Source organism: Musca autumnalis, unplaced genomic scaffold, assembly GCF_047663935.1.
Source record: "Musca autumnalis isolate F117 unplaced genomic scaffold, ASM4766393v1 scaffold_2, whole genome shotgun sequence".
NCBI classification, from domain to species: domain Eukaryota; kingdom Metazoa; phylum Arthropoda; class Insecta; order Diptera; family Muscidae; genus Musca; species Musca autumnalis.
In genome coordinates this window covers 106,321,201-106,393,289 of record NW_027411755.1, presented here as the reverse complement: position 1 = coordinate 106,393,289, position 72,089 = coordinate 106,321,201, and the positions used below count along the sequence as shown (strand labels likewise).

The 72,089-nt window shown below is 36.2% G+C and overlaps 1 protein-coding gene across 1 annotated transcript; it reads right to left on the bottom strand.

Annotated features, from left to right (window-relative positions):
* Positions 1-19,434: 19,434 nt before the first annotated feature.
* Positions 19,435-51,401, bottom strand: ClpP (Caseinolytic protease proteolytic subunit). Its single transcript, XM_073968680.1, has 3 exons — positions 51,246-51,401; positions 50,767-51,186; positions 19,435-19,735 (listed from the first exon to the last, which is right to left on the bottom strand). Exons 1-3 carry the CDS (start codon positions 51,279-51,281, stop codon positions 19,511-19,513), a joined length of 681 nt encoding a protein of 226 aa, XP_073824781.1. The 5' UTR covers positions 51,282-51,401; the 3' UTR covers positions 19,435-19,510.
* Positions 51,402-72,089: the final 20,688 nt, after the last annotated feature.

The following is a 72,089-nucleotide window of genomic DNA, read 5'->3' as shown; positions in this document are numbered from 1 at the left end:
TCTTGTTCTTGGAAAGTGGGCTGGGCAGTAGTTTTAAAACACTCTCGCCTACTTCGAACTTGGATTTGTCAATCGCAGACTATTCTCATAGAAATCGCTTGAATATGTTTGGTTGATGTCCGGATGTGCTTCCAAACTTGCAGTCAAAAATCCCTCTCAACAATTTTCTAACAACTTTGTACGGTGGTACAGAAGCTCTCTAATATCTGCTCGAGCTCGTGGACCCCATTTTTCTAGGCACTTGTACACTGCTAGTTCTTGTTTCTCCCATGAGCTACTGTCAGTTTCAGGAACGCGTAATTTCAACGTCTGGGTATACGGGTACGCAGCTACCTATAAGTTATCTTTGCCTACGCGTTTGGTAATTTCTACATGCCATTTACCGAGGCGTGTAAATTTTGAAATGATGTGGTAATATTGGTGATTTTCATTCATGATTTCGCAAAATCATTGCCACATAGAAGTGTTTTACAACTTTTAACACATTGGCAACGATTAACCAGGTAAAATCCTTGGTGTAAGTAACACGGCCGTTTTTGACTCAGTAATGTTACCTATGCGTTGAAGTTATCAAATGTTGCTTACACGGGATATATTTGTGAACTCATAGATAACTACGCGTTGAAATTACGGGCATTAAGGAACTGACATAATGTGGTTTTGGAGCCATCTGGGTACAGATGACAACTTGGTGATGAACTCGACTCCTTGCTATGTCGCTCACAACTTTCAAGTTATTTACCATCCTTTACCCCTCCTGGTAATTGATGTTCTGTGGTCAAGTTGCAGAATCTTTTTCAAGAAATTCGGAGTTAAAGTTTAATCTCTTGAACAACAATTAAGTCTCACTTGTAATTATGCCTGGTAAACCTTTTTCTATGAATTTCGGCTGTTGATTTTTGTAAGTTTGGATCGATTATTTCTGGAGAAATTTCTATCTTTGCTTTGTTAAGATTTTTGTCGTCTTTTGGATCTTTACGGTGTTTTGCACTATCAGTTCAAACAATGCCAGACCAATAAGTTCAGGACTAAGGTACCATATATGATTTATCATTTTGCTATTTCCTTTATCTGATATTTGTTTGTGAATGCCTTTCGTATTAAGTAAATCTTCAATGCGGTTTAGGTCTTGTTTTGGACCTAAAAATATTTCTGAATATCCTTTTCACTATTTTTTGTATTAAACTCAATCTATTGTCTCTATTTCTTTTTAACCTATTGATAATGTTTACCCAATATATCCTATATTATATCTATATAAACATTATCTTGTTCATTATACTTTTTGTAAAATCAATAACCCAAACTCTCACTCATAACACTCAGTTGTTGTCGTGTGGGATAAATAAAATAGAAAAAATCATTCTGGGGGCGTCCAGTCTCGAACGATTTAAACGCAAGGTGCTTCTACGACCTCTTGTTCTTGGAAAGTGGGCTGGGCAGTAGTTTTAAAACACTCTCGCCTACTTCGAACTTGGATTTGTCAATCGCAGACTATTCTCATAGAAATCGCTTGAATATGTTTGGTTGATGTCCGGATGTGCTTCCAAACTTGCAGTCAAAAATCCCTCTCAACAATTTTCTAACAACTTTGTACGGTGGTACAGAAGCTCTCTAATATCTGCTCGAGCTCGTGGACCCCATTTTTCTAGGCACTTGTACACTGCTAGTTCTTGTTTCTCCCATGAGCTACTGTCAGTTTCGGGAACGCGTAGGAGTTGTTCTTTACCCCCATGTGATACCAAAACAGCAACCCGTTTTTTCTTCTGTTTTGAGAATATCTGGTAATAGTTTTCGATGGCAGTGCACACAAATAGCTTCGTTCCTTGAAGCTGTTGCGTTTAGTTTTCACGGTTTATTCTCCGCTGTTCACGGATAAAGCTTCTAAAGATCTTATATAGCTTCTACTGTAGCCATAATGATACTACCCTGTAGGAAGTGTGGGGTCATGTGTTGACATGTCGCCACTTTGTCTACTAATATGGTGACAAAGTCAACACTTTGTCACCAGGTTGTCAACTATTGATACCTTTACCTTAATAAGAAGAAGCATTGTGTATATTGACAGATGATAGCCCAACGAAGCATCCTTTTTTTAGTTTTCTTAATTGTTTGGCGTAACATAATTTTTGCGGTTGGTGAAAAAATTATTTTTGTAAAAATCAATAAAATATCGTGAAAACTTAAAGCATATAACTTCAATAACAAGTATGAGCAAAAGAAAATATAAAAAACATGTGAAAAATGAACAATTCTATAGCAAAGTACGAATTCTGAGGCGACTAACAACATTTGTGGTGAAATTTGGACACATAATGGAACCTTTAGAGAAGATTGTGGAGCCTGATGTATATATTGTCCCGTCTCGCTGGAAATGCTGAATGCAACTAAACATAATAATGAATAACAATGTTGAAGAATTATTTGGCAAAAATCGATTGTGAGATTTTTCCAATGTTATACAGCTGTAATAGGCAAGCAAATTTAAGGACATATTTTTTATTTATGTTTATTTATACATGTTTATTCTTTTCAATTCCTAGATGTTATATCAACATTCAACGAATCGCCTGATAAAACGTTAAGTGCAACAGAAGAAGAACTATTTTAAGCAGACAAGTCATTGGTGCGACTTGGCCAAGAAAATAAAACGAAAACTTTTTTTTTTATTATTTATATGTTAAAATGTTTAAGCAGCCTTGAAAATATTGTCTTTATTTACTAATTTTTACTTATGTGGAATCTTTGGCTTAGCCATTAAAAAGATAAAAATACTGTAATACGCAATTTGTACATTTTTAGCATTTTCAACATTATTTGTTTTATTCTTTAATAAAATATAGTATTGAAACAAATGTGTAGCTTCATCTTTTTTCTTATTAAACGTACTATATAGCTGTTTTATCTATGAAAAGTTACAAATAAGCCATGGCACAATTACCCAGGTAGTGGCATCGTAAAATTTTGAATATGTTATGTCAAAACTTTCTTTATGTTGTTGTGGAAATTACAACAAAAATATTTTTTTATAAAGGGATTTGACTTTTCATATTCGATCAGCTGGTGTGATACCACTACCTGGTAGTTCTGCCATGAAATAAGCTAACAAATTAAGTATTGAACATCTGGTACTATTGACTCACTACCTCCAATGTCTATACTGACTCACTACCTCCATTGTCTATACTGACTTACTACCTCCAATGTCTATACTGACTCACTACCTCCAATGTCAACACATGGTTCATCAGGAACTACTGACTTACTATTGACATACTAGTTCCATTGTCAGTACTGACTTTCGAATGACACGTTCATACAAAATGTCTATAGGAAATTACATTAGTTGTCTACAGTTTGTCAGTAGTACTGTAGACAATGTCAGTAGTAAGTCAGTATAGATTCACTATTGACATTTCCTACAGGGTAGTAACGTTCCTATACACCTTACAGAGGTCCAGCACCAATGACAATTGCATAGTTACGATTTTATTGAAGCCACGCTTGATTGATTTCGGGACAGATGGTTCTTTAGATTCTACGATACGTTTAGCATAAAAAGAAGAGCTAGACCTCATTGAAAATCTATTGAAATACGAAAACATAGACAAACAAGTATCAGAAAAAGGAAATAACAAAATAATATATCACGTGTGGATGTTAGTCCTGAACTTGGTGGCTTGGCATTGTTTGTTCCAACGGTGCAAAACGCCGTAAAGAGCCAAAAGGCAACAAAAATCTTAACAAAGCAAAGACTCAAAGTTCTTCAGAAATATTCGATCCAAACTTCCAAAAGAGAAACTGCCGAAAATCCTAGAAAAAGATCTGGCATAATTCTTGTTGTTCAAGAGATTAAACATTAACTCCGAATTTCCAGGAGGCGTAAGTATGGTAAACAACTTGAAAGTTGCGAACTACATTCCAGAGCGTTCTTCAAGTAGTCAGCTGTACCCAGATAGCTCCAAAACCACATGATGTCTGACTCTCGAATAAATTTAATTTAGAACAAAATGTCAAAGACATTTGTTTTCATTCCAAAAATTGGTAAAAATGAAGAACATGTTTTTTTAATAGTCTCCATTTTCGCACAAAGGCGTACCTAGTCACGTTTTTCGGGACATTGGCTTTATTATCTCTAATTCTGTAATACTTACCCAGCAAAATAAATTGGAAGTAGTGCAAGGTGGACTAGTTCTGTCACGGCATGTTTTGATGCAGTTCAACCGGAGTCGTGAAAAAGCACTCCAGTCCTCACATTTTAACCGCATTTGGATGCAATCCAAAGAATCACATCCACTTGTCACATTTTAACAACATCCGGATGCAGTTCAGCGGAGTCATGAAAAAGGCACTCCAATTCCTCACAATTTAACAGCATCCGGATGCAGTCCAAACGGAGTCGTGAAAAAGGCACTCCGTTCGCTACATATTATTAGCAGTTGTTAGAGATCCCTACATGTACATAAATAAGTTTGTACATCTCTACAGGCAGCGGCATACATTTTCCAATAAGAGATAAGCGTGTTAACATTTTCAAACATTTGTTAATACAAACTAAATAATATTTCATTTGTGAACATTTTCCGGTAACTCAAGAGAAGAAAATATCCGAATGGAGTGCTGTTGGAGTACATGTCGAAATCTTAACTGGTGATGGGAAGAAAACCCATTTAGCAAATGAAGCAAAAACAGTTCAGCTTGGAACAAATGGAGAGCGGAGGAAACATGCATGTTTGCGATTGAATTCAATAATAAAGTTCTTAATATTTTTGTTTTACACAAATAATGCATGTATCAAAACACGTGCTTTGGACTGCCTCCTATTCTACCCCAAAGGGTTAGTTAAAATGCAATGCCAAAGGGTCAGTTAAAATGCAGTGCCAGAGAGTCAGTTAAAATGCAGTGCCAAAGGGTCAGTTAAAATGCAGTGCAATGGAGTGCCTCTTTCCGTAGTCACGCTCTTGTAAAAATCATGAGTGAAAATGCATAATTTGATGCACTTCCAGATCACTTGTACATATCATTTAACTGCCTCTTGTTAATTTTAAGAACAGAATGGCCTTTAATTTAATGCTTAATATGGACAAAAAGCTTTAACCATTCCAGAGAAATGGGTCGCCAAAATCGCTAAATAGCCAAAAAATCGAGATTTTCATAACGTCAGGGCCCCAGTGGCACATGTTAACATATTCCAATTGTGCTCAAACTTTGATAGTCTTAAAATCTGACCCAACTAAAAACTTTATGCGGTTGCCGCCTTAAAAAATCCGACATCGATTTGTTCCCTTTGAACAATAACCAGCCCAACGCTACAAATTATTACAAAGAAAGTATTGAATTTTACATAGAGCGTTTGATATTCTATCAAATTTTATATTTTTGCATAGTTTAATAATAAAAAAATTGTATTACAATACAATACTTTTATACCCTACAACACACTGTCGTAAATGGTCTCAATAACATAATAATCTGCTGAAAAAACGATGTTATACGGTCAACAGTCTTAGTTTAGAACATTGTTATATATTTTTTGATGGTTTTTCCAACTTTAATTGACAATTTTACAACTTTTATGACGATTTTCGGCCAAAAACTGTTTGCATATTTTGCATATTTTTTGCATATTCTGCATATTTTTTCATATTTTGCATATTTTTGCATATTTTGCTTATTTTTTGCATATTTTTTGCATATATTTTGCATATTTTTTGCATGTTTTTGATATGACCCCAAATATCGAAAAATTGACCCTTAAAACGCCTAGATCCAAAATTTGAGTCCAATCGGATAAGAAATAAAAAACATGCAAAAATTCGATGTCTAGTCATCAGAAACAGTAACTTTAAATGAAGAAATTGAACGTTGTTGTGTGGAATTGAATTTGTGTATTAAGATATCAGCATTTTGACCAAGTTTTGATTTAATAAAAGATCAACAGATTCTATAGCAGTTTCAGCTGTAAGTCTCGTTAAGAATATACTTTTTTCGGCGGAACGGCTCTAAGAGTAACTATACCAGCGTGTTCATTATTTGTAAAGGAAGCAGGAGGGTTGTTGGCAGATCCAGCGTAACTCAATGGTATGTTTCCACACTTCATATTAGAGTCATTGTTGGGAGGACAGTTTAAGGGAATGGTAATATTGGACGTAGAAGGATTTTTTGAATTTTGTGAAGAAATTTTGGACGACGTAGAAGGGTGATTTGCAGGTGAAGGCGCATTATTCTCGTTATCGTCACGTTTATCTTTATTTAAGTTCCTGGCCGACTTTCGTCGCTTCGGAGATGATTGCGGCGATTTCATATTTTCTAGCAACTTGTAATTTTGAAACAATTTTCCATAATCATCTATTCGATTTGATAGCTTTGCGGGTTCATCCTGAATTTCCAGAAATATTTTCCTTTGCGATTGCAAAAATCGGTAAAAACTAACACCAATTTTTCTACAATCAGCGCAGCACCAATGAACTCCCCTGTTGTTTGAAATGGCGTCAGCAACTAGCCCAGAAATGTCACTACATTTAATATGACAATTTTCGTGACACAACCAACAAGTTACCATCCTTTCCGAGTCAGACTTTATATTACAATTTTTATTCAAACAAGACATTATAATGAGTTAATTTAAATCTAAACGGCTTTTTAAAGTAATTGTTTGCTTCCGAACTTTGTTGTTGTGACGATGGTCAACCCAATTTGGTATTGTGTAGGTGGTATACAATTTGTTGTTGTAAAAAACAAAAATGCACCAAGCAAAGCACAAGAAAAAGTTTATCTTCACTTTTTGTTTTGCAAAAAATAAGATGCAGGCACAAAAATGATTAATCCAATGTTTTCGATGTGGAAGCTCTTTGTTACACAGTTTATTACGTTAGTATAGCGTTTATTTAACACAGGAAGATGATAAACTGAATATTAAACACGAGCGATTTAAAACACGTCCGTATAGTAAGGTAGACAGATAATTCGGCATTTATGAAATTTCTTGCCTAACTTGGCACTAAATTGGTTTTTGAACTCACTTTGCTGGAAGCTTCTCCTGTAGACTTCCTGTCCTGGAATAAACTTCACATTTCTGGCTCTCGTATTATACCTTTTCTCATTGGTCAGAAATGTTTTATGCAAATTATCCTGAAATGTCTTTCTAATTAGTTCTAGCTTCACTGAACTTGGAATTAGCGTACTCTCTGGGTCGTTTGATGTTTTTAGCGTTCTTGCTAGGGAATATACGCTTCCGTGGCTAATCATGTTCATCCCAAATAGTGCAAAATAGGGAAGAGTGTACGAATGAGAGTAATGAACATTCAATTTCGGACAAATATTTTTCCCAATCTTGATTTCTTTCACCTATGTAGGAACGTATGGCTGCCAGGATAGATTGGTTCACTCTCTCCGAAGCATTTGCTTGGGGAGAGTGTGTAGCAGATTTGAGGTGGTTTACACCGAAATTCTTCATCAGCTCTTGGAATTCTTTACATGTAAACTGTGGCCCATTGTCGGACACAACCGTTTCTGGGGTTCCAAACTTGTCTAATACTTCGGCTATAAGGAACTTTATTACGTTTTTAGAACTGGCCTTCGCCATGGCTTTTAGCAGGACGAATTTATTCAGATGATCTAGCGCAATAAATATATATGAGTTTCCATTTTTCGAGCGTGGATAGGGTCCTAGAAAATCTACATAAACCCTTTGGAAGGGTCTTTCTACGGTGGCTTCTTTCGAAAAGTCATGTTTGCAGGTTTCGATGATTTGCATACCTCACTTCTCTGTACGAACGGTCATGTTTGACCAATAAAAGTACTCCCTTACTCTTCGTAGGGTATTATGGAAGCCCCCATGCGCCATTTGTGGTGGGCAGTGAGTCTTCCTACAATGTCATCTGTGAGCTCTTGTGGAACCCACAGTTTCCAAGAAAAATCTTCGTTGAAAGGCTTCTGAGGATAAATCTATGAGAGAATTCAAGTCGGTGCTCAATTCTTCCATATCATACCGAGATAATGTATCCGGTACTACATTCTTGGTACCCTGCCTGTGTTCGACATCGTATGCAAAACTCTGCAGGTGTAGGCTCCGCCGTGCTAAGCGGCCGCTAAGGTCCTTGTGAGACATCAGCCATTTGAGGCTGCTGTGTTCCGTGATAATGGTAAATGGCATCAGTTCGATGTACGGGCGAAATTTTTTCACCGCCATTACCACGGCCAAGCATTCTCTTTCCGTCACGGAACAGTTCGTTTGTGCGGCTGTTAACTTCTGGGAAAAAATACGCAATGGGATGCTCCCCGCCCTCGTTGTCCCTCTGGAATAGTACTCCTCCTATCCCGAGCTCGGAAGCATCACGAAAAAGTGTTTGTTGAAGTTACGGTGAGTAAGGACAGGACTGGTTACCAGCGCTGCCTTTAACCGGTCAAAAGCAACTTTGGCCTCCTCTGTAAAGCAGAACTGCTTACCCTTGTCCAAAGACTCGAATAAAGGTGCCGCAATAGTAGCATAATTTGGTATAAACCTCCTATACCAGACGGTGGCACCGGTAAAACTTCGGACCTGTTTTGCAGTTTTAGGATGGCAGAATTTTGTTATTGTCTCTACCTTAGCTGGATCAGGCTTCAACTCTCTTCCACCAACAATATATCCTAAGTAACGAAGCTCTTTAAAGCAAAACTTAGACTTGGCAACATTGATTGTCAACCCTGCTTCGTCTAACAGCTTCGCTACCCACTCGAGCAGTTTCACGTGTGTGTCGAAGTCTGGCGATACGATCAGTAGATCGTCCAAGTAGACAAAGACGCGATCCCGAATTGCTGAGGGGATCACCTTATCCATTAGACGGCATAACCTTTGAGCTGCGTAACACAGCCCAAAAGGCATGACCGTAAAATGGTAAAGCGGTCTCCCCGGCACCGTAAAAGCGGTCTTTTCTCTACTTGGCTTATCCAGAGGAATCTGCCAGAACGCGTCCTTCAGGTCGACACTCGAAATAAAGAAGGTATCACCCAGTCGCCTGAGCAAACCCTCAATGTGCTGGAGCGGGGCGTCTTTAACCGTCAGGGCATTGAGCTTTCGTGCGTCCAGGCATAAACGGTTCTTTTCATCCTTGCGAACCAGAGTCACTGGATGACTCCATGGACTATCACTCGGCTCAATGACTCCCAACGCCAACATCCTGTCCAACTCCGCGTACATGAGTTTCTGCACAGCCGGAGACACTGGGTAATGTTTACTTTTCACGGGAACTGCGTTACCAGTGTCAATAGTATAAACCTCAGATTTCGTCCTACCCAAACCTCGCTTGGTATAGCATGGGAATTTTGCCACGATCACTCCCAATCGTTGCCGTTGGGAGTCAGACAATACGTGGACGGGTTTATCATCACAGGTTCCCGCGTCCGCTTCGTCACATAGGCTGGTATTGTTGGTGGTGAGACTCTCCACTGATGCGAACATACCAAAGCACTTCATGAAATCAACTCCCGAAAATAGTTGCCGATTTAGAGTTGGCATTAGGTAAAAAGTTATGGTATTGGTTCTCCCATTGCACGATATGGGAACGGAAACTTTGCCCACTATTATATGAGGACTTCCATCCGCCGTCTTATTGAAGGAATAAAAACTGTTAGATTCTTTACCAATACTCTCAAGAAATTCTACGTAACCCTTACCTAAGCAGCTTACGCTGGCACCGCTATCTAAAAGCCCCTCGACTTCGACACCATTAATGTTGATTTTTGTGTAAAATCGAGTATCCTCGCCTTCGTAAAGAGCCGCAGAAGCAATTTCGCGGCGAATCTGCTTCCTGCGTTTTAACGTTCTCGTGCTCTTTTTACCTTAGATGACACGGTGTCCAAAATTCTACTTCGTGCCTCCACATTAACCCTAATGGTGTTAGAAAGGATTCAAATGGTTGTTTGGGCACTGCTGTCTTCTAATGTGTTTCTGTCTGCGTGGAACGGGCTTTCGCAGTACGAGGCACGTTCCGCTGCAAGTTTCCCTGGCATTTAGGACACTTAGGGGTTACCACTCCTTCTCTACCACAACGGAAACAAAACACATGACTCACTGGAGTGGGACATTCGATGAAGCTGTGACCTTGTTTGCGGCAATTCCAGCACGTATATTTGGTTGTATCTTTGAGTGCCTCTATTAGCACGACCACATCGTTTGACGTCTTTTCTTGAGATTGTTCATAAAAGAGCTCATGGGCTTTAGGCTGGGGATAGGTCCTCGATTGATATGTCTGACGCCGGCTTGACAACATGTTCTCAGGTGGTTGTGGGTGGTTATCGCTTTGTGGAGGAATCTCCGAGGGGTCTGTGCCAGCGCCCTCCCCAATACGTGGAGGTGGAGATAAAATCTCTGGGTTCCCCATATCCAACCCTGGATCCCTTCTATACTCATTCAGAGGACGCGGCTGCTGACTGCCTGGCCTATCTTGGCTCCCTACGGAATTCTGCTGCTGCATCTCAGTTTTCCAACGTGTTAACTCTTCCAAGGTCCTCATTAGCTCTGCCTGCACAATGCCATCCGATGCTACCATCTCCTGTACACCTGAATCCCGGATTGAATCCAACCTGCGGGTGGTTCTTCGGTAATCTTCCCTTATGTCTTGCGCGGCCTGGCTAGCGAATTCGGGAGAATTGACGGTGTTGTTAAAGGCCTCTTAGATCAAGGATACGTCACTCGATATTGGGGTTGCTTCAGACGAAGCTGGTGCCTCGTTGGTTCTACCCGTGGGTGTAACGTTGGTAGGGGTTGTGGTAGCCGCTGTCCCAAATGTGATTCCAGTCAATTGTCTTGTGGCTGCTTCCGTTGTAGAAGGTACTTCCGCAGCTTCCAACTCTATTGCTTTTCACTGCCCTGCTAATCTTTCCAACCACCTGTACACTAAAAACTATGAGGTAACTACCAAGCGCTGTACTCAACACACTCACACACTAGACGCCGTAAAAACCAAGTCTATATTCAACTAAATCAATATTCGGAATAAAACGCCACACTGTCGGCTCGAAACGTTCCTAACTCGAAACACTCGTATCGAATTTTCAAGATCAGATATCTGTATAACGAATAGATAACTATAAATAAATTGTTATAAATAAACAAACAACTTACTACAATATGTGAAACTTTCTAAAACTATGTCCAATAAAAACTCGTGCTATAAGCTTCTCGGAGATAGGGTATTCAGGGGAATAGTGAACTGAAGTGTAGATTTACAACAAGTAAAGCAATCATATGATAACTTTACTAAACCAATATCTTTCCTCCCAGGTAGTGGATGAAATTTAAATTCTCTATAATGGAAGTATTTTTACTCGACTTTCAGCATGATGACGTGGTCGCCTTAGTGAAGCCTGAGGCCAACTACTAGGAACCATAACCATTCTGTCAGTTTTCATAAGATAATCTAGGGCTATCTGTGTATACTATTGTTTAATAACTTGACGAGCTGACTCTCAACCATAAGCAGTTAGTCCTCTACTACCATAGCATCAGAAATAAGCCCTATAACTGAGATGGCTTACTCAAGACTACATGATACCTAGGGAATTCCTGTTCATATTAAATAATCCCAAAGCAACGCGGACTAATTCCTAAAAACCTGTACCGGGCCATTGAGTTTCTAATATGCTAAATCAAACAACCTAGATAATATGTAACTACCACGAAACTATTAAACAAACATAGATTCTAACACTATACATGGCTGTCACCATTACCTGCTAGTGATGCATGGGTGAGTCCTGGACTCTGCTTGAACCATGTTCTCCACTCCACTGTACTAGGAATATCTCTGACAAAAGCCGAAAACTCTAAAGCTGTCATACTTGCCCAGAGATTAACTAGCACATCTGGCCCTTTTCGGGCACCACGTTCTTGGGGCCATTTTGTCCTGTCCATGTGGAAGGAATAATCCTTTGAAATTGAGTTTTTGACCAAACGTCGCAGTGCTAGCATGATGGCGTTTTGCTCGGCTTAAGCTCGCCGGGTGGTGGGGTTCTGGCGACGGAATGAACTCTACGACAGACACAAAAAAATAAAAAAAAAACATGCCAGTCTGCCATAACGAAGTACTGAGGAGAGGTTCAGGGACCCCAAATAGGAAAACTAGGACAAAAAAAAAACGAAGGAATATATCTGTTATAATATGCACCCCATGTACCTGTATGGAAAGAATTGTTTGTGAACTTCATCAGATGTTTAGATGAAGTGTAACCCCCCCCCCCCCCTCCCCCTCTGAAACATCTGTTCCACCATAGCAACGCTCTAAGGTTCACTTGCCCCATACATACCTCTCCATTCACTTACCCCTTCCTACCTCCTTTTAAGTAACAAGATCTACATGATCATGTCAATAAAAACTCAATATGGATACGTTATAAACTTCAAATCGCAAATATCTCCAACTTTTGGTCAGACAATTTCTAGTTTGCAAATTAGCGAATGTGTTCCAAATAATCAAAGCCAAATCGATATAGGTGCAAAGACTTTCATCCATAGGCATATGCCTGATGTCCGTCGGATAGTCCCGTTTCAAGGTAAGTTTATGTCTTGTTTAATTTAATCTATAAAAGCTCTATCAATTCATAGGTATATATATAATTTTTTTTAGGTCACTGCGAAAGGGACAGCATTTCATCAAAAGGAATGGGAAACATCCCCTAGCCACATAAAAATCCCTGCCTGCCTAGAAGGAGCTCGTTCTATTTGGGACGGGTCTAACAACCATATAAACACCAAAGTTTTACCAGGAAAGTACGACTAAAATGCCTACCCTTTTTAAGAACAAACCTTCCTTTTTACTCTTTTATAGCCCGTTTCCACAGTACGTCGTTCGTTCCCTATTCGTTGTTCGACCCATAACTACGAATAAATTACTTATTTCCCCACACAAAATTCTATGAACGAACGACGATGTTTCCACGTTGTTCGATCAGAAATACTCTCTGAACGACGAATAAGTATGTCCCTCCCTAACAAATGAGAGAATTTATCGAAAAATTAATTATGACATATCTAAATTCAAACTTGAAAAATTTGTTGAAAACTCAAAAATTTTTAGAAAAAAGGAAAAAGATGAATGAAAATTAATGAACTTATATACGTCCGTTGGTTCCAATGGTTACACAGCGAATGCAGTTTCTTTATTTTCTATTCTCTTACTTCACTATTGTACATACATTTCATCTCAACTTATCTAATCTGTTTATCTTATCTGAATGCAACTATGTGTTTAAATACAACCATGTGTGTGAATACGACTATGTGTTTCATTAAATTTATTGGGTGTGTTCCTGATTCTGCTACAGTTCGGCCAGCCTGACGACTGTGACCGCCCCGGTCACCCGGGGTTAAATTAAATGATCAAAAGGTAATGTATTAATAACAACATAAAAAATATTTACAATACTTTACCTAAATTTATGTGCAAGTAACTACTACTACATATACTACGGGTCAGAGCAACCCTGGGCTCCGTTGTCTGTATCATGGGCTTTCCATAGCCTCATATTACAAGCTTCTATCACCCCATTATATGGTATTTGGGTGATTTGACAATTTTCTATATCGCCGACCACATATCGGTCATTTGGCAACACCTTGCGCACGGTATAGGGCCCTTTGAATTTCGGGATTAATTTTTTATTCGCTCCTATCGCGGTGTCCACATTTTTAATGACTACAAAATCCCCTACATTAAACGAGCTCACTTTATGACCCTTTTCTTCCTATCTTTTCTCATTGCATTCTTGCGACCTCGCAATAGCAGCCGCTGCTTTAGCTCTTATTTCTGTGATACGCGACTCCCCCCTGGTCTAAAAAGTTCTCCTCTAGGTACTCCGTTAATTTGCCTACTATTTACACTCTTTGGTTGACCCCAAACAATATCCTACTCGGATTATCACCAGTAGACGTGTTAAATGTGTCGTTAAATGCGAATTAAATTTTGCTGATTTGTTTCACCCAATCGGCATGGGCCACCGGTTCGCTGAGCTTTGCTAGCATTCCTACCAATGTCCTATTTACCCGCTCAACCTGACTATTTGCCTGAGGTGAGTGCACTGTCACTTTTACATGGTCAATGTTTCTTTCTCTCAAAAATTCCTCAAGTTCTTTCGATGTGAAACAACTCCCTCTATCCGTTATGCATCGAACCTACTGTAATAATCAAAGTACTTTAGCAATGCCGCTATGACTTCCTTGGTGCTCGTCGTAAGTACTGGGTAAAGCCTAACAAATTCAGTAAATGCGTCAATCACGACTAAAATGTGCTTTCTTTTCGACTGAAGGGACGGTAATGGGCCTAGGTGGTCTAAATGAAGTGTATGGAACGGGCTAGGTTCTTTCGGGATACTATGTAGCGCTCTAGCATTTGGTTTATGGGGGACCGAATACAAGACACATTTCAAACATTTTTTCTTAAACCCATCTATTTTTTGTTTCATCCTTGGAAACCAGTAGTGATCTTTCAATTTTAAATAGCATTTGTCCACTCCGAGATGACCTAATTGCTCGTGCATATCTCTGATCAATTCAGTTTCCATGTCTTTCGGAACAAAAAATCTCAAACTTTCGTTTATTTTCCTATACACCACCCCATTTACTATATCTTATCCGTCCACCGTTCCCTGTTCTAACCTTGCCTTTAAATCACTTACTTCTTTATCCCCGGCTAGCGCTGCACAAAGCTGAAAATCAATATCTTCTACTTCGATGGTCGCTACTGCCTTAGTATTGTTCGTTTGTTCCACTCTCGGCAGCGCGTCTACGTGAGCCATCTTTGTTCCTGGTCTGTAATCTATTGTGTAATTGTATTTCTCTAACTCTAACGCCCATCGCGCTATCCGGGTATTAATATTTTTCTTTGCCAATGTTAGAGCGAGCGAATTACAATCTGTCATAATCTTGAATTTTATGCCCTCTAAATCTTCTCAAAGAGTAAATGATCGCAAGAGTCTCTAATTCAAAGCTATGATATCTCGTTTCCGCGTCTGTGGTCCTCTTTGAGAAGTAGGCCACCGGATGGAATACGCCATCGTCCTGCTTCTGTAATAAAATTGACCCAAATCCGATCGCACTTGCATCGCAATGCAGTTCCGTCTCTCTCTTTGGGTTATAAATCGCCAAAACTGGACCTGACGTTAATTGTTGCTTTAATGTTTCAAAAGCTTCTTTACACTCCTCCGTAATCTCATATTTGACTCCATCTTTCGTTAATGCGTACATTGGCTTCGCTATCAGCGAGAATCCCTTCACAAATTTTCGAAAATATGAACATAAGTCCAGAAACGCTTGCATTTGTTTCACATTCTTAGGCATCGGATAGTTCCCGATTGCCTCTACATGCCTGTCCGATGGTTCAATACCTTTTTTCGAAACCTTATATCCCAAATATTCAATTTTGTTATATGCAAATTTGCATTTTTGTATTTTATTTTTAGTCCGTATATAGCTAAACGCTCCATTACCCTTCCTAACAATTGTTTGTGTTCTTCTAGGGTCTTCGAGGCTATAACGATATCATCCATATAGATTACCATTTCATTATTCTTTAAAAAGTCTTCAAAAATTCCTGCAATAAATCTTTGGAATATCGCTGGTCCGTTTTTTAGTCCAAATGGTAACCCTAAAAATTCGTACTGGCCATTCGGCACCACGAATGAGGAGTACTTCACCGAATCCTCTTCCAATCTGACATGGTAGAAGCCTGACTTAAGGTCCATTATGGTGAACCATGATTTTCCCTCAAACAATCTTCGATTAGTGGGAGGGGATAGTTATCCCGCACTACTATTTTGTTGAGGGACCTATAGTCCACACACATTCTAGTTTCTCCACTTTTTTTCTTCGTCAATACAATGGGCGACGCATAAGGTGAGTTACTAGGTCGTATTATCTCTTTTTCTAACAATTCCGCTATTATTTTATTCACCTCTTGTTTTTTTCGCAAAAGAGAGTCTTCTAGGTGAACAATAGGTCGCATTACCCGATGTCACTAATATTGAAGCCTTAAACTCAGGTGTCTTCGGCTCATCCTCTAATTTCTCAACATAACTTTTCCTTATTAATACTTGTATTTTGTTTTTCCGATACTCATTTAAATTTGGGTTTATATCCCATTTCTCTTCTACTTCCTCGTTATTTAATTTACCCAATATTTGCTTTTGATCAAAATTCTCTTCATCCCTTATTTCTTCCACTGTGTCTACTGTCTGAATAGGTTTGGTTTTTTCATCCCTTATCTCTTCTAAAGAACCCGCCTCCTTTGGAGGGTTAAGTTCTTTATACTGTCCTGAATCCCCTTTTTCCATTCCTTCCTTTTCAAAAAGACCACTGTTTATTTTATTTTTTATTTTCTCATTTATCTTTTGCGGCTCTAATTTTTTTTCAAGTTTTGAGTCCGCTTTCAAAAATAATGTCATACATTTCTTCCCTTTTCCTTAAAACTAAATTAATTTTGAAAAGCTTTAAAAATCACGCCCGAGCACCAAGGTGCACGAGGCCGTACTGGGTAAAATAATAAATTCAATTTTCTTTTTGATTCCTCCGAATTCTAGGATCGCTATTGTTTGTCCGCATGTTTTTAGTTTTTTTCCCATCCAACCCTTTGTATTTCGAAAGTCTTCTCTTTCCTACACTAGACTGCGGATACACCGACTGGATCACTACTTCGTTTATGAAACTACATGGGCTACCGGTGGCAAGTAAAGAAGAAAAAATATGACTATTAGATCCAGTTCACTTCTTCTTCCTCTTGGGATACTGCTGCTGTCTGCATAGGGCAATTTAGCTTCAGGTGCCCGGGCTTTTCACATTTAAAACATGCCCCAATGGGCGTTGCCCCTTCTTGCAACTGATTGCATAGTGACCCATCTTCTGCCAGTTGTAACAGCGAACCCCTTCATAAAACTGCGTGGCTTGCAGTGTCTTCACCTGCTTCTGTCTCTGTTCCGCTGCCATCTTTTCGTTATTTGGAATCAGGCTTTTAAACTCCTTTATTGTGTGCACGTTAAAAAACATCGAGGCAGCCACAGACTTATCATTGATGCCCTCCAACACACACTCCACCAACTCTCGCTCAGTTATTGTTGAGCCTTCCGCTATTTCCTGCATCACCAAGGCATATCTGTGCATGTTTTCGTTCGCTTTGTTCCATTTTCGAGCTTCCAATCGACGTAAAGTTTCTTTTACGCCAGTTGCTTTGTGGAACTCATTCACCAATTCACTTTGTAGGCTTACCCAATTATTTGTATTGGTTCTACGCACAAATATTGCTGCACTGCCCGTCATCATACGGCGGGCATACATAAATTTTTCTACTTCTCCGCAGCTCAGGATATCAGTTATTTTATTAATTTCCCGGACCCATTTTGTGACAGCATATTCATTATCACCCGAAAATTTTGGTAGGGCCCCTTCCACATCTGCAAAGTTGGCAACACTTTTCTTCGTTTGCACTTTTTCCTCCGACCCATTAATTTCATTTTTCAGCTTTAAAATTTTCAATTATTTCAACAGCCGTTGCTCTTCTTTGCCTATTTCATCATTCATTGCGTTGGCTTGTTTTTGCATGTTCACAGACGATGCTGTTGTTGTTGGCTGTGTGCCGGCCATGTTCTCGCTTAATTGTGAAATACGTGGTGGTTGATTGGCAATCGTTGCTAGCTCGCCTAACTGCAATTGTTGTGGTGGTGTGTGTGCTTGCCGTTTGTCTGTCTGCTTGTGGCTCTATCAACAAGTCTACCAATGGCTGCATGAGTAAGTCTGCCTGTTGTTGCTGTGGTGGCAATGATTCGCTTTGCAATGTAGGATTTGCCCCTACCACTCCTCGTAGCAGCTCGCGTAATGCGATAATGTCGCTGTATTTGGAAAATCTATTCCAGCTTGACGTAGTTGCTCCATCAACTCTTCACGTCCCATTTTATTTTCTTCTTATCTTTTTCAAAGCACAGGTTTTTTCTTAGGAAATTTCTTCTTTTTTTCTTTCAAAGATTTATTTTATGCACTTTTTGTTTGAATTCTGTTCTTCAGTTTTATTTTTCCTCAGTTTTAATTTAATTCTTTTCCGATCACTTAATTGTCAAATTTAAATTTTTGATTGAAATTAAATTAAAAAAATTTATTGGGTGTGTTCCTGATTCTGCTAAAAATTTTTTCTTGTGCCGAATTTCTGTGTTTGACCCTAAAATAGTAAACATTAATTAATACATCAAAATAACATATTTAAAAATACATACATTTTGTACGAAACTCCTTGTTTGAGTTATTTTTTGTTATGTTTTCTTTTTATCTTCCCTTTAAGTTGTCATTCGCAATGCCAGACTGTTTAGTTTTTGCAAACGATTAATATTTGTTCGAAGAAAAAAATCGATTTTAACGAAAAAATTATTTGACAACACTTCGTTAACAAGTGGTTTCGTTGATTGAGAAATAATGAAAATTTGGCAATTTTTTAATTAAAATGATAAAAAATATGAAAATAAATGTGATTTTGTTAATAAAACAATAATTTTATTATTTTTAAGTGTTTTGGGAGTGTTTTATAGTGACATATTTCCAAAAAAATGCAATTCCACTTGAGAAACCAAAAGTGGTTTCATTCCGAAAAAATGTTTCGTTTTTCGGTTTCTGATGAAGCTAAATACGAAATCGATTTCACTTTGGATCGGAATTGGTTTCTGTGACATGCCTGTATATTGAAATTTTAATAAAGATGTTCTCCACTAAGAACGCCAATGATATTTTTTGCTACTAAGCAATAGATGGCGTTATGACTTAAAACGCACAGGACAACACCGCTTTAAGTCATATTCATCTTCTTTTCCATCAGGTAGCATAACCAAAGCTTTCCGGATATCAGAACTTATCAACTTGAACATGAGTATTTTTTTGGGCATCCACAGTCTACGACAAAGGTACATCAACCCTGATGCTGTTCGGCTGTGGTGATCATTCAAATAAATCCTACTTCTCACATCAACCACCAAAGAGCAGTGGATCACTTCGCTTTTGGTAGTTCGCCATTAGACAATCTCTGACATACACCGAGTTAAACTTAACCAGCACAGATTAGTCCCTCGATATATATGTAACAATAATGATTAATGTCATTAGTTGATCGACGTAATAAAAGTATCGCTTCATTGCTTAATGTGTTACAGGATGTTAAAAAATAAAAATGTCCTTTCCATTTAGTGGCTTAAGTTATAAAAACAAAATTGTATATATTTCGGTACCGAAAAAATATGTGTTCGTTTACTCAAAATTTGAACAAATTGTTACTGGATGTTGTTCGTCTACTCTACAGTACAATGCAAAAGATGTTAGCCGATTACAAAAAGTTACTGAACTTGTACAAATTGTTGAGTAAACGAACAGACCTAATATGATTTATTATCTCCAATTTTGACTTCAACATTATAAAGAACTGGGGGTGCTTTCCTTTGTTTTTATACAAACGATATATATATTTTACTTTCAATAGAACGCAATATAAAAATTTTGAAAATTCTATTATTCTTTCCCGCCATCACTTGCAGACATTTCGGGGGGGTGTTCTAATATCTGATCAATAAGTCCAATTTGTCTTGCTTCCTCTGGTGACATAAAATTATCTCTTTCCATGCGTTGGTATAAGACTTCATAAGGCTGTTTAGTGTGTTTTACATAAATTTGGGTTAGCTGCTTCTTCAACTTGACTATTTCCTCAGCTTGTATTTGTATATCCGTAGCTTGACCCTTAAATGAAAAACAATTATTAATACAAAATGGTTAAATATATAGGATTTGTTATTTATTGTCGTTTTATTAGGACGAAGGTTTTTATTTTCATGCAAGCAAAACAGCATATAAGCGGGGGATTCATATATCGAAATCCCGTTTATAAGCACAATATATACAAATCCATATAAGCATAATAGGTACATGTTTGAAAATCTCCCGGTTATAAGCACAAACAATGCACATATAAATTCCAATGAAAACCACAATTTTTTTTTTCTTATCATATAACTTCGTTTTTATTTAACAAAAAGAAAACCAAATTATTTAAAAACATAAGAAAACAAATTATCACACTTCTTTGTGTAGTATTAAGCACGGAGATCAATAGTTGTTAAGTATATTTAAAGAAAGAAGTAACTTCATCACTGTTTTTTCTGCTCGAAGCGACCAAATGTTTAGTCCGCACTATAGGGACTTGGGGGAACAAGTGTATGAAGGCTCTCCCAATAGAGTCAGTACGCCCAATGCGTACGTGTGGCCGTCAATAAATCAATGTAAAGAAATTAGAAATAAAACACAATAGTTTTATTAGTAAAAGGTTGGCTCAATTGCTCAGAATAATTATGTACAACGATATGCTTACGATAAAGCGCGGGTGTTGCTTGCAAGTCAAACAGTCGATCGATCTTATTCTGTTTACTAGCAAAGTGCTCGTTACTTCGTATGCGGAAAGGATATAAAAAAAATAAACAATATATAATATGGAAATGGCGAACATTGAAATTTTTATTATACTTATACCAATTTTAATCAATATTTATTGTTATTTTAGTACTGTTCGTACCGCTTTAGTTTGATTTTCAAAAAGATCAGCCATATCTCACCCTTACATGTTAACAGCTAGACCAACATTGTACACCAATACTCACACTAAATCCAAAAAATACAGATTCCAGCACTGTCCCTACACCCAATAGTACGATTTTCCAAAACTACCTCAATCCTTCCCTGCACCAGTAACCTTAATTCAAATTGTACCATTTGGTATATTTCGTAGCCATAAGTACGAATTTCAAAAACTACCTCCATGTCTCAATCCTACACTCCAATCGTAGTCTTAACAAATTCCAGGATTCCAGCTCTATCCGTTCCTCCAAATATCCACTGTACCAAATTTAGTACCATTTAGTACTTTTCGTACCCATAAGTACGAATTTCCAAAACTACCTCAATCCTACACTTCAACAATAATCTCAATTCCAAATTTCAGGATTCCAGATTCCAAATCCCAATTGTACCAAATTTAATACTTTTCGTTCCCAGAAGTTCGAATTTCCAAAACTACAACAATCCTACACTCCAACAGAAATCTCAATTCCACATTAGAGGATTCTAGGTCTATCCGTTGACCCCAACCCAAATTATATCAAAATTTGGGGCTTTTCGTATCCATAAGAACGAATTTCCAAACTACCTCAATCCTACACTTCAACATTAATCTCAGTTACGAATTTAAGGTTTCCTGCTCTATTGGTTCACCTAAATCCAAACTGAACCAAATTTAGTATTTTTCTTACCCGTAAGTAAGAATTTGTGAAACTAACTCCATCTTACACCCCAACAGCAAGCGTAATTCTAAATTTCATTATTCCACCTCTGTTCGTTCACCCAAATCCAAATTTGGTACTTTTTAGTACCACTTAGTACTTTTCGCAACCTTAAGTACGAATTTTCTAAACAATTTCCATTATACAATCCAATCCAATCTTATACTCCAGCAGCAATTTTTATTCCAAATTTCAGAAATTCAGCTCTATCCGATGACCTCAATCTTAATTGTACCAAATTTATTATTTTTCGTAACCCATAAGTACGAATTTCCAAACTATCGCCATACTACAACATCAATCTTAATTCAAAATTTCAGGATTCCAGCTCTATCCGTTCAACCTAAATCCAAATTGTATAAAATTTAGTACCATATAGTACTTGTCGTACCCATAAGTACGAATTTTCAAAACTGCTTCCATTCTACTATCTAACAGTATCCTTAATTCAAAATTTCAGGATTCCAGCTCATTCCGCTCAACCTAAATCCAAATTGTACACAATTTAGTACCATTTAGTACTTATCGTACCCATAAGTACGAATTTTCAAAACTGCTTCCATTCTACTCTCTAATAGCAGTCTTAAAACAATTTTCAGGATTCCAGCTCTATCCGTTCGCCCAAATCATAATTGTACCAAATTTAGTACCATTTAGTACTTTTCGTACCCATAAGTACGAATTTTCAAAACTACTTCCGTTCTACTCTCCGACAGTAGCCTTAGTACAAACTTTCAGGATTCCAGCTCCATCCGTTCGCCCAAATCGTAATTGTTCCAAATTTAGTTCCATTTAGTACTTTTCGTACCCATAAGTACGAATTTTCAAAACTACTTCCATTCTACCCTTCAACTGTAGCCTTAATTCACACTTTCAGGATTCCAGGTCTATCCGTTCAACTTAAATCCAAATTGTACAAAATTTAGTACCATTTAGTACTTGTCGTACCCATAAGTACGAATTTTCAAAGCTACTTCCATTCTAATCTAATAATATAACAGCAGCCTTAATTAAAATTTCAGGATTCCGGCTTTATCCTTTCGCACAAATCGTGATTGTACCAAATTTAGTTCTTTTCGTACCCATAAGTACAATTTTTCAAAACTACTTCCATTCTACCCTCCAACTGTAGCCTTCATACAAATTTTCAGAATTCGAGCTCCATCCGTTCAACCTAAATCCAAATTGTACCAAATTTAGTACCATTTAGTACTTTTCGTACCCATAAGTACCAATTTTCAAAACTACTTCCATTCTCCTCTCCAGCAGTAGCCTTAATTCAAAATTTCAGGATTCCAGCTCTATCCGTTCGCCCAAATCATAATTGTACCAAATTTAGTACCATTTAGTACTTTTTGTACACACGTGTACACTTTTCCTAAACCACCTCCTTATGTCAACCTTATGTTAACCTTTATTCTCACACCAAATTTCAACCTTTAAACTTTATCCGTTCACAAAATACGAATTGGTACCAAATTTAGTACACTTTAGTACTTTTCGTACACTTATAGTTCCAATTTCTAAAAAACCTTTAGCACATCTTTCCTACACTCCATCAGTGACCTTCATTCCAAATTTCAAAGTTCTACCTCTACCGGTTCGCCAAATACAAACGGTACCATATTTAGTACCTCTTGGTACTTTTCGTACCATTCCAGTTCGAATTTTCAAAAACCCAGCCTTATCTGACCCCTACGGACCAAGAGAGAACCACACACAAAATTTCAAGATTCTAGCTTCAGCTGTTTCTTCTGGGCGTTGATGAATCAGTCAGTAAGTCAGTCAGTCAATCACTTCACTCTTTTATTAATATAGATTTTTGTTATGTTTTGTGTTGACATCTGCATGGATGCTTCAAGAGGGCGGTTGTCAAGTGAATATTCGTTGAAATCTCTCATACTATTACAGGGGTGTAATAAATGGGTATGAGGAAATTTCAACGAATACACCTATGCAATTCATAGGACCAATTTAAATGAAATAATCAATTCTAACTTAAACATTTGCCGCCTCCCTTGAAACATCCAAATGTTTTAACAGATTCGACTAATAAGCAATCGTATAAAAGTACTCAGCATTAGTATAGTGCAGGCGTGAGCAATAACCTTTTACATTTTTTCAAACAATTTTTTTCTTTTTTTTAGCATATCATTTTTTCAAAAACATTCTTACATGCTAAACGATGGGGCCATTAGGGACCCCGCGGTAAATATGGCCATTAGGGACCATATGATATGCTTACAAACTAAACGATGGGACATTAGGGACCCGCGGTAATTATGGTCATTAGGGACTATGGAGACGATGGGCCATTAGTGACCCCGCGAACGATAGCGCAACGTGAGCTAACGTGCGTTATGTTTGTTTGGGGCCGCTTTACAACTATTTTCCGTACGATCTACGAGAGCAACAATTTACGTGACAGTGCCTGTAGTAATCCATCCAAATGATGTATTTTGAGCGAGCAGTGAACCAGTGAACCGAAAGTCGAAAAGTGTGACCTTTAATTATCTTCGGGTACAAATCTGCCCCTATGAAAATATCTACGTGGCGCGATTCGTCGAATTGAGGATCTGCCAAAACTATATTTGACAAATCCGACTTAAGGACCGAAGTGACCGAAAAGGTTGAAGTTTTCGATATGAAACCTACAACCAACTCCGAAGTCTCAAAAGTAGACGACCTGTCAGCACAATGACGAAGTTTCAACGAACAACTTGTACGACATGTAGCTGCGACAGTACTATTAACTCCAGATATTGTCGATTTATTGGTTTGAACCTGGAGTCCCAGATCCTTCTGAAGTCGTTCCGAAATGAAAGACGACTCAGAAGCGGGGTCGATCAACGCCCTAGCAGGAAAAGAAGCAACCTGATGAACGATATTCACCAGCGCTGTTCCCAATATAGCTTTTCCTGACTGACTGACGTGAAAGGATTTTCGAACAAAATTATCGACCGATGTCGATGGAGCGCTAGATGTAGACGAAGAATTATTACTATCTAATATCCTAGGTCGAAAGGTGGAAGCTGAAGCAGACAACTTCGAACTTCTGGGAGTCACACTGCTCACAATAGAGCGATCTCTGTGCAATAGAGTATGATGTCTCTGATTGCACTTTCGACAACAACGACTAGCACAATTTTTGACTTCGTGTCCCTTCCGTAGGCAATTCACACACACACGATGTTTTTTGACCAATTTAAATCTTTCCAACGGCGTACAATTTACGAACCGCTGGCAAACATTTAATTTGTGTTGTTGCTCTGTACAAAAAACGCAACAAGTATTAGGAGACGAACGAAGAGGTGTCGAAAAGTGTTTGGGACTGGGAGAAGAGTGAGGAGAAGAAGTACAAGATTTAGGAGACACTTTACAAGTCGAATTATACAAAGTGCCAACACTTCTCATTTCATGCAAACACAGAAGAGTTCGAATTCTCTCTGTCAATAATGCATCTAATTCTTTCCAAATTGAAAGACGAGACTTATTTGTCAAACTTTGCTCTCATAAAGCGTGTGTGATCTTAGGCAATTTTTGTAAACAAATGAAGAACACGATCGGATCCCAATTATCCGTTGGTACATCATAAATTGCCATTGCAGAAAGACAACTAGTGATCCCACGTTGTATTGACTACAGTCCCGAACTAGTTTCCTGATTTAGTACAGGAAGCGAAAACAATGATTTCAATTAATTGTGGACAAGCAACCGTGGATTATCAAATGTGGAATTCAAATCATTCCACGCACGGTCGAAACTCCTATGAGTCACAGGAAACTTCGAGACGATTTCTCGAGCCTCACCACTAGTTTTACTCACCAGATGACAAAAGCGTTCAATATCAGTCAACTGGGAGTTATTTATATAAACCGCACTGAACAAATCTCTGAAAGTGGACCAATTTAGAATATTTCCATCGAAAACCTCAACATCCAAAGGAGGTAACGCAAGATTATGAATATTATCAAAATTTGTGGGATCAGCAACGATGTTTGTGCCTATTCTAGGATTCCCAATGCTAAATATTGTAGAGCTAGATGCCTGTGTTCCCACATCACGAGAATGATGGGACGACAAACTCACGTTTTTAACATTTACGTCACAGGACTGTTTTTTTTCCGAAGAAATATAGCTTGGATGTTTTGTTAAGTAATCTTCCGTACTACCTAATGTGTTCGGAGACATTTTAGCAGTACTACTAAATCCTGACAACAAACTATTTATCTTTGAAGAACAATTAACATATGTTTGATGCGACTCCTCATAAATGGAATGAAGTTTCTCGGGATTATCTATACGAGAGAGGCATTTTTGAAAAGTTTCCTGAAAGGTATTCCACAATTTTTCAATTTCCTCACTCCAAACTTCGAGGCCATAAATGTCAAGTTCGTCTTCCTCTAATTTACTGAAGTGTTCAGTGAATGTCACGATAGACTTGGAAGCACGAATTAATAAATATGGAGGAGTGAAGGCCATATTAGTCAAAAAAGACAAAGTAAACCAACAAAATGGTGAATGAAATTTAACAGCAAAAATGAATGTCTATTAAATGTATTACTTTCCTCAAAAGGATAAATTCTCAAACTACCAATTGTAGCGTGCTGATTTAAAATCGGAAATTGAAACAATATTCAAAATCTCAAAAACTAACCAAAGTTTGCAAACCAAGGCAATAAAAATCCAATTGACAACTATTTGCCTAAAAATGCAATAAGAAATTTAGTTCAATATTTAAATTCCAAAATAATGTAAAATTTGTAAACTACCATATAATTTTCAAAATTATTACCAAAAACAGCATGAGGCGATGTTAATTTGCCGTGAAAGTTAATACTAAATATCTGCTATCGACCTAAAGGACACGAACTGACTACCGATTGTAGTGTATTTGTGCCAAAAAATATAACTGGAAATTCGAACAATATCAGAATTCTAAAAAAATATAAAATTCGGAAAAATATTTGTACAAAATGCCCTACACGAGAAAACGATCAATTGTAGGGTGCATGCAATATCAAATTTATACAAATAACCACCGAATGTAGTGTATTTGTGTCCAAAAATTCAACAAAAATTTGAAACTATATTGAAATTCCAAAAATATACAAATCGCAATAAATATTTTTAAATAACGCCCTACACAAGAATAGATCCAATTGACCGATTGTAGGGTGCACGCAATTCCAAAATGTCCAAAAATATTAAAATGTTCCCTGACACCGATTTATTATATTTACCATAAAATATAATATGTGTCACAGTACTAATTTACTGACCGGGTACTGTGTAATAATACACCGGCGGGTTACTGTGCAATAAAAACTGACCGACTAGACGGAACAACCAAGCGACGATGCTGTGTATGTAGCTATACTAACGTGTGTGTACCAGAACAGAAGGGACCACGAATAGGCCGTGCAGTGTAAATATGTAACCGATGTATTTATGAAAATATGTTTGTATATTAACACTGCTAAAGCGAAACGTAATCAATGCAAATTAGAAATATTTAATGGAATATTTTCTACTCCTTTTGCAACAACAATAAGAAGCAGGTAAACGACAAATTAGAAGAAAATAAACAAAAATTAAAGCGAAATATTTAGAAGCAAATATTTATTATTTTTGTTTTGATTTTGTTATTCCCGTATGTCTGTCCAAGATTTGGACTTTGACCGATTAACAAAAAAGGGAATATGTGACGTTGCAAAACGACCAAACAAACAAACGAACACTTGTTTTTTATTTATGTTGATGCTCACTATGCACTATACGTACCGATAATAGTAAGCAGCAATATGATTGTGGACTGTATTTTAGTGGGATTCCAGAAGTAAACCAATTCACTAGAGGATCCGGCTCGAAGGACCAAATGTTTGTTCGGCTCGAAGCGACCAAATGTTTAGTCCGCACTATGGGGACTTGGGGGAACAAGTGTATGAAGGCTCTCCCAATAGAGCCAGTACGCCCAATGCGTACGTGTGGCCGTCAATAAATCAATGTAAAGAAATTAGAAATAAAACACAATAGTTTAATTAGTAAAAGGTTGGCTCAATTGCCGTATTTATTTATTGGTAAACAATATTACCTTTCAGAATAATTATGTACAACGATATGTACGCGATGCTTACGATAAAGCCCGGGTGTTGCTTGCAAGTCAAGCGGTCGATCGATCTTATTTTGTTTATTTATGTTATGTTTTGACATCTGCATGGATGCTTCAAGAGGGCGGTTGTCAAGTGAATATTCGTTGAAATCTCTCATATTATTACAGGGGTGTAATAAACGGGTATGAGGAGATTTCAACGAATACACCTGTGCAATTCATAGGACCAATTTAAATAAAATAATCAATTCTAACTTAAACAATCACTTTTATTATTATTCAAAAGTCGGTTATTTTTGACTGTACGTACATTTTACATAGTCCAAAATAGTATTGCTCTATGTTTTCTATTTCATGAAAAAATTGATTGGTTGGCATCATCGATTTACGAAGAATACTTATTGCATTTATAACTTTTTTGGAGAGCATCTTATTCCCTATTTGATTATTTTCATAATTTATAATTCATCGCCCTCCGACATAACTTCTCTAATGATATCTTCGTCCCTTGGCTCTCCATAACATTGTAGGTTGTTATCAGATTGCACGAAATTTTCAAATTCTTCATTTTCCGCGGATATTTAAAAATTTGCAGTGCAAGTCAAAAGTTCATATATTTAATCTCAGTATTATGAATAGCTACCAGAAGCCAGCCAGTAGATGGGGTAAATTACTTGTTTATTTTTATTGCAATTTTTTCGCTAAAAATGAATAAAAACCAACAGTAATCAGACTCTTTTCACTCTTCCAGAACACTCTCATCTATACATTGGCATCACCCTCTACATCTCCATCCTATCTGTCAACATCTCCTACACTCACCATCATCTCATCACCTCTACCCTATCATCCTCATCTCATAAACTACATCAACACTCTAATCTTAAGCAATAGCCCACACAGGATGAACACAATGGACCAACGGTCTCCGAGTGGAGCAGTCACCTATACCACTAGATGGCTACGCATTCTTAAACCTAACCTAACCTTAACCTAAGACCCTCAGCACTGTTGAGAGAGATGAGAATTTTCGAAATGTCGTTAGAAAAAGAAGATATAGCTTTCTCTAATTCTGAAACTTTAGAGAAGTTTTGTTGGTCGGCTGGGATGGAGTTATCTGTCTTGGACTTGCTACGGGATGCTGATTCATACTCATTGGAGCTGTAACTTTGCTATACTTAATATTGAAAATTTTCCTGTTTATTACATCTTGGACATTACTTTTTGGTACATTTTTATGCTTCGAAAGACATGGAAATTCACTGGTGTATTCACTATCAGACAAACCCTGATAATAATTCGAGAAACAGGGTATTTTTGCATAACTTCTTTTCTGGAAAGATTCGATAATGTCATGACACTTTTAATATTTCCATCTGCTTTCCATGCTAAACATGTATTTTTATCTGTATTTGAAAATTTTGCCTTTTAATTTCTCGTTGGAGTCGAGCTTGATGATCAATCAATAATGCAAGTGAAAAAGGAAAGCCGACGATTCGAACCCACACGCCCACCACTATGGGACATGACATGTTTCGCCTTTGGTAATGAAGGCTCCTCAGACATATCGGATGTGAGACGGCTTTGCTATCATCTAACTTTTACTCTTTCAAATGCATTTGTTTTTTTTACAACAACAATGGGGGTTTTCCCATTTAGTTGTGCTTTTATGACAAACTCTTAGCGCTGCCTTTGAAAGTAATGAGTTTGTCTCTGAACGCTAACACGCCGTGACAACACCTTTTTCCTGTGTTTTTCAAGGTCGTGGGTTCAAACCCCAGTCTGGCTCTGCTGATTTTATCTTTATTTGAAATTTTTGCCTTTGACATGACAAGTTTCGCCTTTGGTAATGAAGGCTCCTTAGACATATCGAATTTGGGAAGGCTTCGCTATCATCTAACTTTTACTCTTTCAAATGCATTTTTTTTTTGTTTTTTACAACAATGGGGGGTTTTCGCATTTAGTTGTGCTTTCATGAAACGCTTAGCGCTGCCTTTGAAAGTAATGAGTTTGGCTCTGAACGCTAACACGCCGTGACAACACTCTTTTCCTGTGTTTTTCAAGGACGTTCAAACCCCAGCCTGGCTCAGCTGATCTTATTTTTATTTGAAAATTTTGTCGAACCGGTGGCACATATAAGTCTGAAGTTATTCTGGAACCACACATATAAATTTCTGTTGGTATACCATCATATATTATACATATTTTTACAGTTTCTGTTGGAACTTCCACTTCCACTTTGTGAATCTATAGATCGATACCAGTAGTGCGATTCTGCAACTCATTTTTTGAGTTACCGACAAAAATCGGTAAAATAAAAATGCTTATAATTTCGGTAATTAACGATATTTTTCGGTAAATTAGCGACCAAAAAAAAGTATTCGTAAAGTTCTACCGACAGAAAAAGTGTTGTCAACTTTTATTTTAACTTTTCATTCACAATTTTGGGTTTTAATTTTACTCAAAAAATGAGTTAGAGAATCGCATTACAGATCTATATCATTGTTGGTTTTGATTTCATATCTAATGGTAGTACCCAAAATGGATGTTGGAACATTCCTGATAACATAATAGCGTTGCACAAATCTTTCCGGGATGAAAGCATTAAAACCGTGTGCTTCTGGGTCAGATGCAAATTAATTAGCCGAATCTCTGTTATTGAACGTAAATTTGAATAAATTATATACAATACATTTGCACACATAATTAATAATGTGGATATTCACTAATTTCGCATACACATGAAGTTCACAAATTGGTCCTTCTAAAGCTAACCTGCGCTTCAGTTGAGGCAAAGACCAAGAATGGTCCTGGATGATGTTGCGGATACATACTAGACTCGTTTTTGTTCGAATTAAGATTGTGTTCGGTTTCCTTTATGGTTTCCATTCTGGTGTTTGTGAGCGGTGTATTTGTTGTATTGGTATGTATGTTTTAAAGTTGATCACCATTTACATATTTAAAACTCTTATTTCGATTTTTTATCCCTTAAAGGAGACGGCGGCAAAGGAGTAGGTTTCCCACCTGCCTCCATTACGAAGAAATTTTTACTGAATAATTTCACAGAAACCAATAATTTGTGAAATAAATAATTTTACAAAAACAAAAAACACCAGTGCTTTTATTTTGTTGTTTTTGGCACATGATGGTTTGTTTGGCTGTTGTTGTGAGAAAAATATTGTGGCCAGCGCAAGTAAGTCAAACATCAACAGGTGTTGAAAAACGACTGCTTGACATCTTAACAAAAAATATATCATTAAAAAAGTGTTTTTTAAGCTTTCATTTGATACCCATATCGGTTCAGAAAATCCGGTTATGTATCCGGTTTTTTACAGGTTACCGGTTATGACCGCCGGCAAATTTTTACATTTTCTTAATCAGGGCATCGAGATCTATCTATGGTAAACATTTCAGATTAATCCGACAGTTATAGTTAAACTAGGAATAAACCGCAAAGACTTCATTCAATACTCGAAATCTTGAAATTTTCCTACAAAAATGAATTGATTTTATATTTTTCTATTTTCCTTCTAAAAATTATATTGACAATTTGAAAATAAACACAATTCACCAGACTGATGGGTTGTTCATTTTAAAATCAAAACAATTTTGATTTTCATCAGTCTTGAAAAACTCACATATATGTACATTACCAAATTTTCAAAAAGTTACACATACTATCAAAAATGCTGTCGGGCAGACTGATGGTGAATGGAGGCCTTAAAAAGTTTTATTGGAGTAGTCCTCAATCTTTCACATACACTTGCTATATTTATGCATAGGAGTAGTTCATTACTTTTTTGAACAGACTGGGTAATAGTCGTGTATACATATCAGTTTATTTATTTACTCGCTATCAGTACATAGAAAGCCATGTATTGTGAGATTACAATTAAAATTTAGATACCATGGCAGGAAGCCATTAAGAAAATGAATTCAATTTACGAAAGTGGTAGTTTCGCCTTATCAACATGCATTTTTGGAAAAATAGATCCACAATCACTAACCTTATGGAATTTGTTTGTCATATTCATAAAGGCTTTATTAAAAAACATCAGACTGATGTAATATATACTGATTTTAGTAAGGCATTTGATACGGTAGTGCATAAGCATTTACTTTATAAATTAGATGCTATGGGGTTCCCATCGTCTCTCTTATCTTGGTTTTCTTCATATTTAGAAGGTGGAACACAAAAAGTATTATTTAATTATTTTCTGTCCACAGACATAACAGTGTCTTCAGGAGTTCCCCCATGGTAGTCATCTTGGCCCACTCCTTTTTGTCCTATATCCTAATGATCTTCTACACGCGATACGATTTTCGAACATTTTAATGTACGCTGATGACGTAAATCTGTTTTCTCAAATAAATTCCATAAATCAATCCTCTAATTTACAATACGATTTACATTCTCTAACGAATTGCTGCTCTGCAAATGGAATGACCCTAAACCTTAAAAAAATTTTATTTTTCAGGTCACAACAAATTCACTCTGATTATTTTATTGGCTCCTACAAACTGGAAAATGTTGAATCATTTGTTGACCTGGGTATTATCCTAGATCCTAAACTACGCTTTGAGTCTGTTCAAATTCAATTTCTGTTGTTTGCGCTACGTGGATTACGTTGGGATACTTCAGTATTATTACCGCCTTACGAAAGTCGTTTGAAGTTAATACCCAGCAAAATTTGACGGAAGGGGTTCTTTGCGATGACGTGATTTCATATCATCTTTTGCATTGGTTCAAAGGAAGTCGTGAAAGATCCGATCTTTTCATTAGGATTTGAACCAATGCAAAGGAAGTCGTGAAAGATCCGATCTTTTCATCAGCATTTGTACCCATTCCGTCGATCCAATAGAGATGATGTTTGTGTTTTTATTTACACACCTGTTTATTTTCATTTTGGTATGTTCCAGTACTGCAAAAATCTACTAATTTTTACTATTTTTTCCGATAACATAAAGGAAAAATTGTTATCGTAGTAAAAATAAGTAGATTCTTGCAGTTTCTGGAACAGACCAAAGTTGTTAGAACTGTCGTCGTGATGTTGTCTTACATTTCCTGCATATCAAACAACTAAAACTTTTAAACAATTGGTATTATATGAAGTCCAAACCATCGGGCTAAAAATAGAATCGGACTGCACACATTGCTATTTTAAAAGTTCCCTTGTCTGTTCTAAATCTGACATAGAATGAAATCAATCAAATCTCGCTTCTTGGAATTTGAAAAAAAAGTCCGAAACGAAAAGGAACAAGAATCTGAAAATAAAGAAGAAACTACTTTTGGAAAGAAACAATTAAAAATAAATTAATTATAAGCATAAATGGTATTTTCCATAAAAAGTCTCTCCTCCCCGTTCGTTACATTTTGTTTTTAGAGATCCCTAAAGCAAGCCGGGTTGTAGATCCCTACATATTTCCGTCACTAAACAAAAGAGTATAAATTACCAAAATGTTGTTATAAAATAACAAAATTATAAAATAAAGTAATTTACGAAATAAAAATACTTAAAGGAGTGCATTTGGAGTCCATGTTGAAATCTGAACTGGTGATGGGAAGATAATTGAAAAAACCTTTTGTAAGATGAAAGAATGTCAGTTGCGGAGAACGGAGGAAGCAATCTTTTGCGTTGCAGCGGTGGTGATTACATTGCAATTTTGGATGTAAACTTTTGAAAAACTAAACTGATAAATAATTTGTAGCTATTTCATGAATTCGTTTGAATTAATAAAGAGCTTTGTTTTTCACGAAAACCATATTTCAATACAGCATTTCCATTTTCCAAACAAGACATGAAAATTTCATGCCAAGGGGTTGGTGAAAATGACATGCCAAAGCATTTGTTAAAATGACATGTCAAAGCATGGGTGAAAATGACGTGTCAAAGCATTGGTGAAAATGACATGTCAAATCATTGGTGGAAATGACATGCCAAAGCATTGGTGGAAATGACATGTCAACGCATTGGTAAAAATGACATGCTTAGGATCCAGAAAAGAACGTCATCTTTTGGGGTCCACGCTCATATAAAATTCATCGATGAAGATGCTAAAAAGATGACATGCTAGATCACTTGCACCCATGATTGAATGTCATCTTTGGCATCGAACATTTTGCTGGGTAGATCTTCCTTCTCTAGAGAGAAGACGGTTTATGTTAAGAGCGCTGTTCATAATAAAAGTTATACGTGGTCTGATTGATTCGCCATTTTTAGTCGGTGAAATAATGTTCAATGTACCCTCACGTTTAACACGTAACTTCCTCCCTATAAAGTTATCTCTAGTGAAAACTAATTATGAAGCAAGTAACCCACTTAGAGCTTTATGTGAAATATATAAAAACATTTTTATTACGGTAGATCTAACCAGTCCAACACATGTAATAAAAAATGCTATCTTACGCATGTAATATAGAGTTGTACAATCTAGTTCATTTGAAAGATCTAGTTCAATAGTTCAGCTCTTTTAACTGAACTAGTTCAGTAATCTAGTTCATAGTTCACTATCCAGTTCAATCATTCGGATCATAATCGTTCAATCAAACGCATACATACACCAAATAGAAACAAACAATAAAATAATATAATTTAAATACACCAGAACAAAAGTATTAAATTTACGTCTTTTATTCCATTCATAAAGAAAGATTAAGTTGGTTGTGTGTGTGTAGAAACTGTCAATGCGAAAAAGCTTTGTGCGTGTGTGTTTCTTTTTATTTATTTATTGTTTCTATCCCAAAACCAGGCACATTCAGTATGGGAATATGTGGAATTTGTTGTGTTTTTGAAGAAATCTTCACTTTCGAACAGATATTCATTGTACCTTGATCCAAAACGTAAGCAAACTCGTCACATTACGAAGGCACCACTTAACACAGACGACGGCGTAACTTTATGCATATGTGAACGACATGTTGAACTAGATTGTGAATCGTTCGTTCGTTGATCGTACGGTCGCCGACTGATTATAGTTCAGTGAACTATTGAACTATAAGAAACTATATCGACTGATCTAGTTCATACGCTCTATTCAATGAATCGATCAATTGAACTAGTTCGATCATGAACTATACAACTCTAATGTAATATTGTGATAAGCAGGTTTGCCAGAAGTATTATTAGTCCTATTGTTGTGTTATAGTGTAATTTTATTATATATGGTAAGATGGGGCGCCTTCGCCACTGGGGCGGCTACCCCAGTGTCGATTTTCTTGGAAACTACAAGTGCTAGAAAAAATCCGTTAAAGGCAAAATTGTGGGTGTAATGAAGATCTATCACCTCCCAAAATTTCGCAGTTGAGTCATAGGTATGATAGCGGACGCACGCTATTTTGTGTTTTCAGGGTATTGGGAAAAATAATTATGGTAGGTATGTTTTGCGATATCTTCTTTACCTTTTGTAATATCAAAAACATATTTTGTACCGTTAGAAGATAACTACTGAAGAATATAAATCTCAATAATTCGCACGAAAAAAACAATTGCAAATGTCAATATATTAATATTATGAAATATGTAAGGGGTGGGCCGCCTACGCCATGATAGGGGCGTGGTGGGTTAATGTTAGAAATTTGTTATCTTTAACTTAAATTCTTTATACCATATGTATACCACACCATAATATGAAGTTAAAATCAAATATTATCTTAAACTTATCTTGTTTTAGTTATATTATGATTTTTGTACCTAATTTCAAGGCACCTACTTTAATTAACCGCTAGAATCGGTTACTTTTTGTGAATTTTAAAATAATTTTTGATTATTCAATAGAAAACATGTCCCTTTTTTTCATAATGTTGATATTTAAGGAAGAAGTATGGTAAATTACAGTTTTAGAGTCCGTTGGAGAATGTTCAATATCGATGGCGAAGCTGCCCCATGGGTCGGGAGGCTTCGCCACTTTTTACACATTTTGTAAATTCTCAAAAATGATATTTTAAAAACAAAATTATAAACATTTATATATCAAAACTTATAGTCAAGATATGTTAATATTTGTACCAAAAATAATATTTGAAAAAACTTTAACGGTGTCGGTATGAGAACATTTTGAACAAAAACATGGCGAAGGCGCCCCATGTTACCATACATATCCCAGCAAAATGTTCGATGCCAAAGATGACATTCAATCATGGGTGCAAGTGATCTAGCATGTCATCTTTTTAGCATCTTCATCGATGAATTTTGTATGAGCGTGGACCCCAAAAGATGACGTTCTTTTCTGGATCCTAAGCATGTTATTTTAACCAATGCGTTGACATGTCATTTCCACCAATGCTTTGGCATGTCATTTCCACCAATGATTTGACATGTCATTTTCACCAATGCTTTGACACGTCATTTTCACCCATGCTTTGACATGTCATTTTAACCAATGCTTTGGCATGTCATTTTCACCAACCCCTTGGCATGAAATTTTCATGTCTTGTTTGGAAAATGGAAATGCTGTATTGAAATATGGTTTTCATGAAAAACAAAACTCTTTATTAATTCAAACGAATTCATGAAATAGGTACAATTAATTTATCAGTTTAGTTTTTCAAAAGTTTACATCCAAAATTGCAATGTAATCACCACCGCTGCAACGCAAAAGATTACTTCCTCCGTTCTCCGCAACTGATATTCTTTCATCTTACAAAAGGTTTTTTCAATTATTTTCCCATCACCAGTTCAGATTTCAACATGGACTCCAAATGCACTCCTTTAAGTATTTTAATTTCGTAAATAACTTTTATTTTATAATTTTGTTATTTTATAACACATTTTGGTAATTTATACTCTTTTGTTTAGTGACGGAAATATGTAGGGATCTACAACCCGGCTTGCTTTAGGGATCTCTAAGAACAAAATGTAACGAACGGGGAGGAGAGACTTTTTATGGAAAATACCATTTATGCTTAATTAATTTATTTTTAATTGTTTCTTTCCAAAAGTAGTTTCTTCTTTATTTTCAGATTCTTGTTCCTCTTCGTTTCGGACTTTTTTTTCAAATTCCAAGAAGCGAGATTTGATTGATTTCATTCTACATATGTCAGATTTAGAACAGACAAGGGAACTTTTAAAATAGCAATGTGTGCAGTCCGATTCTATTTTTAGCTCGATGGTTGGGACTTCATATAATACCAATTGTTTAGAAGTTTTAGTTGTTTGATATGCAGGAAATGTAAGACAACTTCACGACGACAGTTCTAACAACTTTGGTCTGTTCCAGAAACTCCAAGAATCTACTTATTTTTACTACGATAACAATTTTTCCTTTATGTTATCGGAAAAAATAGTAAAAATTAGTAGATTTTTGCAGTACTGGAACATACCAAAATGAAAATAAACAGGTGTGTAAATAAAAACACAAACATCATCTCTATTGGATCGATGGAATGGGTACAAATGCTGATGAAAAGATCGGATCTTTCACGACTTCCTTTGCATTGGTTCAAATCCTAATGAAAATATCGGATCTTTCACGACTTCCTTTGAACCAATGCAAAAGATGACATGAAATCACGTCATCGCAAAGAACCCCTTCCGTCAAATTTTGCTGGGATACATTGTTATTTTGTAGTTACTTATTAACTTCCCGTAATCTATACTGGCATCTTATCTACAACTCCTCTTACGGCGTATCTACAACTCCTTATGCGGAAATAGTTGAAATTTGCCTACGAGCGAGATTGTTGATTAATTGGAAATAAATCTTAATTGAATTCTTAAATATATATTGTCGGATGATGATTCCTCTGTAGCTGACATTTATAACCACTACTAACCCGCCATGGTCCGGTCTATGGTGTGTACGCGCTCCCTACGAATGGGGAGGTGGCCCCCTCTATCGGCAGGGGCGGATGTGAGAGGCGTGGGACCGAACGTAAAAAAAAAATAATAATCTTAAGATATGGCCCCCGACCGAATGAATATTGTAAAAAGTAAGAAAAAATAATAGAGTCCTGCAGCGTCAATTTGTAATAATTGAATTGGAAGGATCTTTTTTTGATCTTGTGATCCCTACATGACAAGTCTATAATTTTTTGCTCTGTCAAGTAAATAATTAAAAGTTGAAATTTGAAGTTTATCCAGTAGTACCCGGCTGTATATATGCTTTTAGCAATTTTTGGGGTTGCGTGGAAGTGATCCTTGTTGGAGTCAATAAGTAATTCCTGTTATTTTGCTGTGCCGCATCGATTTATTTTGCCTGCTGTTTTTTGTCGGTTGTTTTGGTTTGCATAACCTCACATACATACGTACGCACATTTGTAAACATGCCATCGCAATGTATCTGCAATGTTTGTAATGAACATATTGCAAAAACTAAATATAAAATTGGATGCACTGGCTGTCCACATTAATTTCACCTGGACTGTGTGGGTATAACTGAAGCTGAGGCCAGAAGTAATAAAGACCTTAGATATACTTGCGTTACCTGTGTTCGGGCTCGTGGTGGTGATGATATTGTTGGTGTTGTTGATCATGGCGCTGATGTTGGGTTGGTTGGTGGTGATGGTTCCCTCCCTCGTAGTGCCTCTGTTGCTCAGAGTCTTGTTGTTGACAATTCTGATGCTCTGTGCCGTTTGAAAGATGACTTGTTATTGTCCATGAAGCGGCAGTTGGATATCAACATGGCACAATTTATGCAGGAGTTTGAAGCCAAAACGGATGTGTTTTTTGAGTCCCTTAATACCCAATTAGCTGAGTTGAAAAGCAGCTTTGCTGAGGTTAATAAGTCGGTCAGTGAGTTGAAGTTGTCTGTTTGTGAGGTGCGCAAAATTGCTACTGATATGGAGAGGAGATTGTCGGATAGAATCTGTGAATTAGAAAAGTTTAATTTCATCCTCCAGCGCAGATTAAATCGGGCGAATGTTGTCATTAGAGGTCTGCCAGATAATATAAAAGACCTTAGGGCGCAGACAATTAATATTGCAAAGGTTTGTGGAATGCAACTGGATCGTAGAGACTTGATGCAGTGTTGCTATATCTCTGGCCGTAGAGCTGGGCTTGTGAAGTTTAATTCTGTCCAGGATAGAGATGCACTGATGCGCAATTTTGCCAAAAAGGGGCGTGTCCTTCTAAAGGAAGTTATGGAGAATTGCCTTGTTGAATCGCGTATTTACATAAATGATCACTTAATCAAGTCAACGTCGAAGTTGATCTATGCCTGCAGAGGTTTGCTCAGAAGGAAGCAAATTAAGAAATTTACACTGATTAATGGTGATGTGCCTTTGGTATGTAGTTGTGTATGGTATGCAATTTATTATTATTATATTATTGATCTCATTTTTAAATTTTTCTTTATTTTACTTGAAGCTAGTTTTGGAAATGCGATTTTGCGATTTTGAATTTGCTCGCTTAAAAAATATATCTTCTGTTTTTTTATATGTGCTCCCCAGTCTCTTCATTAATTTTGATGTCTCTTATTGGGAATCTTGGACCTGTGATTAGTGGCGCCCAGTTTTTTAAGCAAAACTTCTCTGGACGTGATGGTAAATTTACGTATGGTCATCTTAATTGCCAAAGCTTGCGCCCTTCCAGGTACAATAACAAAATTGATGAGATTTAGTGTATACTTGTCGGTAGTGGTATTGACGTTTTAGCCGTAACTGAATCTTGGCTCAGCTCTTCTGTCTCGTCGAGGTCATTGTGTAGCGCAATGTGCTTTTTACTGTTGTGTATTTGCCCCGTGGCGATATTGAGTGCTTTCACAGAGTTCATGAGAATATTTTTGATTCGTATTCGAATGTTATTGTTTGTGGTGACTTCAATTATAATTTGTTTAAAGCATCGAATGCAGTGTCGTTGTGTAACATGTGTCGATCTCTGGGATTGTCTATTGTTCACAATTGCAAGCCAACGCACTTTGATCTCGCTCATGGTTCCACCTCGTTGATCGATTTTTGGCTCGTCAGTGATGCCTTGAGTGTAGGGTTTTCCTCTCAGGGGCAGTGCCCTGGAGTTTCTCATCATGCTTTAATCTTTGGTATGATTGAAATTCCAGTTGTTGTTGAAGAGAAGGTAATTGAGTACCTGGATTTTAATAGAGCTGATTGGCTGGGAATTGGAAACTTTTCGTGTAATTTCGATTTTAGCCCTCTGTATAACACAAGTGATGTTGATCATCAGCTTGCCCTTTTTGATCTGTTGTTTCATAATTTGTTCTCTTTTGTGCCTGTTGTGTCTCGTCGAGTTAATCCCAAAAATGATGCATGGTTGGATTTGGATGTAGTGAATTCGTCCCGTTCTATGAGAGACTTGGCTTATTTTAAATAGCGCAGACGACCTATTGATGGTAATAGGCGAATCTATTGTATGTATCGTAATCGATGCAAAGCTGTAATGCGTAATGAGAGGAGAAAGTTTTATGAAACAATGTTTGGTCGTATGAATGATACTCAGTTGTGGAAATCGCTTAAGTCCTTTGGTTGTCTCGATGATGGTGATGAGGTTCCTTTTATTGATGTTAATGCGGTTAATGATTATTTTTGTGGTGTGAGCCACTCGAGTTTGATGGTTAATAGGAGAGTTGATGAGACCAATGTTGAGGATTCCTTTAGGTTTTACTGTGTGTATATTGGAGATGTTGTGAGTGCTTTGCGTATGGTTAAGTCTGGTGCTGTTGGTGTTGATGGCTTGCCTATTAAGTTTTTTAGGTGTGTCTTTCCTTATATATGTGGTCACTTTTTGTATTTTAATAACACTATTTTTATGACTTCGATGTTTCCGCAAGCCGGGAAGGTAGCTCGTGTTGTGCCTGTGCCAAAGAAAGTTGGTTCGTATAATCACATGAATCTTCGCCCAATAAGCATATTGACGTCGATGTCAAAGATTGTTGAACACATTGTTAAAAATGCTATTGTAGAGTTTATTGATGACCGTAAGTGTTTGAGTAGTTCCCAGTATGGGTTTCGACATGGCCATAGTAGTACTTTGCATTTGTTATGCCTCACCAATCTTATTCGTGATGTTTTCAATGGTTCTGATGTTGGTTTACTTGTTGGTCTTGATTTGTCCAAGGCCTTTGATTCCGTTGATCATGTCCTTCTGCTCCACAAGTTGAGGCATAAGTTTGGTTTTTCTCTTTCTGCCTGTAGGTTGATTTCTTCGTATCTAGTGGGAAGGTCCCAGTTTGTGGAGCATAGGGGTGTTCAGTCTGATGTTAGTGATGTTCGGTGTGGTGTCCCGCAGGGTTCGGTGCTTGGGCCCCTGTTGTTTTTAATGTTTATTGATGACATTGTGGATTCAATTTCAGGTTCTGCCTGTAGTATTTTTATGTATGCGGATGACATCCATGTTTTCTTCAGGAGTTTAAATCTCTCGAATCTGGAGAATTTAGCAAACTCTGTGCTACAATCCCTATCACTGTGGATCTCCTCTAATGGTTTGGCTATCAACTGGGATAAAACTGAAGCTGTTGTTTTTAATGCGCCTGTTAATTCTGTAATTCCTAATATCTGTGTGAGTTCTTCTGTTGTTAATGTTGTTGGTGAAATTCGGTGCTTGGGTGTAATCATCGATTCCAACCTTAGTTTTGTAACGCACATTGATGTTCTGTTGTCTCGTGTTCGCTTTCAGCTTAGGAGGTTTTATAGTCTCCAAGCATATTTACCCCTTAATGTTCGGCGGAAAGTTGCTATGTGTTATTGATGTCTCATGTAAACTACTGTTTGGAGATTGTTTCTGGATCTAACCCTGGTCAAATGCTACGTGTTCATAAGATTGTTAATTCTATTGTGCGTTATGTATTTGGTTTGCGGCGTGGTGACCATGTTTCGCAGTTTGTTGTTAAATTTCTGGGCTTGTCTTTTGACAAGTATGTTGAATATCGCCTTCTTTTATGCCACTATAGAATAATGAAGGACGTCAACTCTCCCCTGTTTAATAAGTTTGTGTTTAGTCGATACATTAGGAATCATCAATTGTCATTTCCTATATTTTCGTCGTGGGTAGGAGAGCATTCATTTGTTGTTATGGTTGCATGATTTTGGAATCAGTTACCTCTTGACCTACGTAATTTTGCTTTCTCCACCTTTGTTTTTAAGAGAAGGTGTTTTGAGCATCTCTCTAATATATTGATTGAGTGAAACATAGCATTTATTCGTGTATGGACCTGCCTTGCTCATCTCCCCTCCACTTTTCTTAACAATTGTTAAGTGAAGTGCAGTGGTTAGTGGCTATGATTAGGGAGTCTATTTATATAGTCATTAATCATAGTATGCATAGTATTTATGTATATATTTTTATTTATGTATATATATATATATATATATATATATATATATATATATATATATATATATATATATATATATATATTTATTTTAATTCTTAACTTCTAAGTTCTTGAATGTTTGGATATTGTAGTAAGATAATATAAGTTATTGGCCATGTTGGCTTTTTTATATTACAATTGATGAAAAAATGAAAAATGAAAGGAAGAAATTCGCAATTAAATAGAACCATTACTTAAAAACGCTCTCAATTTATTTTTAATAGTATAGTAAATAGTTTTTTTTAGGAAAATTCTCGACTTTTGACTCCTATTACTAGAAAGCTGGCAGAGCACACTCATGAGATATACATCAAAGGATGGAATCACTAGTTTACATATATCATTATCTGGTTGCGCCATCTAATTATAACAAATATCCAAAAAAACGCCGAAATCAAAACTTCAACATCTCAGTATCGATTTTAGGGGGATGCAGTGTACTTATCGAAAAGGCATACCTTAGAGCCGTGTTGCCCAAGAAGTATTCTTTAATTCTTTCTTTGAACACAAGTCTGTATGTTGCGTAATTTGGCCAGAAATCAAGAAAGAAAACAGAAAACTGGTTTCTTCAACACTTTTTTTGTATTGCCACCAAGACAGCCTTCACGTAAATTATTTTTAATGGACCATGTTATGAGATTGTGGTTAAAACACTTCAATCAACAGAAATATATTCATATTCCATTAAATATATTTACAGTTTGCGATTTATTAAATGGTAAACCTGAACTTCAACGATTGTGAAACTTTTTTATAATATTACCATATACACTCCACGTCAGTAGAATAGAACACCTACATTTTTGTTAATGTTAGCTTATTTATCCCAAAACTAATGAATCTGCGTTTTTAATCTTGTGGGGATTTAAAGTCTATGATATTCCGTATCAAGCACAGAAAAAATTATGTTTCTAGCTCTTCGCGAAATGATGTTCTGGTCAATTTTCCGATAGTACTATGAAAAATAGGCATTTATTTTTGGTCATCAGGATAGAACATTCACTTTATTTTCGCGAATGTTTGAGATATTAACGCCGAATTTTCTTTCAGTCGATAAAGCAAGGCTTTCTAATCATTTTCACGAAAGAAAACCTATAAATAATTCCGCGAACACCGAAATAACAGCGTTAAAGGGTGTAAATTGACAGATATTTGAAACATCTCGGAATATTAATAGGAGTCGCGTACTTATGTCATATTTCTTCACAAAAAGATAGAATATGACACAGACAACATCGACGGATACAATCGGGTGCTTCGGATGCTGATAAAATGGAACATTTTCAAAATAATTATGAAAAACGTCAAAATTTCTTATAAATACCTTAATGTTTTGTTCAATAAAATGGTTTTTCCGCGAACAAGTCTGCCGTTTAAAGGTTTGGAAATATGCTCCAGATTTGGAGGAAGATAATCTGATACGAAAACAACCCTTATTTTAATACACTGAGATAAATTTTAGTACTTTTTAAAACAACATACGAAACCTAAAACCTCAATTTCCATGACTGTGTTTTCCCGCGAAAACGGAGCTTTTACATTTGCTAGTTCAGTTAAAAAAACTACTAATTCGTAAAACCCGGTGTAGAGAGCATAACCTCTTCCATTTATATTGGAGCATAACAATGTCGAGAACAGTCGCGGACAACGAAAAAAGAACACATATAAAACTCAAAGTCCAAAGGGTGTGTTCAATTTGAAAAATGTGCTAAAATTTCCCTCAGTGTATTAAAATAGCGGTTGTTTTCATATCAGATTATTTTCCTCTAAATCTGGAGCATATTTCCAAACCTTTAAACGGCAGACTTGTTCGCGGAAAAAACATTTTATTGAACAAAACATCAAGGAATTTATAAGAAATATTTACGTTTTTCATAATTATTTTGAAAATGTTCCATTTTATCAGCATCCGAAGCACCCGATTGTATCCGTCGAGGTTGTCTGTGTCATATTCTATCTTTTTGTGAAGAAATATGACATAAGTGCGCGACTCCTATTAATATTCCGAGATGTTTCAAATATCTGTCAATTTACACCCTTTAACGCTGTTATTTCGGTGTTCGCGGAATTATTTATAGGTTTTCTTTGGTGAAAATGATTAGAAAGCCTTGCTTTATCGACTGAAAGAAAATTCGGCGTTAATATCTCAAACATTCGCGAAAATAAAGTGAATGTTCTATCCTGATGACCAAAAATAAATGCCTATTTTTCATAGTACTATCGAAAAATTGACCAGAACATCATTTCGCGAAGAGCTAGAAACATAATTTTTTCTGTGTTTGATACGGAACATCATAGACTTTAAATCCCCACAAGATTAAAAACGCAGATTCATTAGTTTTGGGATAAATAAGATAACATTAACAAAAATGTAGGTGTTCTATTCTACTGACGTGGAGTGTATGTGTAAATATATGTATATTAGTGACCCAAAAAACAAAAATTCTTTTTTTTAATTTCCTACAACTAATATTCTCCACTTGAAATTTTGTGGCAATCGGATAACGTTAACCCGAGCCAATTAAACGTTATGGAAAAATGAGGCATAAAAGCATTTCGCAATCAGACGAATGCTTTTTCACGACAAATTTTGAATATGTTATGTCAAAATATTCTTTATGTTGTTGGGGAAATTACAACAAATATAATTTTGTTAAAAAGGAACAGCTGGCGCGTTTTCTTAACAACGATTCGTTTGAAAAACATTTTTTTCAAAAGCTTGCTGTAAATTTTGTTGAAAATAATGCATGAGACTATAGGTATTATTTCCGAATCCTGCCCCTGCCACTTTCCTAACAAAATTTGGAGAAATGGACCTTACTTCTTGAATTATATCAGATGACATTTCGTAGCATACTTTCATCGTTTTTGCCCATAATTAGGCCATTCTGGAGACAAATAATTTCAAGGTATTTAGAGAGGAACAGAAGTAGACAACCAGACGCAAAATGATGAAATATTAAGGGGTTGATTATGGATAGCAACCCAACTTCAGTTGCGTTGCCGACAACAAATTTATGGGTCTATCTTGTATTGCCACTAAACTTGAGTTGAGTTGTCAGTTGTCTGCGCGACTGAGACGAAATGTTGTACCATTAATTTCAACTCAACTGGGTGGTCGATAAACATGTTATCGATCAGTGTTTTTTCAAACTTGTGAACTCTATTCGCCAAAAAAAAAACATTTTAAAAATAATTGCGCTTTGGATAACTCTTTTGTGTATTCTGGACAATATTTTAATATTTTGGCTGAGTTTTCGAGCAAATTTGGAAAACAACCCAAGATTGGAATATAACCTGCCCATTGAATCTTCGGATCGTCAAGTTTTATTTGCTGTCCCAAAAAATGATAAGTTCGGTGGAATTATTTTTTGATGATGAAGAAAATGTACAGGACATTGCATCTATTAGAAGAAATTTGAGGACAAGTCGAATCCATTGGAATTGCCATCTGCACTGTAAGCTGATGATCATGTGGAAAGATCTGTATAATCAGTAAATTATTTCAGGTTTAAGGCGTATTTTCGATTGCCAAAGGATGCTGTAGTTTACGTTGTGGAAACGTTAAAGGATGACTTCAAAGTAAGTTACAGATCAACAGCAATACCCCCACTTTTAAAAGAGTGCGCAGCGTTGCGATTCTTGGAGGACGGAAGTTTCCAAAAGTCCCATGGCAATGATTTCAACAGTTGCATGGCTCAATCTACATTGTCGAGAGTATTGAAGGAAGTTGTCCGCTTGATAGAGGACAAATTGTGCCAAAATTGGATCGTTTCGAAGTTGACAGAGGAGGAAAAAGGCAAAATAAAAACCATTTTTATTCAAAAACGAAATTCCCTTGTGTAGTTGGCTATATAGATGGAGGATGTTCGCCATTTGTACTTAAACTGAACCTACTGTATATGTCACCAAATTCATTTGCAAAAGATTTGCTGCTGTCGCTCCAAAGGTGATAAATTCACTTATTGTAATGAACCACCACCAGTGTCTTTGAAGTTTATTTTATTTTGAGGCGTTTTCTTTTTCAACTTTGCTTTAAAGTGAATCCAGACTCTGCCACTCTTCGTGTTGGAGGTTCATGGCTGTTTAAACTGCCCGAAATGGACCTCGACGCTTCCCGAACTCCTCGGGCTAAGTTTGGATTTTCACTCAGTTTATCAATTAATATTTCGAACTGCTGCTTTGTCGTTATTTTCACCATATTGATACACAAAATTAATTAATGATGCAAAGAATCAATTATTGTTAACAAAATGTTTATTTTTTCCTTCTATTTTACTTCTTGTTTCTTCGAAAATGTTCACTGCAACTGAAAATTGGTGGTTGCTGAAAAACAGCCGCTTCGTCAACTGAGATTCGCAACTTCAGTTGAGAGTTGCCATACGTGGATCAATTTTGACAACTGGCAACGCCACTCAACGATAATTGTTATCGATGATCGACCCCTTAATTTAATTGTATGGCAACGCAACTACAATTGAGTGGCTATCGATAATCGACCCCTAAAACAATTTTTAGTGAAAATGTAGAGTCCTTAAAGAAACCCGAGCAGGACTCAGTGAACTTTAAAACTTTGTCTAAAATTAGGTCTCGGAACGCTGATAATGCCAATATATCGTCGGAGTCATGCTTAAGTGTTCCATACGCCTTTTTTGACTTTTTGAGATACAGGTGGTTTCTAGGGTTTTCCGGTAAGCTCTTTCTGAATTTATAGTCGGCTTTCTCCTATCTGCTCTAGTTTCAGAGATAGCCACGCTTCGACGCGAAAGCTTAAAGTTTTTCAAGTTATGGAATTAATATTTTAAAAACAAGTTTTAAAACACATTTAAAAAATCAGATCTTTAATTTTCGATTTAAGGCCCCCACTCATTAGTCAGTCTGACTGCCAGCATTTATGGTAGTATGTGTAAATTTTTGAAATTTTGAGAATGTATGTGTGAGTTTTCCAAGACTGATGAAAATCAAAATAGTTTTGATTTCAAAATGAACCCCCATCAGTCTGGGTGAATTGTGTTTATTTTCAAATTGTCAATAAATAATTTTGAAAACAGAAAATAATGTTGGTGCTGGAACACAAAAAACGTAGAATTCATTAATTTTTGGAGGAGAAATTCAAGATTTTTAGACTTGACTGATGGTTCGTGCTACACACCTGTCAGTCACACATACAGAAAGGGTTCATCGGACTGACGGCACAGACTGATAAATGAGTGGGGGCCTTTAGAAGTATTTGATTTATTGAGTCAAAGATGGAACAATTTTTTGTCACTTTGTTCCATGTGATTTACAATACTTCACATTCGTGTCATAAGTATGGATATGGAACAAATCGACAAAAATTCTTTTTTTAAAAAAATCTCTATAACTTTTATATTCCAATACAAATTCCTCTATATTTTTGCATATATATTCTATACACTATTATTAATATTTCAAGTCAGCTCCACGCAGTTGCGACGCAAAACATTAAAATGCGATTATTTCACGGGACATGGAACACTTAAGCATGACACCGACGATATGTATACATATACATATATATGTAATTTTAAAAATTTTTGTTCGCGTAGACTAGTTTTGCATCTGTCTATAGTAGAAAGTTTTGAATCCTCGACCAAAGACCGGATATATTTGATAAAATTTAATTTTAGAAAAATTTCTGTGGAAAAATTTTCAAGTCCAGATTTATTAATTAGCAACAATTCCGAAGGGGCTTAAGTTGTGTTTAAGGATGAAGCTCGGATCGGGACCACATTCTTTCTACAACATATTCTACACATTCTTTCACCCTGATCACAAACATACACTCCCCGTCAGTAGAATAGAATTCCTAAATTTCTGTTAATGTTAGCTTATTTATCCCGAAGCGAATGAATCTGCATTTTTAATCTTGTGGAGATTTAAAGTCTATGATGTTCCGTATCAAACACAGAAAAAATAATGTTTCTATCTCTTCGCGAAATGATTTTCTTGTGATTTAATCTTGTGGGGATTTAAAGTCTATGATGTTCCGTATCAAACACAGAAAAAATAATGTTTCTATCTCTTCGCGAAATGATTTTCTGATCAATTTTCCGATAGTACTATGAAAAATAGGCATTTATTTTTGGTCATCAGGATAGAACAGTCATTTTATTTTCGCGAATTTTTGAGATATTAACGCCGAATTTTCTTTCAATCGATAAAGCAAGGCTTTCTAACCATTTTTCTCCAAAGAAAACTTATAAATAATTCCGCGAACACCGAAATAACAGCGTAGTAGTGTTTAAAATGACAGATAATTGAAACATCTCGGAATATCAATAGGAGTCGAGCAGTTATGTCATGTTTCTGCACAATAAGATAGAATATGACACAGACAACCTCGACGGATACTATAGAGTGCTTCGGATGCTGATAATATGGAATATTTTCAAAATATTGAAAACGTCAAAATTTCTTATAAAAACCTAAATGTTTTGTTCAACAAAATGGTTTTTCCGCGAACAAGTCTGCCGTTTAAAGGTTTGAAAAAATGCTCCACATTTATAGGAGGGAAATTTTAGCACATTTTTCAAATTGAACACACCCTATAAACTTTGAATTTTATATGTGTTCTTATTTCGGTGTTCGCGACTGTTCTCAACAGTGTTATGCTCCAATATAAGTGGACCAGGTTATGCTCTCCATACCGGATTTTTTTTTATTTTATTTATTTAACAACCGAACATTAATTCAAAGCCATCGGGCCAAAAAAGATGAATTAAATTATAACAATTCAATTTTACGAATTAGTAGTTTTCTTAACTGAACACGCAAATGTAAAAGCCCCGTTTTCGCGGGAAAACACAGTCATGGAAAACCTCTATTTAAGTATCGTATGTTGTTTTAAAAAGTACTAAAATTTCCCTCAGTGTATTAAAATAGCGGTTGTTTCCATATCAGATTATCTTCCTGTATATCTGGAGCCTATTTCCAAACCTTTAAACGGCAGACTTGTTCGCGGAAAAATCATTTTATTGAACAAAACATCTAGGTTTTTATAAGAAATTTTGACGTTTTCAATAATTATTTTGAAAATATTCCATATTATCAGCATCCGAAGCACTCGGTTGTATCCGTCGAGGTTATCTGTGTTATATTCTATCTTATTGTGCAGAAATATGACGTAACTGCACGATTCCTATCGATATTCCGAGATGTTTCAATTATCTGTCATTTTAAACCATTTTGCGCTGTTATTTCGGTGTTCGCGGAATTATTTATAGGTTTTCTTTGGTGAAAAATTATTAAAAAGCCTTGCTTTATCGACTGAAAGAAAATTCGGCGTTTATATCTCAAAATTTCGCGAAAATAAAAAGTCTGTTCTATCGTGATGACCAAAAATAAATGCCTATTTTTTATAGTACTATCGGGAAATTTATCAGAAAATCATTTCGCGAAGAGGTAGAAACATAATTTTTTCTGTGTTTGATAGGAAACATCATAGTCTTTAAATCCCCACAAGATATAATTAAGAAAAAAACTGTTCCAATTCAGGAGATTCGCCCCTGTCCATACCAATGGGGGAAAGTCTTAAATCGCCGGCCAAAGGCCGTCTACTTAAAGAAAAAATTATAATTCAAAAGAAAATTTTGTTCCCGCTCCCGAGATTTGCACCTGTTCATAGGAGAAAGTGTAAAATCCCCGGCCGACAAACCTGCTATTTAGAAAAAATTACTTTCTTAAAGAAAATTTGGAGCAAGTTGAGTTGAAGCATTAAGCTCGGATAAAATTATAATTTTTCATATATAGCCGGCCTTCGGCCGGGGATTTAAGGCTTTCTCCTATAGACGTGAGCCAATCTAGGGAACGGTAACTACTATTAAAATTTTTCTCTAAGTAGCCGACATTTAACAAGGGAATTTTCGGAACTTCGGAGGCCCATATCTCGGGAAGTATGGACTGCCGCAATAAATGTTATATATATTTGTGATCATCTTAAGCCGAAAATTTTACTATTTTTCCATAAACTTTACAATGGTACCCATATCATTATCCGTTCAAAAATAGAGAAGTTATATACAAAGGAATTTTCGGAAATTCAGAGACACATTTCTCGGAAAGTATGGACTTCCGCAACAAGTGTTATATATATTTGTGATCAGGGTCACGAGATCTAATTGGGGAGAAAATTTGGACACGATCCTAGCTTAATGCTTAAACTCAACATGCTCCCAAATGCAGTCATTTTATTTATTTTGTTCCGAAAAATAAGAAAAGCATATAGAGCAACATACAGTATCGGACAAAACATTTGCAACTGACACATACAATTTACTTTTAGCGCTATAATATTTGTAAAAACCTACTTTTTGTTCAGTTTTTCAGCATTAAAATGTTCTTCGTAATCCGAAGAAAACACCCACAATTAGTTTTTGTACCTTATAAGGTGGTCCACTTCTAATAGAGTACTTTTAAAAAATATCCCATATTTTAGCAAGACAAAACATTTGCAACTCACTCCGTCGCTATATAAATAAGGCTCAGAATTATGACTTTTTACATTATTTTTTATTTTGTATGGGCTTCGTATTCAAATATAAGCTATTTTTAAGGATGGTTCTGGATTATATTCTCCTGTTATACGATTTTCTAGTCCTTTCCAAACTTATCAAGTGCCAAATTAAAATTATATTAAAATATTCTGTTCATTATGTAACTTTTATATCTTTATAAAATGATGTATTCAGTCTTAAAGAGAGCCTTAACTAATAAAAATCTGAATGTGAAACAAAAATAATGTAAAAAATCATAATTTTGAGCATTATTTATATAGCGACGAAATGAGTTGCAATTGTTTTGTCTTGCTAAAATACGGTACATTTTTTTAATACGCTATTTAATTGTGGGTGTTTTCTGGGGAGTATGAAGAACATTTTAATACTGAAAAACTGAACAAAAAGGTGGTTTTTACAAATATTATAGCGCTAAAATTAAATTGTACGTGTCAGTTGCAAATGTTTTGTCGATACTGTGTATGTATGTATATAATTGCGTCTACTATTTTCGGCAGTATGTATTATTTAAAAAAAATCCAAAATTACCTGCGCTCCCCCAGAGGGTTGATGTATCATTATTCTAGAGTTCGGTAGGGAGTATCGCATACCGGGAGCACCGGCACTCAGCAACAATGAACCCATAGATGAGGCTTGTCCAACACACCAAGTAGCAATTGGCGGTTTTACGTATTGCATGGTATCGTAAATAGCCAAACCTGCTGTGACAACTCCACCGGGAGAATTTATATACATATGAATGGGCTTATTCGAATTTTCTGCCTGCAGAAATAGTAACTGTGCAACCACCAATGAACTTAAATCGTCATGTATTGGACCCATCAAACAAATTATGCGTTCTTTTAACAATCGGGAAAATATGTCATATGCCCTCTCACCACGGCCGGTCTGCTCAACAACGATTGGTACCAAATGTAATCCACGACATAATTGTGATCGGGTGTTCTTCTAATTTGTTTAAAAAGTTGATGAAATATGTAGATAACAATTTACTGTATAGGGCTTACCACCAGCAAATTAAGTTTTGTAAATATCATGGCCATACAAAAAAAGTATCTCAGTATGTCGTATTAACATAATCAATAGAGTTACGGAATGGTTCAATGGAATCATTCTGAAACTGGAACTCGCTTGTTTTACAGTTGTTCAACCTAGTGAACTAGTTCAGTACCATAGTTCGTTTGCGAATGAGTTACCCCCAGTTTTTGTAACTTATTTTTGTTCGTTCGTCTATATTCGTAATAATTTAGGCATTCATAGCTCAGCCCCCAGATGACATACACATCTAATTTTTCGTATACCCGTTCCATATATCATTAAGGATTCCTCATTTAAAAATCAGCGCTCTACATTTGCGCTAATGCGAGTAAATCGATCTACAAAATTTGACAATTCGTGTGAGAAGAAAAAAAATTTTTACAAAAACTGGGGGTTATTTCATGAAAACAGAAGCTTTTTTCCCGTACTTTTTAATAGTAAAACTCGTAACAGAGAGAAAGAGTGCAAAATTGTTGTCACACAAAAGTTTTTTCAAAAAGTGAGGGAACGCAAAAATGGAAAAAACGTCAAAAATTCATGTTATTATTTTTTACACGCTCAAATTTGTCGAGTAAAAAGTTTTTAAAGAGAGCGTCATTCAGCGCCATTTTTGTTTAAAGAGAAGTGAACATTTTACAACTTTTTTGTGTACGGGAACAGGTTTTCGTGTAAAATGTGTAAAAGTCGTAAAAATTGTAAAAACTTTTTATTTCTGGAACACAGGTAAAGAGATAATGGAGTTTATTCTGAACGAAAATTCCCCGTCTTTCCACCGTTTCAACTTATGGGTACATACTTTACACAATATGTATTTTACATAAGGGTTGTCACTTTTTATATACAAAATGTACACGCAAAGTGATAACCCATATGTAAAATACATATTGTGTAAAGTATGTACCCATAAGTTGAAACGGTGGAAAGACGGGGAATTCCTATAAAATGCTGCGTGTTTTCTAATTCTCGAAGATTGCATATGGAACAGAGACCAAGTTGTTCCGATCTATAGAATTAGAATTTAACGCAAGCAGCCCAGATCTCGACTTCATTATACTCGTTATTTGTGCTTGATTATATTGGTTGTTGCAATATGTTGCTCCCATCCCTGGGTTGAGATATTTGTAAATTCGATGTTCGCTTTCTTGTGCCAATTGCATGTTACGATAATAGTTATTATTCTTAATTTCAAATATTAATTGTTGGCAAGTATTAAACCATTGTTCTTTGGAAACATTTTGATTATCAATATTGTAGTAATTCAATTGGTCTACATAATCTTTGTACCATGATATATTGTTTTCAACTATTTTCTTTGCAAGGATATGAGGAAGTCTGTTGGAACCATATTGAAAAAGCACTTTTGCCACATATTTCAAATGAATTGTATAAGTATAAATGTACCCTGGTTCATATCCAGTCTCTAAGGTTAAGATGTAGTTGGGGGTGTTACTTGGCAACTTCAGAATGCGCTTGATAAAGTATCTGTATAACTTTTCAACATCCTTAAAATAGTGATTCCCCCACACTTGTGATCCATAACTTTGTATAGAGCGGCATACCGCCAGAAACATTTTCCACTTAGCGTCCAAAGAGATGTTTGGTTTTCCTATAAAATTCTTCCATGTAACATTTATACAAGACTTTGCTGCTTCATTTTTCTTTGCTATGTGCTTTGCAAATGACAGTTTAGGAGTTAATAAGATGCCAAGGTATTTATATTCATTTACAATTCTTAAGTATTCTCAATTATACATCCATTTTTCTTTTGATTTAATTCTGTCTCCTTTGCGAAAAATCATTATTTCAGATTTTAATTGATTCACTTCCATTCCCCATTTGTCACAATACACAGCCAGATTGTCGATCATTTTTTGTAATACAAGTGCATTATCGGCAAGAATAACTATGTCATCTGCATACATTAATACCCTGATGTTCATATCATCTATATACAGACCACCATCTAGGGCATCATGCAGGTCATGGAGATATAAAGCAAATAATGTAGGGGATAATAAACATCCTTGTTTTACTCCAGATTTTGTCTCGAAAAATTGGGAAAGGTTTTCTCCGGACCATACTGCTGATTTTGTATTTGTGTAGACTTTCTCTATAAAGTTCAATACTTTATTTGATAGTCCACAATTATATAACTTATATATAAGTAGTCCACGAGATACTCTATCAAATGCGGCTTTAAAATCAACAAAAAATGCGTATACCTTTTTATTTTCCGTTAGTTTGAGATTTACGATTGAGACAAAATTGAAAATATTGTCTGCAGTTGAGTATCCTTTGCGGAACCCAGCTTGGTATTCGTTGAGAGTTTGATTTCTATTTATCCATTTCGAAATTCTATTATTTATCATACCCATCATTAATTTTGCTATACAATTCATGAAAGCAATACCTCTATAATTGCTAGGATCGTTTGGGTCTCCTTTTTTATGAATCGGAAATATTATGCTAGACCGAAACATTTCGAAATCATCATAGCCGTTAAATATCTGTGTGTATGTCTCACACAGTGAAGTTAAAAAGTCGTTTGTTGCATGAATGAAGAAATCATACGGGATTCTATCTATACCTGGTGCAGAGGGTTTTAAGAAGGCTCCTTATTTCCGCGACTGAAAAATTGCTGTCTAGCATATCGTCTCGAGATTCATTTTGTACGTAGAATATTTCAGGGGAATGTACGGTTGGATTTAGTATCGAATCAAAATGATGTTTCAACTCCTCTGCCGATATATTACATCCAATTATATTGTCTTTTTGTCGTATATCTTTTGCCATTTTCCACCAAGCTTTGCTATCTCTTATTGTATCTAATTTGCTCTCAATTCTAAGGTAATAATCCTTTTTCTTCTGTGTGCATAATTTTTGGTATGTATTCTTCATCACAATGTAAGCTACTCTATCACCAGATTCCTGAGTCGCTCTGTATCTATTTAGCTTCAGCATTGTTTTGGTTCGTGATTTTAAACATTCAAACCATTTACATTTGAAATGCGTTCGTTTCCTCTGTGAGTTTGAAGGATAAGATTCTTTAATCACAGAAATATAATCACACAAAAGTGAGCCTTGTTGTAATAGTGACATTTTCCGAGTCATATTTTGTTGATAATAGTCTGCGTTATATTCGTTCCATGTAAGTTTAGGCAACAATTTCAACTTTTCTGACTCACTCTGTATCAAGTTTGATGTTTTAAGACGAAGCGTTATCGGTAGATGGTCCGACCAAATCTTGTTCTGTACACTGAAGTCTTGTATGTCAGTTAAAAGATCCATTGATATTGCGCATAAATCAATGACGGAGCTACCATTTTGGTTCACAAATGTGAAGCATACTTCCTCGTCTCCTTTAACTCTACCGTTTAGAATGGCAAGCCCATTGTCGTTACAAAAATCAATATATCTTTTAAGAAACAAATAATTGCATCGCACTGCAAGGAGAGGCGGGAATGTTTAAGCCACAAAGTGAAATTCCCCGCAATTAAACAAACATAACATTAATTTCTTAACATGCAAACCCTACACTAAAAATCTCCAGATATTTACCAGAGGTATGCAAAAGGGGAAACCTATGAATCATAGACTTCCTTTTTTCACCACACTTTTTGTGTCTTCTCTGTGCAACCATATCTCAAAGACTGTTTCCGTCAAATAAAAACTTCCATCTTGTTACTTGCCAACAGCGATACTAGTAAGATCGATCGAAAATAAACCCATATTTATCCATCATCATCCTAATTACTTTGTTTTTATTCCTGTTTCCAATTCATTTTGCTTCCAATACTTTACGGAGTACCAAAGCTGAAAATACTCTTTTTTTGTGGTTCTGAGTTTTTTGGTTGGTCATTGGCTCATCAGACGATTGCCTCCTTCCCTCGTCCAGAACATCCCTGAGAGACAAACAGTACTTTACACGATATTTATTTTACATAAGGGTTGTCACTTTTTATATACAAAATGTACACGCAAAGTGATAACCCATATGTAAAATACATATCGTGTAAAGTATATACCCATAAGTTGAAACGGTGGAAAGACGGGGAATTTTCGTTCAGAATAAACTCCATTATCTCTTTACCTGTGTTCCAGAAATAAAAAGTTTTTACAATTTTTACGACTTTTACACATTTTACACGAAAACCTGTTCCCGTACACAAAAAAGTTGTAAAATGTTCACTTCTCTTTAAACAAAAATGGCGCTGAATGACGCTCTCTTTAAAAACTTTTTACTCGACAAATTTGAGCGTGTAAAAAATAATAACATGAATGCCGGCGTCTGATTGGCTGGTACGCCGACTTTGACATTTGTTCCAGCTTTTTTGACGTTTTTTCCATTTTTGCGTTCCCTCACTTTTTGAAAAAACTTTTGTGTGACAACAATTTTGCACTCTTTCTCTCTGTTACGAGTTTTACTATTAAAAAGTACGGGAAAAAAGCTTCTGTTTTCATGAAATAACTCATTCGCAAACGAACTATGGTACTGAACTAGTTCACTAGGTTGAACAACTGTAAAACAAGCGAGTTCCAGTTTCAGAACGATTCCATTGAACCATTCCGTAACTATTGATTATGTTAATACGAGATACTGAGATACTTTTTTTGTATGGCCATGATATTTCCAAAACTTAACAATTTGCTGGTAAGCCCTGCACTGTTCGTCCCTGTAGTATTTCCTGGCTAACTTGGAGTAAGAAGTTGGCGGCTCCGCTCCGTTTTCTGCGACCATATTCCTCTTCTGGAAGGTCTTGGACTTCTTAATTGAGTCACCGGGTCTTCCAGAAGATTCTGCAGTCGCACTCACACCCTTCATGTCTGAGCTCACTTCTTCGCCCTCCTTCGAAGGGTTCTTTGGGCAGTCTCCTTCGTGTGGGTTTTGAATTGGTTTGCTCAGGGCATTCGAGTGTGGGAAGCTCTTTTTCTTCTTACTCGGCTTAGCGGTGTTCTGTTCCTCGGGAGACCTTGTCCTCTTCGCCGCTTCCGAGGAAGTGGAGGGAGTATCATTGGTCTCTTTTGGAGCATCCCGTTGTTTTTTGTTAAGCCGCGCCTGGTTCTTCTTATACCTTCGTCTTTGAGCATCAGTCCACCGCACTTTATTTGTTGTAAGTTTTGCGATGTTATCGCTTATTTCTTCTACCATCTTTTGGACCTCCTCTTTATTTGGGTTTTCCACGACGGTAGTATTGTTTTTGCTGTTGCTGTCGGATTCGGAGTCAGGGTCGCTCCCATACTCTGATGGTCGGGTCAAGTTTAATCTATCCCTAGGCTTCCCTGTCTCCTCCTCCATTTTACCTTTAGGTTGTGTGCTTGTAGCCGTACCTTCGACCACAGATGCCAAGGCACCCACATCTGTGGGAGATGTTTGCTCACGATCGCTTGATGACGACGAGGTGTGACTCGCAGGCAGATCACTGGTCCCCGCCGGTACTGGGTTATTTAGGCCCTGCACCGTAACTTTTATCTCATTTTCAACATCCATATTTGTTTTTTGTTTTAGGGGAACACCCCCGTAGTCATGCGTGTTAGACGCTTTTTTATTAAAGCAACAATATCAAATAGCACAGCATCGCTAGAAATATTTTTGTGAAATTTGTTGCTACATGTTGCCGTTGTTCATTGTTGCTAAACATATTTCAAAGAAATTTTAGCAGGCAAAGCTGTAAATTTTCGGTGCTTTTGCTAATATGGCTTTAGCATTTTAAACCCTGCCCACAGCACAAAATACGATATTCGGATGGGTGTTATATGGCATTTACTCCTCCTAAGTATTTCCTAACACTACGTAATTTTTCCACATACCTTTTCGCCTGAATTGCACAATCTACCTTACTAAACAAAAAAAATGTGAACAAACCATAATCATTACCGACATAAATATAAGTAATATTATAAACTACACCAAATGTTATGAATTGAATTATACATATTTAAGTATCCTTATTATTTGAATTATACCCATTGTTATATCTTATATATACCCATAGTTGTAGATTCATATACATTATATGGCATAAATAGAATACTCTCCCACCTGGCGGAAAAATCTGGAAAGATTACCACAGGTAGATCTTGTTGTCCTGATCACAAATATATAAACTTTTCCGGGGGGAAGTCCATACTTCCCGAAATATGGGCCCCTGAAGTTCCGAAAATTCCCTTGTTAAAGTAAGAAAAAAATAAATTAAAAAAATTTGTTTTCGTGCCCTAAATTGGCTCCTGTCCATAGGAGAAAGTCTTAAATCCACGGCCGAAGGCCGGCTACTTAGAAAAAACTTACAATTAAAAAAAAAAATTTCAGATTTTTTCCGTCAGCTGGTAGAGTATTCAATTTGTTCCCATTATATAATTGAACTCATTTTATGAATTATCCTAAAAGTAAAAGTCTTTGAGATACGGCTACAGATTTGAGAAAAAACAAATAATTTATTTTTTCAATTCAATAAACTTTATTTTCAAAAAAGTTATAATACATAATAATTCTTATTAAGTTTATAAGTAGATTTAATATATAAAGTTTTACAGCATGGTTTATATACAAACCGTCTGCGGGAATATTGAGTTTTACAATCTAGTTAATAATTGAATTCTTGTACTAGTATGTGCCTGTATTTAAGCGCCTCTTTCACATAATTATAAAGGCCTAGCCAACCATTATTTCCACCACCATTTAGTACATTTATTACGTCACTATCAGACAATATATTTGTGTTGAAATGGTGATATCGGATGTTGTTATAAATAGGACACCTTCCTATAAAATGCTGCGTGTTTTCTAATTCTCGAAGATTGCATATGGAACAGAGACCAAGTTGTTCCGATCTATAGCTGTTAGAATTTAACGCAAGCAGCCCAGATCTCGACTTCATTATACTCGTTATTTGTGCTTGGTTATATTGATTGTTGCAATATGTTGCTCCCATCCCTGGGTTGAGGTATGTACAGTTGAACCTCGATTATCCGTGAATCGATTATCCGGGAACCTCCATTATCCGGGATAGAAAAGAAATGTTGGTCTTTTTTCCATTTCCTATATTTTTCGTTATAAACTTTATTATCCGGGAGTAAAAGCACACTTTCCAATAAATTTGATTAAGCAAACAAAAGGTAAAAAAAAGAAAACTGGAAATTCTCCCATATTACACAATTTGTATATTAATGGTATCAGAAAAACCATGGGACAAAGTCCATTCAGATGAATCTGTTGATGGTATTATGTTCCTTCTAAAATTTTGTAGATTACAAACAAAATAACAAAAATTACTGACTCTATTATTATAGTACATTGTACTATGCCATTTTTACTTAAAAATATGTTCAAAAAATTTATAAAAACATTGCCTCCATTATCCGTGAAAATCGATTATCCGTAATGCCTCCGGTCCCGACCATCACGGATAATCGAGGTCCGACTGTATTTGTAAATTCGATGTTCGCTTTCTTGTGCCATTTGCATGTTACGATAATAGTTATTATTCTCAATTTCAAATATTAATTGTTGGCAAGTATTAAACCATTGTTCTTTGGAAACATTTTGATTATCAATATTGTAGTAATTCAATTGGTCTACATAATCTTTGTACCATGATATATTGTTTTCAACTATTTTCTTTGCAAGGATATGAGGAAGTCTGTTGGAACCATATTGAAAAAGCACTTTTGCCACATATTTCAAATGAAGTGTATAAGTATAAATGTACCCTGGTTCATATCCAGTCTCTAAGGTTAAGATGTAGTTGGGGGTGTTACTTGGCAACTTCAGAATGCGCTTGATAAAGTATCTGTATAACTTTTCAACATCCTCAAAATAGTGATTCCCCACACTTGTGATCCATAACTTTGTATAGAGCGGCATACCGCCAGAAACATTTTCCACTTAGCGTCCAAAGAGATGTTTGGTTTTCCTATAAAATTCTTCCATGTAACATTTACACAAGACTTTGCTGCTTCATTTTTCTTTGCTATGTGCTTTGCAAATGACAGTTTAGGAGTTAATAAGATGCCAAGGTATTTATATTCATTTACAATTCTTAAGTATTCTCAATTATACATCCATTTTTCTTCTGATTTAATTCTGTCTCCTTTGCGAAAAATCATTATTTCAGATTTTAATTGATTCACTTCCATTCCCCATTTGTCACAATACACAGCCAGATTGTCGATCCTTTTTTGTAATACAAGTGCATTATCGGCAAGAATAACTATGTCATCTGCATACATTAATACCCTGATGGTCATATCATCTATATACAGACCACCATCTAGGGCATCATGCAGGTCATTGAGATATAAAGCAAATAATGTAGGGGATAATAAACATCCTTGTTTTACTCCAGATTTTGTCTCGAAAAATTGGGAAAGGTTTTCTCCGGACCATACTGCTGATTTTGTATTTGTGTAGACTTTCTCTATAAAGTTCAATACTTTATTTGATAGTCCACAATTATATAACTTATATATAAGTAGTCCACGAGGTACTCTATCAAATGCGGCTTTAAAATCAACAAAAAATGCGTATACCTTTTTATTTTCCGTTAGTTTGAGATTTACGATTTGAGACAAAATTGAAAATATTGTCTGCAGTTGAGTATCCTTTGCGGAACCCAGCTTGGTATTCGTTGAGAGTTTGATTTCTATTTATCCATTTCGAAATTCTATTATTTATCATACCCATCATTAATTTTGCTATACAATTCATGAAAGCAATACCTCTATAATTGCTAGGATCGTTTGGGTCTCCTTTTTTATGAATCGGAAATATTATGCTAGACCGAAACATTTCGAAATCATCATAGCCGTTAAATATCTGTGTGTATGTCTCACACAGTGAAGTTAAAAAGTCGTTTGTTGCATGAATGAAGAAATCATACGGGATTCTATCTATACCTGGTGCAGAGGGTTTTAAGAAGGCTCCTTATTTCCGCGACTGAAAAATTGCTGTCTAGCATATCGTCTCGAGATTCATTTTGTACGTAGAATATTTCAGGGGAATGTACGGTTGGATTTAGTATCGAATCAAAATGATGTTTCAACTCCTCTGCCGATATATTACATCCAATTATATTGTCTTTTTGTCGTATATCTTTTGCCATTTTCCACCAAGCTTTGCTATCTCTTATTGTATCTAATTTGCTCTCAATTCTAAGGTAATAATCCTTTTTCTTCTGTGTGCATAATTTTTGGTATGTATTCTTCATCACAATGTAAGCTTCTCTATCACCAGATTCCTGAGTCGCTCTGTATCTATTTAGCTTCAGCATTGTTTTGGTTCGTGATTTTAAACATTCAAACCATTTACATTTGAAATGCGTTCGTTTCCTCTGTGAGTTTGAAGGATAAGATTCTTTAATCACAGAAATATAATCACACAAAAGTGAGCCTTGTTGTAATAGTGACATTTTCCGAGTCATATTTTGTTGATAATAGTCTGCGTTATATTCGTTCCATGTAAGTTTAGGCAACAATTTCAACTTTTCTGACTCACTCTGTATCAAGTTTGATGTTTTAAGACGAAGCGTTATCGGTAGATGGTCCGACCAAATCTTGTTCTGTACACTGAAGTCTTGTATGTCAGTTAAAAGATCCATTGATATTGCGCATAAATCAATGACGGAGCTACCATTTTGGTTCACAAATGTGAAGCATACTTCCTCGTCTCCTTTAACTCTACCGTTTAGAATGGCAAGCCCATTGTCGTTACAAAAATCAATATATCTTTTAAGAAACAAATAATTGCATCGCACTGCAAGGAGAGGCGGGAATGTTTAAGCCACAAAGTGAAATTCCCCGCAATTAAACAAACATAACATTAATTTCTTAACATGCAAACCCTACACTAAAAATCTCCAGATATTTACCAGAGGTATGCAAAAGGGGAAACCTATGAATCATAGACTTTCTTTTTGTGTCTTCTCTGTGCAACCATATCTCAAAGACTGTTTCCGTCAAATAAAAACTTCCATCTTGTTACTTGCCAACAGCGATACTAGTAAGATCGATCGAAAATAAACCCATATTTATCCATCATCATCCTAATTACTTTGTTTTTATTCCTGTTTCCAATTCATTTTGCTTCCAATACTTTACGGAGTACCAAAGCTGAAAATACTCTTTTTTTGTGGTTCTGAGTTTTTAGGTTGGTCATTGGCTCATCATTGGCTCATCAGACGATTGCCTCCTTCCCTCGTCCAGAACATCCCTGAGAGACAAACAGTACTTTACACGATATTTATTTTACATAAGGGTTGTCACTTTTTATATACAAAATGTACACGCAAAGTGATAACCCATATGTAAAATACATATCGTGTAAAGTATGTACCCATAAGTTGAAACGGTGGAAAGACGGGGAATTTTCGTTCAGAATAAACTCTATTATCTCTTTACCTGTGTTCCAGAAATAAAAAGTTTTTACAATTTTTACGACTTTTACACGAAAACCTGTTCCCGTACACAAAAAAGTTGTAAAATGTTCACTTCTCTTTAAACAAAAATGGCGCTGAATGACGCTCTCTTTAAAAACTTTTTACTCGACAAATTTGAGCGTGTAAAAAATAATAACATGAATGCCGGCGTCTGATTGGCTGGTACGCCGACTTTGACATTTGTTCCAGCTTTTTTGACGTTTTTTCCATTTTTGCGTTCCCTCACTTTTTGAAAAAACTTTTGTGTGACAACAATTTTGCACTCTTTCTCTCTGTTACGAGTTTTACTATTAAAAAGTACGGGAAAAAAGCTTCTGTTTTCATGAAATAACTCATTCGCAAACGAACTATGGTACTGAACTAGTTCACTAGGTTGAACAACTGTAAAACAAGCGAGTTCCAGTTTCAGAACGATTCCATTGAACCATTCCGTAACTATTGATTATGTTAATACGAGATACTGAGATACTTTTTTTGTATGGCCATGATATTTCCAAAACTTAACAATTTGCTGGTAAGCCCTGCACTGTTCGTCCCTGTAGTATTTCCTGGCTAACTTGGAGTAAGAAGTTGGCGGCTCCGCTCCGTTTTCTGCGACCATCTTCCTCTTCTGGAAGGTCTTGGACTTCTTAATTGAGTCACCGGGTCTTCCAGAAGATTCTGCAGTCGCACTCACACCCTTCATGTCTGAGCTCACTTCTTCGCCCTCCTTCGAAGGGTTCTTTGGGCAGTCTCCTTTGTGTGGGTTTTGAATTGGTTTGCTCAGGGCATTCGAGTGTGGGAAGCTCTTTTTCTTCTTACTCGGCTTAGCGGTGTTCTGTTCCTCGGGAGACCTTGTCCTCTTCGCCGCTTCCGAGGAAGTGGAGGGAGTATCATTGGTCTCTTTTGGAGCATCCCGTTGTTTTTTGTTAAGCCGCGCCTGGTTCTTCTTATACCTTCGTCTTTGAGCATCAGTCCACCGCACTTTATTTGTTGTAAGTTTTGCGATGTTATCGCTTATTTCTTCTACCATCTTTTGGACCTCCTCTTTATTTGGGTTTTCCACGACGGTAGTATTGTTTTTGCTGTTGCTGTCGGATTCGGAGTCAGGGTCGCTCCCATACTCTGATGGTTGGGTCAAGTTTAATCTATCCCTAGGCTTCCCTGTCTCCTCCTCCATTTTACCTTTAGGTTGTGTGCTTGTAGCCGTACCTTCGACCACAGATGCCAAGGCACCCACATCTGTGGGAGATGTTTGCTCACGATCGCTTAATGACGACGAGGTGTGACTCGCAGGCAGATCACTGGTCCCCGCCGGTACTGGGTTATTTAGGCCCTGCACCGTAACTTTTATCTCATTTTCAACATCCATATTTGTTTTTTGTTTTAGGGGAACACCCCCGTAGTCATGCGTGTTAGACGCTTTTTTATTAAAGCAACAATATCAAATAGCATAGCATCGCTAGAAATATTTTTGTGAAATTTGTTGCTACATGTTGCCGTTGTTCATTGTTGCTAAACATATTTCGAAGAAATTTTAGCAGGAAAAGCTGTAAATTTTCGGTGCTTTTGCTAATATGGCTTTAGCATTTTAAACCCTGCCCACAGCACAAAATACGATATTCGGATGGGTGTTATATGGCATTTACTCCTCCTAAGTATTTCCTAACACTACGTAATTTTTCCACATACCTTTTCGCCTGAATTGCACAATCTACCTTACTAAACAAAAAAATGTGAACAAACCATAATCATTACCGACATAAATATAAGTAATATTATAAACTACACCAAAAGTTATGAATTGAATTATACATATTTAAGTATCCTTATTATTTGAATTATACCCATTGGTATATCTTATATATACCCATAGTTGTAGATTCATATACATTATATGGCATAAATAGAATACTCTCCCACCTGGCGGAAAAATCTGGAAAAATTACCACAGGTAGATCTTGTTGTCCTGATCACAAATATATAAACTTTTCCGGGGGGAAGTCCATACTTCCCGAATTATGGGCCCCTGAAGTTCCGAAAATTCCCTTGTTAAAGTAAGAAAAAAAATAAATTAAAAAATGTTGTTTTCGTGCCCTAAATTGGCTCCTGTCCGTAGGAGAAAGTCTTAAATCCCCGGCCGAAGGCCGGCTACTTAGAAAAAACTTACAATTTAAAAAAAATTTTCAGATTTTTTCCGTCAGCTGGTAGAGTATTCAATTTGTTCCCATTATAAAATTGAACTCATTTTATGAATTATCCTAAAAGTAAAAGTCTTTGAGATACGGCTACAGATTTGAGAAAAAACAAATAATTTATTTTTTCAATTCAATAAACTTTATTTTCAAAAAAGTTATAATACATAATAATTCTTATTAAGTTTATAAGTAGATTTAATATATAAAGTTTTACAGCATGGTTTATATACAAACCGTCTGCCGGAATATTGAGTTTTACAATCTAGTTAATAATTGAATTCTTGTACTAGTATGTGCCTGTATTTAAGCGCCTCTTTCACATAATTATAAAGGCCAAGCCAACCATTATTTCCACCACCATTTAGTACATTTATTACGTCACTATCAGACAATATATTTGTGTTGAAATGGTGATATCGGATGTTGTTATAAATAGGACACCTTCCTATAAAATGCTGCGTGTTTTCTAATTCTCGAAGATTGCATATGGAACAGAGACCAAGTTGTTCCGATCTATAGCTGTTAGAATTTAACGCAAGCAGCCCAGATCTCGACTTCATTATACTCGTTATTTGTGCTTGATTATATTGGTTGTTGCAATATGTTGCTCCCATCCCTGGGTTGAGGTATTTGTAAATTCGATGTTAAAAATGTAAAAATTGTAAAAACTTTTTATTTCTGGAACACAGGTAAAGAGGTAATGGAGTTTATTCTGAACGAAAATTCCCCGTCTTTCCACCGTTTCAACTTATGGGTACATACTTTACACAATATGTATTTTACATATGGGTTATCACTTTGCGTGTATATTTTGTATATAAAAAGTGACAACCCTTATGTAAAATAAATATCGTGTAAAGTACTGTTTGTCTCTCAGGGATGTTCTGGACGAGGGAAGGAGGCAATCGTCTGATGAGCCAATGACCAACCAAAAAACTCAGAACCACAAAAAAAGAGTATTTTCAGCTTTGGTACTCCGTAAAGTATTGGAAGCAAAATGAATTGGAAACAGGAATAAAAACAAAGTAATTAGGATGATGATGGATAAATATGGGTTTATTTTCGATCGATCTTACTAGTATCGCTGTTGGCAAGTAACAAGATGGAAGTTTTTATTTGAGATATGGTTGCACAGAGAAGACACAAAAAGTGTGGTGAAAAAAGGAAGTCTATGATTCATAAGTTTCCCCTTTTGCATACCTCTGGTAAATATCTGGAGATTTTTAGTGTAGGGTTTGCATGTTAAGAAATTAATGTTATGTTTGTTTAATTGCGGGGAATTTCACTTTGTGGCTTAAACATTCCCGCCTCCCCTTGCAGTGCGATGCAATTATTTGTTTCTTAAAAGATATATTGATTTTTGTAACGACAATGGGCTTGCCATTCTAAACGGTAGAGTTAAAGGAGACGAGGAAGGATGCTTCACATTTGTGAACCAAAATGGTAGCTCCGTCATTGATTTATGCGCAATATCAATGGATCTTTTAACTGACATACAAGACTTCAGTGTACAGAACAAGATTTGGTCGGACCATCTACCGATAACGCTTCGTCTTAAAACATCAAACTTGATACAGAGTGAGTCAGAAAAGTTGAAATTGTTGCCTAAACTTACATGGAACGAATATAACGCAGACTATTATCAACAAAATATGACTCGGAAAATGTCACTATTACAACAAGGCTCACTTTTGTGTGATTATATTTCTGTGATTAAAGAATCTTATCCTTCAAACTCACAGAGGAAACGAACGCATTTCAAATGTAAATGGTTTGAATGTTTAAAATCACGAACCAAAACAATGCTGAAGCTAAATAGATACAGAGCGACTCAGGAATCTGGTGATAGAGAAGCTTACATTGTGATGAAGAATACATACCAAAAATTATGCACACAGAAGAAAAAGGATTATTACCTTAGAATTGAGAGCAAATTAGATACAATAAGAGATAGCAAAGCTTGGTGGAAAATGGCAAAAGATATACGACAAAAAGACAATATAATTGGATGTAATATATCGGCAGAGGAGTTGAAACATCATTTTGATTCGATACTAAATCCAACCGTACATTCCCCTGAAATATTCTACGTACAAAATGAATCTCGAGACGATATGCTAGACAGCAATTTTTCAGTCGCGGAAATAAGGAGCCTTCTTAAAACCCTCTGCACCAGGTATATATAGAATCCCGTATGATTTCTTCATTCATGCAACAAACGACTTTTTAACTTCACTGTGTGAGACATACACACAGATATTTAACGGCTATGATGATTTCGAAATGTTTCGGTCTAGCATAATATTTCCGATTCATAAAAAAGGAGACCCAAACGATCCTAGCAATTATAGAGGTATTGCTTTCATGAATTGTATAGCAAAATTAATGATGGGTATGATAAATAATAGAATTTCGAAATGGATAAATAGAAATCAAACTCTCAACGAATACCAAGCTGGGTTCCGCAAAGGATACTCAACTGCAGACAATATTTTCAATTTTGTCTCAATCGTAAATCTCAAACTAACGGAAAATAAAAAGGTATACGCATTTTTTGTTGATTTTAAAGCCGCATTTGATAGAGTATCTCGTGGACTACTTATATATAAGTTATATAATTGTGGACTATCAAATAAAGTATTGAACTTTATAGAGAAAGTCTACACAAATACAAAATCAGCAGTATGGTCCGGAGAAAACCTTTCCCAATTTTTCGAGACAAAATCTGGAGTAAAACAAGGATGTTTATTATCCCCTACATTATTTGCTTTATATCTCCATGACCTGCATGATGCCCTAGATGGTGGTCTGTATATAGATGATATGAACATCAGGGTATTAATGTATGCAGATGACATAGTTATTCTTGCCGATAATGCACTTGTATTACAAAAAATGATCGACAATCTGGCTGTGTATTGTGACAAATGGGGAATGGAAGTGAATCAATTAAAATCTGAAATAATGATTTTTCGCAAAGGAGACAGAATTAAATCAAAAGAAAAATGGATGTATAATTGAGAATACTTAAGAATTGTAAATGAATATAAATACCTTGGCATCTTATTAACTCCTAAACTGTCATTTGCAAAGCACATAGCAAAGAAAAATGAAGCAGCAAAGTCTTGTATAAATGTTACATGGAAGAATTTTATAGGAAAACCAAACATCTCTTTGGACGCTAAGTGGAAAATGTTTCTGGCGGTATGCCGCTCTATACAAAGTTATGGATCACAAATGTGGGGGAATCACTATTTTAAGGATGTTGAAAAGTTATACAGATACTTTATCAAGCGCATTCTGAAGTTGCCAAGTAACACCCCCAACTACATCTTAACCTTAGAGACTGGATATGAACCAGGGTACATTTATACTTATACACTTCATTTGAAATATGTGGCAAAAGTGCTTTTTCAATATGGTTCCAACAGACTTCCTCATATCCTTGCAAAGAAAATAGTTGAAAACAATATATCATGGTACAAAGATTATGTAGACCAATTGAATTACTACAATATTGATAATCAAAATGTTTCCAAAGAACAATGGTTTAATACTTGCCAACAATTAATATTTGAAATTAAGAATAATAACTATTATCGTAACATGCAAATGGCACAAGAAAGCAAACATCGAATATACAAATACCTCAACCCAGGGATGGGAGCAACATATTGCAACAACCAATATAATCAAGCACAAATAACGAGTATAATGAAGTCGAGATCTGGGCTGCTTGCGTTAAATTCTAACAGCTATAGATCGGAACAACTTGGTCTCTGTTCCATATGCAATCTTCGAGAATTAGAAAACACGCAGCATTTTATAGGAATTCCCCGTCTTTCCACCGTTTCAACTTATGGGTACATACTTTACACAATATGTATTTTACATATGGGTTATCACTTTGCGTGTACATTTTGTATATAAAAAGTGACAACCCTTATGTAAAATACATATTGTGTAAAGTATGTACCCATAAGTTGAAACGGTGGAAAGACGGGGAATTTTCGTTCAGAATAAACTCCATTATCTCTTTACCTGTGTTCCAGAAATAAAAAGTTTTTACAATTTTTACGACTTTTACACATTTTACACGAAAACCTGTTCCCGTACACAAAAAAATTGTAAAATGTTCACTTCTCTTTAAACAAAAATGGCGCTGAATGACGCTCTCTTTAAAAACTTTTTACTCGACAAATTTGAGCGTGTAAAAAATAATAACATGAATTTTTGACGTTTTTTCCATTTTTGCGTTCCCTCACTTTTTGAAAAAACTTTTGTGTGACAACAATTTTGCACTCTTTCTCTCTGTTACGAGTTTTACTATTAAAAAATACGGGAAAAAAGCTTCTGTTTTCATGAAATAACCCCCAGTTTTTGTAAAAATTTTTTTTCTTCTCACACGAATTGTCAAATTTTGTAGATCGATTTACTCGCATTAGCGCAAATGTAGAGCGCTGATTTTTAAATGAGGAATCCTTAATGATATATGGAACGGGTATACGAAAAATTAGATGTGTATGTCATCTGGGGGCTGAGCTATGAATGCCTAAATTATTACGAATATAGACGAACGAACAAAAATAAGTTACAAAAACTGGGGGTAACTCATTCGCAAACGAACTATGGTACTGAACTAGTTCACTAGGTTGAACAACTGTAAAACAAGCGAGTTCCAGTTTCAGAATGATTCCATTGAACCATTCCGTAACTCTATTGATTATGTTAATACGAGATACTGAGATACTTTTTTTGTATGGCCATGATATTTCCAAAACTTAACAATTTGCTGGTAAGCCCTATACAGTAAATTGTTATCTACATATTTCATCAACTTTTTAAACAAATTAGAAGAACACCCGATCACAATTATGTCGTGGATTACATTTGGTACCAATCGTTGTTGAGCAGACCGGCCGTGGTGAGAGGGCATATGACATATTTTCCCGATTGTTAAAAGAACGCATAATTTGTTTGATGGGTTTGATTTGTCCCGGCTAGGTGGTTGGGCATCTTCCTCCTCTCCGACTCTTGCCCTCCCAGTCTTGAAGGTGACTGCGTTGCAGATATAGAACGCCCTGCCCTTCGTCTTTGAGAAACTGGCTAGTGAGAGGTCGTCAATTCCCACCACAAGGAGAGTGTCACTTCTTTCTCCTCCCTGTGGAAGACTTCCCACCTCTTCACTTCCAAAGTCTCATTTTGTTTTTCAAAGACTTCGAGCATGCGCTCTGTCTCCAACTTGCAGCCATAACCTTTTACGAAGACTGCCGCTTTAGTCAGGTGAGGTACGTTCTCCTTCCTCACCAGCTTCAATTTACCGCCTTCCCAAGGGGTGGTTACTCCACTTATAACCTCCTCGAGAGCGGTCGGATTTGCTTTTGGTCCCAAGTAGAACCACAGGAAGTCCCCCTTGAGCTCACTGCTAATTATGTTTATTGGGCCACTACTCAGGATGTGATCCAATATTTTGTCGCCGATCGTGTTTTCGATGGCCTCCTGGTGTTCTTTTGGCAATCTGCCGGACCCTCTACTGGTGTCGATCACAGCATAGCACTGTTCGTCCCTGTAGTACTTCCTGGCTAACTTGGAGTAAGAAGTTGGCGGCTCCGCTCCGTTTTCTGCGACCATCTTCCTCTTCTGGAAGGTCTTGGACTTCTTAATTGAGTCACCGGGTCTTCCAGAAGATTCTGCAGTCGCACTCACACCCTTCATGTCTGAGCTCACTTCTTCGCCCTCCTTCGAAGGGTTTTTTGGGCAGTCTCCTTCGTGTGGGTTTTGAATTGGTTTGCTCAGGGCATTCGAGTGTGGGAAGCTCTTTTTCTTCTTACTCGGCTTAGCGGTGTTCTGTTCCTCGGGAGACCTTGTCCTCTTCGCCGCTTCCGAGGAAGTGGAGGGAGTATCATTGGTCTCTTTTGGAGCATCCCGTTGTTTTTTGTTAAGCCGCGCCTGGTTCTTCTTATACCTTCGTCTTTGAGCATCAGTCGACCGCACTTTATTTGTTGTAAGTTTTGCGATGTTATCGCTTATTTCTTCTACCATCTTTTGGACCTCCTCTTTATTTGGGTTTTCCACGACGGTAGTATTGTTTTTGCTGTTGCTGTCGGATTCGGAGTCAGGGTCGCTCCCATACTCTGATGGTTGGGTCAAGTTTAATCTATCCCTAGGCTTCCATGTCTCCTCCTCCATTTTACCTTTAGGTTGTGTGCTTGTAGCCGTACCTTCGACCACAGATGCCAAGGCACCCACATCTGTGGGAGATGTTTGCTCACGATCGCTTAATGACGACGAGGTGTGACTCGCAGGCAGATCACTGGTCCCCGCCGGTACTGGGTTATTTAGGCCCTGCACCGTAACTTTTATCTCATTTTCAACATCCATATTTGTTTTTTGTTTTAGGGGAACACCCCCGTAGTCATGCGTGTTAGACGCTTTTTTATTAAAGCAACAATATCAAATAGCATAGCATCGCTAGAAATATTTTTGTGAAATTTTTTGCTACATGTTGCCGTTGTTCATTGTTGCTAAACATATTTCGAAGAAATTTTAGCAGGAAAAGCTGTAAATTTTCGGTGCTTTTGCTAATATGGCTTTAGCATTTTAAACCCTGCCCACAGCACAAAATACGATATTCGGATGGGTGTTATATGGCATTTACTCCTCCTAAGTATTTCCTAACACTACGTAATTTTTCCACATACCTTTTCGCCTGAATTGCACAATCTACCTTACTAAACAAAAAAATGTGAACAAACCATAATCATTACCGACATAAATATAAGTAATATTATAAACTACACCAAAAGTTATGAATTGAATTATACATATTTAAGTATCCTTATTATTTGAATTATACCCATTGGTATATCTTATATATACCCATAGTTGTAGATTCATATACATTATATGGCATAAATAGAATACTCTCCCACCTGGCGGAAAAATCTGGAAAAATTACCACAGGTAGATCTTGTTGTCCTGATCACAAATATATAAACTTTTCCGGGGGGAAGTCCATACTTCCCGAATTATGGGCCCCTGAAGTTCCGAAAATTCCCTTGTTAAAGTAAGAAAAAAAATAAATTAAAAAATGTTGTTTTCGTGCCCTAAATTGGCTCCTGTCCGTAGGAGAAAGTCTTAAATCCCCGGCCGAAGGCCGGCTACTTAGAAAAAACTTACAATTTAAAAAAAATTTTCAGATTTTTTCCGTCAGCTGGTAGAGTATTCAATTTGTTCCCATTATAAAATTGAACTCATTTTATGAATTATCCTAAAAGTAAAAGTCTTTGAGATACGGCTACAGATTTGAGAAAAAACAAATAATTTATTTTTTCAATTCAATAAACTTTATTTTCAAAAAAGTTATAATACATAATAATTCTTATTAAGTTTATAAGTAGATTTAATATATAAAGTTTTACAGCATGGTTTATATACAAACCGTCTGCCGGAATATTGAGTTTTACAATCTAGTTAATAATTGAATTCTTGTACTAGTATGTGCCTGTATTTAAGCGCCTCTTTCACATAATTATAAAGGCCAAGCCAACCATTATTTCCACCACCATTTAGTACATTTATTACGTCACTATCAGACAATATATTTGTGTTGAAATGGTGATATCGGATGTTGTTATAAATAGGACACCTTCCTATAAAATGCTGCGTGTTTTCTAATTCTCGAAGATTGCATATGGAACAGAGACCAAGTTGTTCCGATCTATAGCTGTTAGAATTTAACGCAAGTGGAAAATGTTTCTGGCGGTATGCCGCTCTATACAAAGTTATGGATCACAAATGTGGGGGAATCACTATTTTAAGGATGTTGAAAAGTTATACAGATACTTTATCAAGCGCATTCTGAAGTTGCCAAGTAACACCCCCAACTACATCTTAACCTTAGAGACTGGATATGAACCAGGGTACATTTATACTTATACACTTCATTTGAAATATGTGGCAAAAGTGCTTTTTCAATATGGTTCCAACAGACTTCCTCATATCCTTGCAAAGAAAATAGTTGAAAACAATATATCATGGTACAAAGATTATGTAGACCAATTGAATTACTACAATATTGATAATCAAAATGTTTCCAAAGAACAATGGTTTAATACTTGCCAACAATTAATATTTGAAATTAAGAATAATAACTATTATCGTAACATGCAAATGGCACAAGAAAGCAAACATCGAATATACAAAT

What these genes read in the sequence shown, in the direction of transcription:
- ClpP (XM_073968680.1), bottom strand. Translation starts at nt 51,281, where the DNA reads ATGGCCATGATATTTACAAAACTTAATTTGCTGGTG. An exon ending in CAAAACTTAATTTGCTGGTG is followed by an intron (nt 51,187 to 51,245) that starts GTAAGCCCTATA and finishes TAAACAAATTAG; the next exon opens with AAGAACACCCGATCACAATT. An exon ending in AACCCTCTGGGGGAGCGCAG is followed by an intron (nt 19,736 to 50,766) that starts GTAATTTTGGAT and finishes TTTTCATTTAAG; the next exon opens with GGTCAAGCTACGGATATACA.